A 72,089-nucleotide genomic window follows, 5' to 3' on the forward strand; every position below is an offset into this window, starting at 1 on the left:
AGCTATGAAAGTGAAAATTGTCATTGGCCCGAATGCTACATTCGGGTGGATGACAAGTATCACTTTCGGGACACTTTCTCCACCTTCTGGGATTCTGCGGAACTGATTTGCCATAAAAAGAGATCTATTAGGTAAGAATATCAGGTGTTTCTACGAAGATCTTAATTAAGCCATACAAATATAGTCATTCTGACATAAAAGTACAGTTCTTGCGGAGATAAGCCAACAGCAGTGGTAGCCATGCTCTCAGGGGTGATAGGTGGCACTTAGCTGGTAATTACCAAGAGTCCTTTCATTAAGTTTCACACGCAAAAGTTCCGGAAATTTGAAAAGCGCGGGAAAACTGAGTGTGGTACATATTTCCGCCGCTAACTATATCTAGCCGTATGCCTTACGGATCAATGAGCTGAACGACTTCCATCTAAGAAGAAGCATTGTGTTGCGAAGTGTTGTCTTGCAACGCAATGTTTCACTGATTTGGGCATTTCTTAGCAACCCTTATGGCAGACTTTAAGGGGCAAAGGATTTGCATCAAGTTTGTTTTAAACTTGGCAAAGCTGCGGCAGAAACTCATCGTATGCTAGAGGAGGCTCTTGGAGTCGACTCCATGAGCCAAAGTAGGATGTTTTATGGCATAAACGCTTCAAAGAGGGTCAAATGTAGTGTTGACGACGATGTACGTTCTGGACGCACGTCAACGAGCGCAATCCCGGTATCGATAGCGGAAGTTCGTAAGGCTATCCTTGGAAATCGTAGGCTAACTATGAAGGATTTCTGAAATATTGTAGGACAATCGTACAGCACAGTTCAGCAAATTTTGTCGAATGTCTGGAACATGAGGCGCATTTATGCACAAAATTCCTGCCAAGACTGCTCAGTGACGAACATCGTGTTTCTGTCTGTACGAAACTGAAGCAACAAGTCAGAGACAATCTCACATTCCTCTCCAGTGTAATAACTGGTAATGAGACATGGGTTTATGGCTACGATCCTAAAACAAAACAGCAGCCATCACAATGGAACTGTCCAAATTCCCCGCGGCCGAAAAAGGCGCTTCCAGTTCATCGTTTTTTTTTTACCTAGGAATTCGTATCTCCTGGAGAAACCGTGAATAGCAAGCTTTACTGTGACGTTTTGAGGAGCTTAATAGAGAGCATTCGTCGCAAACGTCCGGAGAAGTGGAGGAAAAAAATGACAGAAGATCCACGAGGTGAATGATGATGAGTGGGCGAAGCTCCGGAGGGAATCATCGGATCTCCCGCTTAAGGGGACGCTAGCACAAACGCGTTAGAAACGTGCAGTACTCTCTAGTAAGGGGGAGCGGCCACAGCGTCTTACGCAGCCATTTAAACATGCCGGAATGTGCACCGCGTTTGCCGACGCCATCACATGACTGCTGAGAGAGTATACCCCCATATTCATAAACGCTCCTCGACTTGAACTTGACTTGCCACCGCTTTGGGCAGCGCGTTCGAAACGCGTTGAAGGTAAGGTGCAGAGGCCACGGCGTCTTACACCAGCTTCTTACACGGGCCTTAAAGCGCTAGCACAAACGCGTTAGAAACGCGCTAGAAACGCGGCCTTTCTTTAATGTTGGATATTTATAGCCATCGTGGTGCGTTTGTCCATGTCCGCTTCGTGGCGTAGTGGGCTAACGCCGCGCGCTCGGAAGCGAGGGGTCCCTGGTTCGATTCTGCGCTACGGACACAACTTCGGATTTTTTTTCTCATTTTTCTCAGACTGGTTACACACTACTACTACTACTACGACGACGGGGACGGAACGGGTGCCGCCATAAGGAGCTTCGCCCCTAAAACAGCAACTGGCTTCTTCATCACGACAACGCGCCTGCTCACACATCACTCGTTGTGCGACAGCTCCTGACTTCAAAACAAATCACAGTACTTCCGCACCCACTCTATTCGTGCCCTTGTAACTTTTTCTTGTTCCCACAGTTGAAGCTGAAGCTGAAAGGATGTCGGTTTCACACTGTTGAAGAGATCCAGTCGGAATCGCAGGCGGCCTCAACACAGTGTTGCCTTGAGAGTTCCACGAATGCATGGAATCGTGGCAGAAACGCTGGGATCGGTGTATACATGTTGAAGGGGTCTACTATGAATGAGACAGTGCTGATTAGGCGTTATGGTGAACACATATTTTTTTACGACTGAATTCCCGGAACTTTTGGGTAGCAGCTCATTTAACCTAAGCGGGCTCGTCGTAGTCGCAAAGTCACCTTTGCTTACCAGCAAAATCAACTTCTTTACCTGGAAAAATGCGATTACCCGCGGAAGTCTGGTACGGTGAATTGCAGCTCTCAAAGCGTGCGCAGCCGAGACAGGGAGGCTGAATGAGAGCGTTGCACGGGCCGAAACAGGCCCGGGCCCGTCCCGGGCTTGCTTTTCCGTTGGACTGCCCGCCCGAGCCCGACCAAAATTTTTATGGCGAGAGCCGGGCCCGGCCCGGGCCCGGAAATATTGTACGTTACCCGCCCGGCCCTGCCCGCTACCTCTTTACCTTAGGCCCGAGCCCGGCCCGAGACCAAAGAAGACCACCGAGCGGCATTAAAAAATAGAATAAACAAGAGAATGAAAGGTATTTATGCTTAAGGCATAAATATATGTCATGTGTAATTAGGAAACCATTTGAGCGGTCTGAACGCAAATACCAGCACACAAAGTAATACGAATGACCTGCCGAGCAGTATCCCCATGAGTTTCCAACGGTGCGACCTTGATGCGGCCCAATCCACTTGTATCGCAGCGCCGCCACAGTATTTTTCCACGTCGGGCGCCTCACTGCAAAGAATGCGCTGCCCCAGCCGCTCGTCCCACTCAACCATATTCTAGAACACTCTAGCCGAAGTGCAGACTCAACCGGTCGTGAGCGCATCGCCTGGATGGAGTAAATGGAGAAAGAAAGCTTCTCGTTCCTCCATGGCGCAGCGTAATGCGCTGCTCCTAGGCGACCGGTTGAGAACATGCGTGCAGTCATTGATGGACGCAGTACCATATTACAGCCGCGTGACGAATTATCTTATCTTACCAGTCGTCGTTTAACAAATCGCCTTTGAAGAATCAGCAAGTCGCTAACGCGCTTACACCGCGCTGAAAGCATTAATTACGTTGATTTAGGTAAGGAATACAATGGCATCATTTGGGTTGAGGTGACTTCTCTCTGGACGTTTACATTCTGTTCGCAGACGCAGTAAGGGTGAAAGCAGACCAATTCAGGCTGGTGCTCGCAAACAAATATGCAGCTTTAGAACAGGAAGATGAAGAAAACATAGAGGCAAGGAATGAAACCGTAACTAGGCTGATCTCAGAAGCAGCAATTGAAGTGGGAGGTAAGGCACCAAGGCAACCAGTAGGGAAGCTCTCCCAAGAAACAAAGGACCTAATAAACAAACGTCAAAACATGAAAGTGTCCAACTCAAGAGATCAGATAGAATTCACTGAACTGTAGAAACTGATAAACAAGAAGAAAGTAAGGGAGATTCGAAATTATAACGTGGGAAAGATTGAGGAAGCCGTAAAATATGGACGCAGCATGAAATCAGTAAGAAGAAAGCTTGGCATAGGACAAGACAAGATGTATGCACTGAAAGATAAGCATGGTAATATCATCAGCAATTTCGATGACATAGTAAAAGCAGCGGAAGAATTCTATACTGACCTATACAGTTCCCAAAACAGCCAAGCTACTTCCATTCGAAATAGTGATGAACCGGATACAGAAGCTCCTTCTATAACTAGCGATGAAGTTAGAAGGGCCTTGAAAGACATGACCAGGGGAAAAGCGGCTGGAGAAGATGGAATAACAGTAGATTTAATCAAGGATGGAGGAGATATCATGCTTGAAAAGCTTGCGGCCCTTTATACGCAATGCCTCACAACTTCAACTGTACCAGAGAGCTGGAAGAACGCCAACATTACACTTATCCATAAGAAGGGAGACGGGAAAAAATTGAAGAATTACAGACCTATTAGCTTGCTTTCAGTATTTTATAAAATATTCACCAAGATAATTTCCAATAGAATCAGGGCAACACTTGACTTCAGCCAACCAAGAGAACAGGCTGGCTTCAGGAAGGGATATTCTACGATGGATCATATCCATGTCATCAATCAGGTAATCGAGAAATCTGCGGAGTACAATCAACCTCTCTATGTGGCTTTCATAGATTATGAAAAAGCATTTGATTCAGTAGAGATACCAGCAGTCATAGAGTCATTGCGTAATCAAGGAGTAAGGGAGGCATACGTGAGTATCTTAGCAAATATCTACAAGGATTCCATAGCTACCTTGGTTCTCCACAAGAAAAGTAGAAAGCTACCTATCAAGAAAGGGGTCAGGCAAGGAGACACAATCTCTCTAATGCTATTCACTGCATGCTTAGAAGAAGTATTCAAGCTCTTAGACTGGGTAGGCTTAGGAGTGATGATCGACGGCGAATATCTCAGCAACCTTCGGTTTGCAGATGACATTGTCCTATTCAGCAACAATGGAGACGAATTACAACAAATGATTGAGGACCTTAATCGAGAAAGTGTAAGAATTGGGTTGAAGATGAACATGCAGAAGACAAAGATAATGTTCAATAGCCTGGCAAGGGAACAAGAATTCATGATCGCCAGTCAGCCTCTAGAGTCTGTAAAGGAGTACGTTTATCTAGGTCAATTACTCACAGGGGACCCTGATCATGAGAAAGACATTCACAGAAGAATAAAATTGGGTTGGAGTGCATACGGCAGGCATTGCCAAATCCTGACTGGGAGCTTACCACTGTCGTATGGGGCAGAAACTTGGAGGTTTACATATGGGGCAGAAACTTGGAGGTTAACAAAGAAGCTTGAGAACAAGTTAAGGACCGCACAAAGAGCGGCGGAACGAAAAATCTTAGGACTCACGTTAAGAGACAGGAAGAGAGCGGTGTGGATCAGAGAACAAACGGGGATAGACGATATTCTAGTTGAAATTAAGCGGAATAAATGGAGCTGGGCAGGCCATGTAATGCGCAGGATGGATAACCGGTGGACCATTAGGGTTACAGAATGGATACCAAGTGAAGGGAAGCGCACTCGAGGACGGCAAAAAACCAGGTGGGATGATTAAGTGAGGAAATTCGCAGGCACAAGTTGGAATACGCTAGCGCAAGACAGGGGTAATTGGAGATCGCAGGGAGAGGCCTTCGTCCTGCAGTGGACATAAATATAGACTGATGATGATGATGACATTCTGTTCAAACAGCGCAAAATACGACGGAAGAAGAAAAGGGGAGTACACAAATGTAGCACTGCTAGCTTCCAGCTGCGCCAGGGCAACAAGTTTTTCAGAGTCGAGACGCGCGAGGATAACTCGCTGCAGGTTACATGCACACCACCAAAAAGTCCTAGCCCGGCGCGGGCCCGCGTCAAAATACCCGATCCCGGCCCAGGCCCGGGTCAAAAAGCACATGCCGTGCCCGAGCCAGGCCGGAGCCCGTGAAAAAACTGCTTTACCCGGCCGGACCCGGCCCACGGGCCGGGCCGGGCCCCGGCTTTCGGGTAAGCCCGGCACCGTGCAGTGCTGTAGGCTGAATAACACCCCCTTGGGGGCGAAATTACGCTTTAAGTCACCGAGCGGTGGGCAGTCAGTGCGTTCAGCTCTGTCACCATCGCGAGGCTCGTGTCAGTAGTCATCTGCAGCCTGTAGCAGCGTTGTAGCACGTTGCTGTGGCACGTTCCTTGCTTTGCTTCGAATAGCGACAGTGTTGGCGAACGCGCTGCAATGAAGCGCGGAGTTTTGAGAAACCGAAATAAAAGCTGCACTTAAATCCTTAAATACTTGTGACTTTTCACCTGCTGCATGTGCTTCTTACCTTGGAGCATCTACATGGCTTCGACAGGAACGCAACAATATTAGCAGCGGAAATATTCGTTATGTGGCTGTGAACAAAAACGCTGTATTATCAGCTCAATTGCATGAAGCTGAACATGCTGGTCATTCTGAAGCATGAAGCTGAACATGAATCAGCATTCTAACGGCTGAAAGACGGCAATTTCAGCAGCATAGGGTTTTGTCTATGTTCGGAGGGCACTCACAAAACGCCAGATTTATCCCTACCATGCAATTCGCCACCAAGTACTTTAAGTACATTTCAACGCCGGTTAGACTTTTGCATTTGATGCAAGCAGTATTCCAATTTTTCGCTCGATATATTGTGGACAGATGAGGCACTCTTTTGCAGAGATGTGAACGTTAATTGAGGCATAATGCGCATTTCCTGTCGCTCGGCAGCCCGTACTACATACCTGAGTAAAGACAGCAGTTGAGGTGGTTCGAAAAGTCTTGCATGCAATTTCTCGTATCATTGGGTTGGACCCCACTTCAATAAGGGAATCATTGGGGGTATTATACATACTGGTGCATATTAAAACAGTCTTGTCAGGCCTTACGTCAGGTAATACGCTTAGGACAATGAGGTCAGTACGGTGCCTACACGATGGAGCACGACCCAAGTTGTTCTCCTACACAATAAAAGTTTTGGACGTGACTTTTTCAATGCAGTGGATTGGGCGCGGTGGATCTACTCCAATGGCCTGTACGGTCGCCTAACCTCCCCTGTCTTTACTATTTACTTTTGAGACAACTCATGAATTAAATGAAAGAATGAAAGCAGCGACGTCGCGTTGAGGGCTGAGGCTACGCGCGCGCTTCAGTCTCCCAGTTTCGGTTTTGTGCGCTGTGAGAGCACCAATTCTTTGTGCCACCGTTTCACGGGTAACCTTAATTTTAAAGCTCCAAATTTGCTACGGCTCGTAGAAAGCGCTCGCTTCAATTTCCCAATCCCTATGAGCCCGTTGAAGTAGTAAGTTGAAAAGGTAATACAATAATTTAACTTAGTAACTAATCACCGCCTATCAGCCGTCGACTCATGGCCGCCACCGTTTACGGGAACATTCCTTTTCAATTCAAAATGGCAATTTCAATCACTGCCTAAAGTCTTACTAAAAGTGCTCGCATAGTTTGTTGCCCTCCGATTAGCGTTATTCTCTTATGGTACAAAGATCAATTTTATGAGGATATTGGAATGTAACTGTGAACTCGCATGAATAGTTCTTTCATGGTGCTGTTTCACTTTCTTGTGCAAAACGCGCTCAAAATAAATTTGTTATATTGAGTATACTTCCGAAACAAAAAAGTATGAGTATTATATATTTGAAACACAACAGGTCCCCGCCCATACTGCGACCACTATGTGCCATCGGAATTTGCAAATATATCGTATTGATATTTGGATTAGCCCAATCCGAACCTTTCTTGCTAATTTGGAAGGTCTTACTGGCTTGTCAGTCATGCGCTTTCTCTGACGGTGCAACATCGAGCGCTCCGTTGGATTCTTGGCCATCAATGCAGCCGTCGCTCCTGAGTGCCCACGAAGACATGCAAGCTTGTCATACACGTCACTCAAGCACAAAATTCAGCCATGAGGAACACCCGTATGTAGAATGCGTTAAGGACTCATTAAATATTGAGAAAACATATATGGCGCGTCATAGCGCTGAGGTAGGAGTGAGGGGTGCATATATGCTCATGCTTGCTATACCTAAAACAACGGCAATCTCAAGATGCCGTAAGTGCGATTTGGCTGAAAAGGTGGCGATTCCTATTCAACGGAACGGTGGCGCCATGTGTAAGCGCGTGGCGCGTTTTGTAGTTTTTTTTTTTTTTTGACAGCGGAGCTGTTTAAGCCGGCGTTATGTCCGTGATGCGTCGGAAAAAATGTGGGCCGATCCTGGCGGCAGTGCAGAAAGGGTTCCAACGCAATAAGACACACCCCTGTGAACTAGCGAAGCTGAGCCTGGCTAAGACTTAAGCTTAGTCAGTCATTGATAGCAAGTCTATAGCCAATCAATAGCTAATCTTTAACCGACAAATAATCAATAAATTCCGGGAAGTGCTGGGGATCACTTGGTAGTGATCCCCAGCAATTTTTTCTTGCTAATTTTTTTGCCATAGCCTAGCCCATATACGTGGTCAATACCTTGTGATAGCCAATCGTTAGCCAATTAATAGCTAATCGATAATTGATCAATATATCAATGCTGGGCATCACTTGGTAGTGCTTAACCTAGCCCAAAAGCCCTAGGACTAGCTTGGTGCCCATCAGCTCGGCTGTCTCTATAGCATTGCGTCTCAAGTGCAACATACGCTAATTTTTTCTTTGCCATAGCGAAGACAGATGGTACCACCATTTCTTTATTGTCATAGAGTTAGTATACTCACTCTACAGGAAAAGCTGGGCGAGAAAAGCGGGAACCGCATAGGCGCCGCCTTGTTGCTACGACTCATTTTTGTATGACTAAAAATATTTAAAATATTATGCAAAATCAAGCACTTACACGTAACACTTGGCAGGCACAACGTTTGAAGTTCATTCCGTATATATTCAGAAAGATCTGATGGCTATTTGGAAAATTTTGATGTCAAATTTACGGTTTCCTGAATGCTGCGTTTGCAGGCGCCTTAACTAGATGGCGCTACCAGACTGACTTAGCTAGGCTCGGGATCTTTTTGATTGTGCGCCTCGTCTGAATTTCATCTCGTCGTCTGCGTTTGCGCACCCGCATACGGCAGCAACATGGCAGCTCTCTCGCCGTTCCCGATTTCAATACATTGGCTCTATGGGGAGCTTTTCCTCTAGAGTTAGTTTTATTAAGTCTATAATTATTTTGACATTGCAAGCTTCTCTGTGTGACAACAGGCTAGGACTTTATCCCTCATTATGGAAAAGCAATCTCAACTTGGTCGCTCAAATGACGCCCTTATGTTACGGCGGAGGTGAGATTAGCCATAGCAAAAGTCTACAACACTTCACTTAGAGTGACGGTGACAAAGGGGTTGTAACCGCCTACCCGTTCGGATTAGAAACAGCCCAGTGCCATCGTATATGATAATTGCGTAATTTTAGTTTGATCCGGAAGTATGCGTCAAACTTCTAGAAAAACCACCTTCTGCAGTAAACATTGATTTACTACAATTGTGGCCACAATTGCAACAGCAAATTCCAAAGATTGTGTTAAGCATTACCAGTGAACAGCGTCAGTGATGCTGCTGATATAGAGATGGCTCCAATGCTTTGCTGCAACGAAAAAAAAAGAATTGGTTTGCAAGCACATGAGGGGACGATGAAACTTTGATTCTGGATGTGTTCAGATAAGGAGAGTCAAACTTTGGCACATTCTATGCTTTGAACTATTTTTAATATTTCAACAAAATTTTATATGACATAGTAAAATCCCTCCACACGTCGGAATCGAGTTTATTGCATCAGCGCAAGGTTTTATTTCAGCATGAAGAAATGTTTACCTAGACAAAATGTAAAATGCTACTTCCCCAGTTTCACGATGTTCCGACTTTCAGAGAGTTAAAAAATATTTTATCTGATTTCATTACATCTGTACTTACTTGTATACTGTACTACTGTACACTGTATACTGTACTACTACTATTACTGTACTACTTAAACAACTTCGCAATGAGAACAAAATACCTCGATTGTCTGCGCAATCGCATACCATAATTTGCATACCAGCATTTTTGCAAGATGCCAACAAGTGACCTTATTTTAATGTGTCTCGTTATCGCTAGTTTTGGGTTTTTTTTTTCTTTTTTGGCGCATACTTTGCTTCATGTTAAAACGGCTGCAATGTACGTTTTGTGTTTCTTACGCACTGATATTTCTATGTTGGTGGCGAAACGTTAAATATTGTGGCACATGAAATGGTTCACAGTTTTTGCACCGAAATTAGAAAAAGTAAACTCCGATTTACATGAAATTTTGCCAAGGTTATCTGCTGCCTTCGGGCATTTCTTAGATTCAAAAATATTTTGCAATGCTTTGATCTGAGTACAAAACAAAGAAATGAATAATGATTATAAGGTGCAGTGTTTACTGTCCCACGGCCTGGCCTTTACAATGTATGAGGGGGGGTGGGCAACGCCAAGTTTATTTATAGCTTCCCTTCGTGCCACGACCTAATAAGCAACCCCAAGTGCTGCAGTCACATCACTGGTGTTTTTTTATAAGAACTACAAAGGTCTGTAAAGCACTAATTACGGTGACTCATTGGATATAGCATTCTACTTGTGAACACGATGTCGTGGTTTCAACTCCCGAGCGCGATGGGCGTATTTTAATGCAATGGAAAACAGACACCCCACCACTTGTATTGAGATAAGCGGGAAATAGTGCGGGGAACATACTTGACTCAACAGCTTTCGGCTTCGGTGTTTCAGATTCCCCGCAATTAATTCAAGGCAATGGAAGCGTTATATCATCCTTAAAGTATTTCGTAAATATCTCGAAAATCAGTTTATTCTTTTTTCTCGTCGTGTATTACTTGTATATTGACATCATGTGTGCGGTAGCATGTTGGAAATGAAATGTGCTTGACATCAGGACAAAGGAGTGGCAACGCGTTCTGGTGGCCCTCGAAACGCAACAAATGTTATTGCATCTCTTGTGCAGTGCCATGGCATAGCAGCTTCGTGTTTCGTGGTGGCTACTTCTTGATGCCCGAAGTGAGAAGTGACTTGCAGCGTTGCAAAAAACAGGAAAACGATATTTAAGAAGCTTGAAATGTAAAGATGTGGCTAATAGTCATAAAGCCTTATCTCACATGCCTAAGAACTCGATATGATCGGCACTCTGTGCTCGCCATCAGGAAAAGTTTGCATATTTTTTATAAAAGACACCACAATGATCACAACCGCCGCATCCTGTGCATTCGGGCGCTCGGTGTACATTGGTTGGAACTAGGCAATATGCTTGCTAGCCACCCCTTGTGCTAGGTGTATGAAAACTTCCGTGCAAGAATGAATACGCAGACGAGGCAAGCAAGTAAAGCGTAATGAGCGTGGATTCAAACACAAAAGAAAAGATCTAGCGCTGAGTGTTGAGACATTACACTCGTCACATCATGTCTAAATGGGTAGACGTAAATTAACGTAAAACACAAAAAATACAAAGGTCAACTTTATCACATGCTATGACGACAAGTACATCATGAACCTTGTATATACAGCACGCTACACGTACCAAAGCATGTGAGAACATTGCAACATCAGCATCACACAATTCGTTTTCACCACGGCACATAAAACTTGCAGTTACATTTATGGTACCTTGCAAGAAAGTATGACTTTGACAGGTATGTCCGTTCCCTTCTCAGTGTTTTGAGTCATTGACCAGAAGCATTCATTTCTCTACAGCAATTGCAGTGTGATGCTGAAAAACAGGTGAATCATAAATGTAGAAAGGTGAGTGCACTTGCCAGCTGTGAAGAAACATCAATTACATACAACATGCAATCTCACAGCACCCAGAACGTGTCACACTTGAAACTTATTCTTGCTCACTTGGAACGAAAACTAGAGGAAACCAATCACCGGCGTGGTACAATGATGATGGCCATTTTCATTTGTGAAACTATGCAACTTGAAGAGTGACTAGTTTGGCGCTCTGAAAAAAGACCACATTGTAGTTGTACCGTAGCATCACTGTGCCGAAATGGAAGTATCACAGTGCATACACTATACGGTAACGCTTCATAATGAGTGCAGTAAGCTACAAAACAAAGTGAAGCAATATAAATATCACAGTACAAAACCCATACACAGAAATCGACAACTACTTGTAATGGTAGCAGTGTCTTCGAAATGTGTTAATAAAAAAAGCACGCTGGCGTTGCAGCTGGATTAGCATAAATAGAAAGAGGAAAATACTACAATACAAAAATGGGTGCACGCTTTACGCCTGTCGTCCAAAAAATCCTCCTGTATGACTCATACAAGGCAACAATGAAACTTAAACACTAAAACTCAAAATGAAGCAACAATAAGTGCATAAAATAAAAGGGAAGATATAAAACTCAAAAAACAATAAATAAACAAAATAAATTCAACTCATAAAACAATAAATTACTAAAATGAAATTGAAAAGGTGAAAATAAACAATAAATTAATTCCTTCTTTCTTGTTGCAGGTGCCCAGCTATGACTAGTGCCAGGGAGCGCACATTCTCCAGGATGACCTCCTGAGCCGCTGCCGTCTTCTCTGCCGCGACAGCGAGGCGGGTGGTGGATTGTTCGGTTATCCGCAGGACCTGAAATGAATAATCGTGGTGGAACTGTTCGCACTAGTTGCTGATTACTCGTAACTAGCTCATGGCTGGAAGCTGCTATTGTCAAGAATTGCAACGTGCACAACAAGTCCTGACCTCCCTCGCTGTAGCCACTGTCGTGTCTATCCTCCCAACACATCACATATCCTATGGCGATGCCATCCAAAAGTACCCCCCTTACCCAAACCTTCATCCTCCCATCTACCCCTTCCCCCGAGTGACTGACCGCCACGACCAACGATTCCTTGCGGACTTCATCGGCCTCGCGCTGAAGCACGCCGCAAGCGACGCCCTGGACTGAGGGCATCGATGCATTCTTTATCGCAGAATAAAAAAAGTGATTTCTCTCTCTCTATCTGTTGAAGTGCCACTGGCCTGACGGCATCCTTTGGCAGTGTCAAGCGTCGTGTGCAAGCTATGCCCTCTTCGTTTGGACAGACAAAGACCTGTTGGCACTACACTTGCGTCATCTACTCAAATGCATCTCTTAACACTAAACAGCCCTTTTCAGGGCTAGCCAACCTTTTGCCTGGCTGTTGATCGTTGGCAAGATGCGATACCGAGCCCTCAATACAACGCATATTTCTTATTGACATCCAATGTTGGTTTGTTTTCCAGATTCATGATTCACTGATGATAACAGAGCATAAAGAATATTTATGTCCTTCACGTAAAATGACACCAATGGATCTACCAACCTGGAGCTTCTCATCGCCCTGTTCGAGGCTGCGGGCGCACTGCGACGACATGGTTGTGAGGGTGCCCACCCGTTGTGGTCGCTGTCCACATGGTGGTCGTACAGGACGCTGCCACACTGAAAGCATGCATCATTTTCTACAGTTTCACTGCATTTTATGGTATTCATAAAAAGTGGCTATGGCCATGTTATGGCTTATTGGGCTAGTTCAATAATATAGGAGAGCTTATTTTCTGTAACAGCTTGAGGACCAATAACTTACCAGGTGCAGCGGCCACCATTCCCGTGCCCGATTCGCCGCACAGTGGATCCTCTGCCGCTGTAGAGTAAACACATTACAAGTTTACGAGTTATGGCGATAATTAAAACACTCATTCCTCTGACGCCTACGTGTCGCTGTGCTCCTCATGCCCACAGCCTCGTCCGTAGCCTCGACGACGACCTCCATGGCGGCAGTGGGAACGTCAGCCTGCTGGAAAGTGTGATAAACGTGTCCCTTCGCTACGTGGCTATTCGTTACACTGGTTATGTTACAAGTTTTCGTACTACACATCTGCGGGAATATTCTGCAATTATTGAGCGCTTAATGATTCCTATGTATTACTATTCTCGTGCACTTGCCTGAAGGCAGTTTATTTCTGTGATGATAAATTAATCCCCCTTTTCCAGAAATCGCAGCCAACTGAGATTCTAGTTGATCCACCTACCTGCTTTTACATTCTCTCCTACGCTATTTTCCTGTTCACCAACAGTGTCGCGTTCCGCTAAAGGTACCACTTACAGATAATGGCAAACTCTAGGTCGGCACTATTCAGGAACCCATGATATTGCGCCGGCAGTGCGCTTACCTCTTGGTAAGGGAGGTCGGTGACGCCACGGAAGCGGACCATGCCCGTCATCTGGAGCACTCGGCCCGGAAGCCGGGTGCGCGACCCCCCTCCAGTGCTTCTGAAAATACACACCAATGTCGAAGGACAAATCGCCCAGACCATTCGAAGGTCACTCACCTTTGCCCTTGGGCGATAGCGGTAGCGTTGCGGCGGGCCTCGTAGACCTGCTGCCACTGGTCGGCCGTTTTGACAACGGGCCTTCCGTCTTCAGCGCGTCGGCCAGCTGCTGCCACAGCCTTCGCCGGTCAACAAGGATGAAACCCGGCCCCAGCTCGCTGAATCTTAAAGCCAGCTGGAGATGCTGCTCCATAAAAGTGAGCACCGTCTCCCGCTGGCCCTCGGAAACGCGCGGTCCCTTAGCGGGTGCAGAAGCTGACACGTTTTCCGCCATGGCTCTCCGCAAGCAACGGCTCGATTGAACCAACCACTTCAAAAGTCGCGCCGTTTGAATTTCAAAAGTGGTGGAGACATGCATAAACGCATTGCTTGAAACGGGGTAGTGGCTAGCGCCACCACTGACCGTTTCGCAAAACTATGACACCATCTAGCGCCATTTCAAGACATTAACCGCAATGATATGTTCCATTCGTTCCGCATTCCAAACTAAATCTTTGAAAAGGAACACCAACACATTTTGCTACTCAGTCATAATAGTCAAATATTTCTAAACATGTGAGAAACGCTTCTAAATATGTTATACGGTCCCCAAGCAGACGTCAAAAGCGTGACGCAGCTTCCACTTAGCTCATTGGCCCATTGTTTCCTCTCGTCCTCGCGAACATGGCGGACTGCCTATTTCGTGATGTAAAGAACCTACGTTCGATTTTGGAACGCGTACAAGATCGCGCCCAAGATTTCTCCCCTGGCGCGGGCGCGGCGGCAAAACCTGACGTCGTGCCACTGCGTCCTAAATAAGGCCCGTTTATACTATGACGTTATGGGCGCGCGGGCCAGCGTCGTTTGCGGCTAGTCACGCTACTCCGGTTGCGCTGCGCCAGCCGAAACGTCATCTCCTCTATACTCCGACGCGTGCGCCGTCGGCTGTTATCTTCGGAGCACGCGCAGAACGATCCGAAGTCCGCGTGCCGCTTTGAACGGCTGTTAGCGACCGTCGGCGAAGCAAGGGCGAAGCGGCGTGGGTGCCCGGACCGGTGGTGGTGACGGCGGCGCCGAGCTGTCGTCTGCTCGACGCGCTGTTTGTATGGGTGTTCTGTGCGCGCGCAGCCGTCGCTGCCGTAGTGTTCGGGAGAAGGCGACGGTGGCGCCACCTGGATTTTCAATAAAAAATGCCTCAGCGCAGAGTCCTCGCTGGACCCACTCCCCCAATCTAGTACACTCTAGCAATAGATATAGCCTGCGACAGCGACTCTGGCTACGTCCTTTAAAATGTTTATAGTTCATCCCGCACAATTGCTCTTATCGCCTTCCGCTTGTCGGCTGAGCATAGTACTTGAACTTCTGCGTTGTTTCTTGCCAACTTACGGCGCCTGTATTGCCTGGTGGGCATGTCAAGTGCCTTCTCGGTCGTTGTGGCCTCCGAAAGAAATTTGGTGACGGTTTTTGGCGGGATGCGTATCAACCCGTTGAAGAGCTCTTGTTTTACCCCACGAACCAAAAAGTTGACTCTCTTTCCCTGGATCTTGCCAGGTTCGGCGTGGCGAAAAAGACGCTTCATTTCTACCGGGAATATGGCGATGTTCGTATTTGGAAGCTGCAGAGACTTCTAGGAGAGCTTCGGCCCTTTCCTTACGTACGACGCACCTATAAGTATCAAGAATGTACTGCGAAACAGCTCCTATGTTTCCAAAGGGATACGGACACAAAAGTTGGCGGGTGGTTTTCTTGCGTCGGAACGAATGTTGAAGTGTTGAAAATGACGAATACGACAAGCTGCTTTGAAAAAAAGAACGAGAAACATCTTTTTTCGCGATTTTCTATTGCACCTTGCCTCCAAGCGGCCACCGGCAGAAGCTGAAATTTGACGTCATACCACCCATCCGCGCACGAGCACGCGGCTATGGTCGGCCACAGCCGTCGCAGTGTTTCCGGGGGTGTCGGTCCCTTTCAGCGTTTGTTTGACCCCTTTCGGAGATCTTCGCACGTGGTCCGTCTGAAACATTATCCCCGTCGGCGCTCCACGCAGGTAGTGCGTCTTACATGCGCCTTCCCGCGGTGGTCGCTTGGTAATGACGCGTTCGTCGCGGCGGAAGGAAATGACCAGACATTGCTGTTATAACAGCATCGTCGGTCGTGACACACCATCGCACGCGTTTCCCAGAGACGAGAAGGTGCGTAAACTTTGGATACCTGCCTGTCCGCCATCACGCCCCGCCTGGAGACCTCTAAAAAATGAGTTCATTTGCGCCGACCACTTCGTCGACGATGATTATGTGACCAGCCCCGCTTTGCTGAAAAGCCTCGGCATGCCGTTCAAAAGGCAACGCCTAAAGCCTGACGCTGTGCCAACGGTCTTCTCACGGAAACGCAAAGCAGAAATGATCAGCGGCGCGTTTGAAAAGAGGAGCCGAAAAGATGTCGGTACTGTTTTCGTCCACATGCAGCCTTCAAGAGCAGTGTGAGGGCGAGGCTGAGGCGAGATGCCCGAGGCTGGGCACGAAGGCAGTAATGTCTTTAAAATTGTTGGCAAAGCATAGTAAGACCACGGCCGCTGGATAAAAAAGGCACCTCTTTTTATCCAGCGGCCGTGGTAAAACAATACAAGGCTAGCGAGCGCGACTCACGAGATCAGTCCTACATGGCAGTGGGGCAGGCACACACACAGCTCTGTTTCTCCACAGGATAAAATCGGGAAAAACTGGGGAGAACGCCAGACAGGTGCTACCATCTGTGGGGCGGCTGCCGAAGTGGACGTGAGAGTCGCGGAGGTACTCATACGTCACAGAAGTTGCTCACGCCGACGGCATAAAATACTATGCAGTCATCCACGCAGTGCTGAAGTACCCCGCAGCTGCCTCGCCTTCGTGCGCTCTTGAAAAAGCAAGTTTACAGAGGAAATGTCAAATAATTCTTGCACAAGTATCTGGTGCAGAGCGAAATCTTCGCGCTACGCTTCGTGAAAACATGACCGCTTCTTCCACGGCCGCCTGCTCTTCTTCGTCGCTTCACGCGGAATCCTCGTAACCTTAAGCGGTAATATTTCTTGCCAAGTCGGAATGGTCCTCGTCTTCAGACGTGTACTCATCGGTAGAGGCACCAGAACTAGAATCCATGCTCGCGATGGCGGCGTCGGCGCGCTTCGAATGACCGCAGCCGGCCGGCTGGCTATCCGACGAGAATGTCGTGACGTCACGCCTTCCAACTCTCGCGGGTCGGGCGGCGAACGCGTGCGCTCACAAAAACGCCAAAAATAAAGCCATCGGCTCAAAAATGAGCTAAGTGACTACTACTGTTCGGTGTAATCACACACTGAGGATTCATTTGCCGCATTTTCGTAAGTATTTCATATTTTGTGTTCGTATCCCTTTAAGGTGTACTCTCGATTGTTGTTCCAAATCCTGCTGGCGTCTTCTAATAAAAATAGACGCACCGCAGCTTGCCCTCACCGTTAAAGTTGTTGAACGCAGCAACTTTTTCTTTTGTTGCAAGCTACGTCTCCGAGTCTTCCAACGATGATCGCCGGAACGTCGGTGGCCCCTCTCGTTGCTGCTGCACGATCAGTGCAGGCGACGTTGGAGCTGTCATAGCCGTTGTTGAATTGGTCGTGATGTCCCTGGTCACGGGTAGAAGGCTGTAGGTTGTTGTTGTTTGCCGCTAACTCGCTGCTAAGTGGTGCTCTCTCCATGGCTACGGCTTCCAGAATGTGTCTGGTACAGAACAAAGTAGCACCTCCAGTAGATGCCATGTTGTCCGGACGGTGAAGAACAGAGTAGCGGACACTGGGACTCACGAAAATAAGATCCGAGGACACCTAAGTACTTTTCATGAGTTGTGAATGCGAAAGCGTTAATGTTCAGTTGAACGCCCCTGAGTGGTCCGTCGAGTTAGGGACTCGCGGCGAGCAAGCTAGCGCATTGAGGCAGGGCTAGGTCAGCTGGTATACCCCCCGGGTAAACGATGTTTGCGTCACTAGCGCCAATTTGTCCCCTGGTGTTTGGTAGGCCAAACTGTGAAACCAATAAACAATAAAAAAATTGCTGATGCTGCTATGGCAACGCTATTGTTGATGAGAGAGGAGGAAACGCCGAGCTGCTTGTCGTCTGCTATGCGCTCGACAAGCGCGCGACCGCTTTGTGAGCCGCAAGCGGAAAAGAGCACCGCTTGCATCTTTTTTAGATTGTGTTGCTGCTGCATATACTGTTTTCTACAGCTTTCGGTCGCTAATTTTCTCGGACGTTGAGCACGTCCACGAAACATTTGTTAGGAAATATTTCTCAGTTAAAATGCACGCGAGCTAGCAAGCTCGAAGCGTGACAATTTTGTTTGAGCAAGAAAATTGAGTAGTCGGAAAATGTGGTGTATTCACTGATTTTATTAGCAACGTATTGCAAACGATACAACTCAATACATACCACAATAGCACAGAGCTGTGTAATTCGTACAGTAAATACAAATGTTGGCATCTGTATTGGTTACACAAACATAAGAGAAGTCTTCACACAATTCATCGTATATAGATTATCGCGGCAGGGGTCACCACGTTCATTGGCTGTACACAGTACAATTCACCACAAACGAAGGTTCATAGTAACACGTTCGTGAACAATGAACTGATCAGGCAGAGCAGGTGACGAGGACGTTGAGCCCAACATTGCCAGCTCCTTTTTCTTTTTCCATCTTCTGGAAATAAGGGGGAAATGAGCAGCATTTTAGGTCACATGTTTTAAACAAGTCTCAGCACTTTTTTTGCAAAATGGCGCTTCCAACTTATGCGGGTCAGCTTCGATTGTGTATCTTTGCATGACTTCAACTAAAAATATTCCTCTAAGGGACATTAAGCTTTGCTCAAAGTTGCATTGCTATTGTACAATTACGTAACATGTTTAGCATTGGTGTTGTCTCATTAGCTGGCTAGGAACATTGTAGAATTGCAGTTTCTTTTTTTTAATTTAATTTCGCTTTACCATTGCCTACACAGCCCACAAGAGGTAATTAAGTCAAAATAATTTAAAAGCTGCTCTGCGCCGGCACGCGCACACCTGCTCCTGTAAAATTTCTACTATACAACGAAAATTATGGAGATCGTTGCAGCGTGTACCCAAGACTTAGCTTCGTCGTATTGAATTGTGCGATTTTACGTACCACGATGCGTGCGTGAGACACGCCGTAATAACCGACTGCGAAATATTTCGACCATCGGCGGCGTGCGTTAACTTCGGCCCTATCGAAACTCAATTTATTTCTGCGACCTCGTGTTTCAAAGTGTAACGCCATGTCCGATAAGCGACAACGGCGGGCGACAGATATGCCGCTTACAGCAAGGCCAAGTGGGCTGCGTCTTCTTACGAGCCTGAATTCTGTCGTTGTGAAAAGAAGATATTCGCATCTTTCGCTGCGTCAGGAAGCTGGAAAATATTCGCAGCGTTAGCTACACCAGCAGTTTGGAACACCCTTTACCACGCATGATCATCGAATATTAAGTAAAAACGAAAAGAACGCAATTCCCTGGAGCACGCGCAACAAATTTCGCGGCGTAACGTCACACGAAGCCGTAGCAGACGACATGAAAAAAGAAAGAAAGAAGCGCTCCGTGCTGTTCACTTTTGCGCCGTATCTTGCATACTAGTTCTACACAAAGCAAGAATGCACGCCGCCTGCCTTAATGCCCAAAATCAACAAGTCGGCCTTTGCATACCTACAACCTGGACGACGCTCTTTTGGCCGGCAGGGTGGTCTTGAGCCGAACCAGCCGTGGCTTCTGTGGCTTCTGCCCGGGAGGGTCCTGGAAGATAGGGTAGAAATCGGTCTCGGTTAAGGAGGTAGCGAAGGAAGGCAGTTGTACATTAAGCTGGTTGCATGAAATCCAATGTAAAGGACACACCTTGAACTCATGCTTAAATATGGAACGGGAATTATGTATCAAGCGATAAGGCGCGTGAAAACGAACTACAAATGCGCACACATTCGCAACCGCTAATAAATTGTTTTAACACGAAAGTGTTTTATGCCGGGGTCCACCAAGACTTCACTGACGTATTTCCGTCACGGAAATACGTCACACGAACATACACGAACATAATACAAAGAAAGAAACCAGAAGAAAAAGTTCCACAAACATGCAAAATTTGGAAATCGAACCCACGACCTCTCGGTCCGCGACGATAGATCGCCGAGCGTTTAACCCATTGCGCCACAAACGCATTTGCAGAGAGCTACACAGACGCGCCTTATATATCTAACACTCCGTGTACCCGCGCTCTTGCTCGGGGCGGTGCCGCCGCCTACGAGCAGAAAAGAGAAGTACTGCATTATGACACTAACGCGCACCGACAGTGAACGCTTCGGTGGTCTCAGCACTACGACGCCTCGATGCCAGCATTCGAAGGGACGCTGGCATCAAGAAGCACTACCAACGCGTTCTCGCAGAAGCACTACTAGGTGGCGTTCACCGTACTCAGCACAGCGGAGCGTGGCCTCCGCAATTAGCTCTGAAAATGTTTCTGAAGTTGATCGCGGAGGCTGCAATTACGACGCGCTGTACGCGCTGATTTGACTCGGTGACGATTCAGTTACGTGCTTTGTCTTGCGCGTTGTATTAGTGTGTCAGTTACGTGCTTCGTCTTTCGCGTTGTGCTAGCGTGTGCAGCGTAGTGCAGCTTCCATATGCACGACGGTTGCTCATGGTCATCGACGTTGGTAGTCCTGATGGAGGAGACGTGCCACCAGGCGTCAGCGTGGGTGCATCAACGCCTAAGGACGCTTTAGCCACAAAACACCAATAGACATTATATATCAATGTGCAATAAACATTACACTACTTCTGTGAAGACACGTTTCACTTTCGTGTTCTATACCGATTCCTATATAAGAGTGATCAACCACATTTTTTCTTACCCTCGTCGATCGGGGACCCCACTTCCACTGCAGCAGTGGGAACAGCCGTCCACAGGAGTCGTGTTTTGGCAGGGTCGGCGTAGGCATTTTCAGCGAAGTGGTCCGAGCAGAGGCGGTAGCCGTTGTACATTTGCTCCCGTGCGAGTCCCTCAAGATCTGCTCTTTGGGCGTAATTCCGCCATACGTCACACCTAGAAAATGAAACAGGTACCACCATGAATATCAATAAACAACACATAAAAGCGACACTAATATATAGAGTGCTAAAAAGCGAGAAAATATGTCACGAGTTCAAAAGTGAAGCGAAGCTCGCCCTTAGCGCAGGTAACATGAACTTCTCGTGACACGGAATGTAAGCAGTCGCTCGTACGTAATTATTTTGGGGGCTTCTTTCTTAAACATTCAAATGTGGTAATGTCACCCCAAGGAACTGCTCGTCGGAATGCTCTGAAGCCGAGCCAGTTCGTCGAATAAGCGCGTTCGGCGAACATATATATACTTTGCAAGATTTCTTCGCGAAGAAAAAAAATGCAGGTCCACCGCTAAAAAAAAACCAATACCGAAGCGAAATTTCCGTTTGAGCGTCAGCTGGCATCAACCGGCTCACCAGAAACTGTCCACAAGTAGCTTTACATGCTTACAACGTTACTGAAAAATGCGCAGTGCCAGGAAAAAGAATGACTGTAAAGCAAGGGCAGAAATGTTTCGGTTCGCTCTGTGGCCGTTTTGATAAGCACAGCACATGATTCTTCGTACCGAAAAAAAGTGTGCTTACCTTTCGTCCGCTGGGAAGCGGAAAAATTTGGCTGCGCTGTTCCTTCCCGAGTTGCGGCACCAAACAGCAGCACAACACGCCTTGTGTCCTGTGCCTAGTTTCGCCGACATTTTCAGATGTTCGCACTCACAAACACCAAAATTGTCGCTTTCCTGCAATTCTAAAAAGTTTCACACGTGGACAGCGAAAAGGGCTGGAGCAGACGAACGGAATGGCAGCAGACGAGATAAGAGCGAGAGCGCCGCCCTTCGGCGCAACGAAGGCCGAGTCTGGATAAATATATAGGGTGTTAAAAAAAAAACGAAAATGGCCAAGGACATATTTTTTTCAACACATAATTGCATAACTTAACTTTATTCATGCGTAGGTTGGAAAGGTAGGGCCACACATGCAAAAGTTGCTGAATTTTCGCTTCCTACCAAAACAATGGCGGACTCTTTATTTCAGATACCGAAACTAGTCGAAGTGTCCGGCCCCTGATTGAGGCGTTTGGCCAACGCCTCGTAGATAGCACAAGGCCGCTGCACTTCGATCTGTGACGTTATGTTATCTTGCCCGACAGCCATAGAATCTAAGGGGGTACTAAGCCACGGTGATTATGACGTCACCGCTTTCGTCACGCCGGGCTTGGCAATGGAAATTTTGGTCCATGTAGCATGATGACATAAAGCAGAGTGAACATGTCGGCTATCCAGAAGGCGCCGGTTTAGCCCTATGGGTAACACACTCGGCTTCTGAGCGTGTGGTCGTAGGTTCAAGACTGACTACCGCCAACGTTTTTCTTTTCGAATATATTCTGTGTTCGTATACATTAATTCCTTTATGGCGATTACCGAGGCGGAGTTAGAGAGCTTGTGGCCGAGTTAGAGAGCTTGTGCGGGCAAGGAGCGCGCGGATAACACAGGCTTCCGAGAGCGATGGTAAAGTGGCATCGCGGCGATGCCCTTTCCCCTCACGCCTAAAGCCCCTTGATAATTATGAAGTACCGCCACTCTTTGTACTCTGCCGCCGGCGCGCGACTTCCTCGCCCATCGCGAGTCCCCTCCGCGGCAGACGGTCTTGCGCCCGTTTTCCTGCAGGATGATTTATCTCCTTGCCGTTGCCCTTGGAAACGAGCGGAGCTTGCGTTTTCCTTGTTTTGCTTTTTCGTTCGCACCATTTTGTGCCTTAGCTCGGTTGGCTCGGCGTATAGACGGTTTCATGCTTGCGATAACAGCAGCGAGCGCGCCGCCCCCAAGAAACTTCCGGTCACGTGCCTTATAAGTCTTCTATGCTTTAACGCATGGTTGCTTCTTTGCCAGATACACTTAGCCGCTACGTCAGAGGGCAAAACCGGAAGCCGTGCAGGGCCTATGTTTGTAAACAGTGAAACGGTCTATAGAGAACGTCGCACGCTAACATTGCACGCTGTTTCGTGCACTGTCTATTAGGGCTATGCCGTGCTGCTGCGCATATAAACTGCAGCAAGAAGCGTAGTGATGGTTATGCAGTTTTTACGATACCGCAAGGAAAGCGTGATGGCTTGCGCAAGAAGCAGTGCCTGCACAACATTGGCCGAAAGAACTTTGTTCCGACAAGGAACAGTATTGTTTGCGAGGTAAGGCGCCTTTCTTATTGCTCGTATCAAAACATCCCCTAATGCTGCATTTTTTTTTCAAATCTTCCGGCATGCTCAATAGCGATTTTGTTGCGGCAATTTGTACGTTGCATAAAAATGGGGTTCTCCTCAGAATGCTGAATATTCTGCTGGGACTCCATCACCTCGCACGTCGTCAACTGTTATTCAATCGGAAATGCAGCAATATAGATTCTGCTTTCCACTGAACAAATATACCCGAAGATACAGCTTCTCGATCGCATTTCTCGTGATCGTTAGGATCCGTTGCCTGTTTTACTGGAAATCGGAATAGCAGCTTGTAGTGGAGCTATTTACAGCTTCGATGTGTGTGTCAGTCACTCAAATACAATGAATGCAGGGTCTGAAAAAAATTAGTGGGAAGTATACCCGTGGTATTGAAGGTGATGAGCGCCAGCTAGTCCACATTTTAAGGCGAGACCCTTAGTTGGATATGTTTCAAGGTGAGCGTTTGAGGTAAAGAAAGTAACGTGACCTAATGAAGGCCAGAAGCGAGCCAAATCATGTCCAGCCGTGTATGATAGATTGTTAATGATTAGCAAAGTAAATTAATGACTGATTAATGATTAGATTAAGGTAGTTTAAGGTCGATTAAGGGGGAATAAGTTTAAATGAGGAGGGCTAGGGTCGATTAAGGAGGATTAAGTTGGAATGGGCGGTTTAGGGTGGATCAAGATGTAATAAGGATTAGGGTGGATTAACATCGATTAACGTGCATGAAGGAGGATTAAGATGAATTAAGGTCGATAAAAGTGTATTAAGGAGGACTATGGTGGATTACGGTCTAATAAGGTGTATTAAGGAGGATTAAGGTTGATTAAGGTGTATTAAGGAGGATTAGGGTGCATTGAGGTGCATTGAGGTGGATTAAGGTCTATAAGGTGTATTAAGGAGGATTAGAGTGTAATAAGGTCGAATAAGGTGCGTGGACGTGGATTAGTGTGGATTGAGGTGAAAACAGTAGATTTTACAAGACTCGCATTCGCGTCTCTTAGGGATAGCTAAGGACACCTGGTAATCTTTTTCAGTTCTTGAATTGGCTTTGAACTGGGCTGCCATACACGCGTGAGTATTTGACGATTATTATTTGGTTTTCTCACGGATACAGGCAATGTGCAGGAGGCGATCGCGCACCCTTGCTGTTGACTTCTAGACGGAGGCCGGGAATGTTCGCTTTAATAGCGAATGCGTTACAATCACCTTTGTTCGGTTTTGTTTTGTGGGTAAACCTTTTCCATCCATGTAACACGAGCCGATGTCATTGTATCAATGCGCTTTGATTACGAAGGTTGAGCAATAGATAATGATTATGGTTATGATGTAGCAATGCTGGGAATATTATGTGGGCAATACTGTTTAGCACTGCAGCGTATTCGCCACTTGTACTTCTATAAAATACGTTTTATTCATCCTGCCTGAGTGATTAACTCTTCGATAAATGTTCTAGCTACATTTCACTGAAGACCAATTTGAGCTGCGCATATTACAAGAACTTGGGAAAAAAAGCTGAAGCCCAACGCAGTACCAACAATTTTCTCCCACCGACCTGTCGTGAAGCACAGGAAGCCCTCTCGACAGCGGCATGAACCTCGAACCGACCGTAGTAAGTGATGGCTGCTGCATGTTCCTTGTCCCGTCTCTAATAATTTCAGCAATAATGATCTCGGTCGATTAACAACGCAGCCAACGGCACTATGATCCTTTATGCAGAGCCTGTCGCCACCGCATGCTTGCCCGCAATCTACAATGCGTCGGCAATAGGGCCCCCCGTTAATCAAAATCACAATTTTAAGTATCCTACTACATAATTTAACGGTATGTCGGTGTGAACTATCAAAATACCTTATCCAGAGGCGTTTTTTTTTGCCTAAAAATATAGAATGCCTTCTCCGATAGGTATACCGAGTGTTTTTTTTTTTTTAATCTTCATTGACACCGACACCCGAAGAATAATCTGTAAATATCTTTCCTCAGCTTCTGTTATTGTGGGCGATGAGTGGCTGTCGACACCGCTTCATCGCACTGAAATTGCGCAACCGTCCTATACAATGCAGAAACCAAAGCGCAAAAGCTACTTTGACATTGAGACAAACACATGGACGGACGATGCACTCGCCAGTAATTTATTGTAAGAAGGCACGCTGAATAAATACCTGCGGTGCACATGCGCGCACATGCAAGAAAAAACTGCCATACACAGAGCGATTTGCCACAAGATATACTAGATCAGGTGTACAAAGCAAAGCAGCGTATCCTGTGACAAAAAAATAACTGGAGTATAGAACTCGCCTCAAAGCTCCTATTACATCAGTGTGTGTCATTCATACGGCTTTAAGATGAAACCAACCTCCTCATAAACGTTTCCTTAAGCATTCTCCATGCTGTTATCACCATTTATCAAAATTTTCTACGCCACTGGGGCGCGCAACTGGCCCAAAGTCATGCGCCTCCGTCGAATTCTGCGGCCCGTCCGCGGGAGCTCAGGCGCAATAGCGTGCTGTGCGCAGCGCGCGCAGCCGGCGGGCGAGGAGAATCGAGGAGGAAAGCGCGGCGGGGGGAGAGTGTCGCTGCTTTCAAATTATCAAGGGTCTTTACTCAAGCCACACGGAGTGCGCCATTGCGGCAGCAGGTGTGCCCCTCGCCTGCTCTGCTGCGTCGAGGCGCGCACGTTACGTGGCGTCGCGGCCAATGGACCTTTCGATGCTACAGACGCCGGCTTTTTCATTCAATGGGCCATTGATACTTTCGCATCAATAACTATTTAGTGGGCTGTCTTCTGCTAAAAAATAAGTGACACTCAAAGTACGATAACTATCGTGAAAATCTGATATTCGGGTGACACGTGTCGGCTCGTCAAAGGTTCCAGCGTAATCGCTAGTGTTCGCTTACCTTCCAGAGTGTACAACAGTGCTCACGCCGTGCTTAAATCCTTATTACACAACGTTCGGCGACAGCACAGACACCGGATAGAATCAAAGATTACATTTGAAAAAGTTCCGGTACATGCTGGTGCGCCATGCGGTGGGCAATAACTTTACGTTTTAGCCACTGAAATGTGGTCCAAGGAAAAGGTAAAAAGAAGTAAGCGTGTTACTATGGCTACGGCGGCAGGCAATAAGTTGAGCCCGTGACATCGTGCTCAGCAGCAGAATGCCATCTCCAATGAGATACCGTAATTAGAGTTAGTCACGCCTTTGTATTTCTTAGAAACAGCATCTGTGTTCCCTCCATTGCACCTGAGGTTAATTGCTTAATAGTTAATCACATAAAACGAAGTCCTAAGTACACTTCATATGTCCACAGCATAACGTTTTGAAAAAGAGGCCATGAGGAGCCGAACAATGCAGCCTATACATAACTATTCATTTTTTTCTGTTGTACTCGGAACAAGATGACGCAGCATGTATTTGCACAAAACAGGCAATTGACGACAGTAGATTATACTGGAAAAATTTCATCGATATCGTGAATATTTTTTATATATTTGCACGAGAAAAGTGAAATGTTGGCTCTTTTGCCATTTTTGAAATTTTGCCGCTAAAAGAAAATGATGGGTTTATAAGAAATATCAAAAACACTTTGATGCGGGTTTACCATATAACATAATATGCATACAACATTTTCAAAATAAGCATGCACTAGGAAGACACAATACCTTCTTTTCGAAAAAAGGCCTATTTTTCTGTCTGTTATTCAAAACTTATGCCCCTGTCAAGCGGGCAAGTTAAGTGCACTTACGGGGAGTGCACTTCGGGACCTTGAGTGACGCTTTAGGCTACGCGGTTCTAAACGGGAAAACAGAGCGCACTTGCAGTAAAAAACAAAAAAAAATGACGACAGACTACGAGCGCGTTTTGTGAAGACGTAGATAAAAAAGCAAATTACTTCTAAAGAGTGGTTGTCTTACGTTGTAGTATTAATTAAAACAAAGTTAATCTATATTTTTTCAATAAAAAACGAAAAGATTTTTTATTTTAACAGCGTGGAAAGTCAATGCCGGCCAAGAAATATGTCTAGCCAATCCAGAACGACATAGCGGCGTTTGACGAGGCGGCATTTGATCCTGCTAGAACAGAATATGAACGCGTTTTAGGCTATTATCTGCGCGCAAGAACTTTTGAACCAGTAAAATGAACTTCTGTGACCTTTTTTATGCATTACGTTTTGAACCATTGAAACCGCTGGCGACGAGGCTACGCACTCGGCCAGCAAAGTGCGTTCCGTGAACGCACTTCGACCGGAGTACACTCTTCTGTGAGTGACACTCCACTTGCGACGTTTAGATTTGGCAAAGTGCTCTTAAACCGAGTGACACTCTCCGTAAGTGCACTTAACTTGCCCGCTTGACAGGGGTATTAGTTTGGCATTTCTTGTTTGTGTTATGAGCTTGGGCAGAGAATGGAATGTATTTAGTTTTATTAAACAATTTTGTTCAAAATATGTCTAAAAAGTGTGATAGCAAAGAAAATTGCACGCTGCAGATGTTCTATGAAATTGCGTAAGCCTATTTTGCATTTCGTCTTAGTTAACATTTTTCACGCTGCGCCAATGCTTCAGCTGAAGAAGTTCTCTTAGGTTCCAGTGTGTGGAAGGATTTTTCAATGCGATATAAAATTTACTATGGAATCAAAAAATAGTCATGACCTCACTCTAACTGTACTTTTCTGAACACACCGTTCTAAGCCACTATTTCCAATTTAGTCACACGGAGCATGTATCTTTCGTACAACTCCCGAACTTAGGAACACGCGTTTTTTTTTCTTGCATTTACTATATATTGTTTCGGACAACAACTTGTTCTCAAAAGATTCACATTTGTTAAACATATATATCTTGTAGAGTTTTTTTTTGTTTACCGAGAGACAGGTAAAATATATTCACCGAAAAAAACATGTTTCCGCAATGGTGAGTATGCATTTATGACTTTCGGCTGCTTCGCATTACACTGAGACTAAAATCCCTCGCCGTGCCTTCTGTATTTGTATTCAATCTGATGCGGAATAAAGAAGCCGCTGCGATAAAGTCGTAATTATTTCGGAAAGGACAAAACATAAACTGTATTTGTTATAGGCTCTGCTATCAGACAAATGATGTGCGATATCGTTGGGATTGCTGGGCTTATCCTGGATAGAAAGTTCAAATATCTGCGAATAGAATTGATTATTATGGCACCAACATGGGTCCTACGTGCGAAAGTTCAACAAAAATTGAATTGGTGGTATAAAAATTAATAATGTTATCTTACCGTGAGAAAAATATATATGGCACATGTTGTCAAGGATATTGTGGCGTTGAATCGTAGACGAATGTACTGCAGAAGAAACAAAACAGCTGTATCAAATTGCAAAATACGAAAGCTCTTTACCTTAAAGAGCAGGTATTCTTTTTACCGTCAACTTCCTCCGGAAAGTAAACATATCATTCTCTTCCTAGATGAAATACACATTCAGAAATATAAAAAAGTGGACGCCCAAGGATAGTCGTCTCTAGCTCAAGCGGCTGTGCATCGTGCCGTCACAGTGGAAGACCTGGTTTCGGCTTCCACCGATGGGAACTTTTCTTTTTCATTTATAAGTTTATTTTTATGCCGTGAAATTAAAACAGATAATTGAAGCCTACCTTAATTGTCTGTTTGCTTCATATGCTTGTGAACAACAGTTAGTAAACGTGCTAATGGAAGGGTTCTATAGACGTCTTACACCATGTCGTACGCACACTAGTTACGAGTCGGCCCTTCCTGTGCGTTCATCATTCCTTGCCTAATTTCCGGTAGCGCTGCCTCAGCGGTGGTTCCATTCATGGTAAGTGCGTCCGTTATCCCATTTGCGGATATTGCACAAACGCTGCAGTGATTAGTTTTATGTGCACGTTAATGAACACCAGGTGGCCGAAACAAACAGGTTACTACCTGTCTCCCCACTCTTCAGATTCATCGTCGTAGACGAAGATGAAGTTTCTGCGAACCAGAACGCTGCTTCTCTAGCTGTGCTGTTTTCGCCTGATTTCTCTGTAGATCTCCTGGTAGCCATCATGGATTGTTGCACGGATGCAAGCTGACGTCCGCGCGCCTCTGCTGGGGATGGCGACTTCAGCGGCAGCTGCGTCTAAGAAGTGGACCGGCCTCGAGAGCGACACCGACAGCGACGATACCAATGTCTACTCGCTCAGCAGTGAGAATTCTCCGATGACGACTTTCAGCTTGTGAGGAGCCGCAAGGCCAAACGAAGAAACACCAGGGCTTACCTGTGTTCAAGCACGTCGATTGCAGGACCAACTCGGAATAGCGCAGTCAGTACAATTCTATTTATACCAGAACTCGCTACCAACAACCTGAGGCAACTCAACAGGCAGTCTGTCTCTGTGCTTCTGGAAGCGGTGGCGCCAAATGAAGTCACGGATGTCAGAGTCAACACACGAAAAAATGTCTTGGCTATTGACGTTGTACATGAGACGGCACGGATCACTTTGAGCAAACTTACGGAACTTGGCGACATGAAGGTCCGCTCGTGCATTCCTCTGGACAGTGATACCACTACTGGTGTCATAAGCGACGTGGACGTCTCAATCTCCAGCGCCGACTTGCCGAGTTTAATTAAGCCAGCCGTTGACGGCTGCGCCATCACTCATGTGTCTCGACTCGGCACATCCCGCTGTGTGAAGGTGGTTTTCAAGGGCCAATCTTTTCCCTCACACGTCAAGCTGGGCCACTTAAGACACCCCGTGCATCCATTTATCCAAAGACCACTCCAATGCCGCAACTGTCTGAGGCTGGGACACCTGAGCGTTGTGTCCGAGAACACGAGAGTTTGCTCGCGTTGCGCACAGCCACACTATGCAGACTCCTGTGCAGCCACCGTGCTCGAATGCCCCAATTGTATTGGGTCTCATGATGATACCTCAAAGGACTGCCCTAAAATGAGGAAAGAAAGAGCGGTTTTGAAGCAGATGGCAAGAGACCGTTCGTCTCGTCGGGAAGCTGTTGCGACCATTAGAAAGCGACTCTCCCAACGCCGTCGGTCTTCAAAGAACAAAGATTCCTCTATGAAGAGCGCGGCTTATCCGACAACTCCTCCACCTGTGCCCCCTAGGCCTGGCGGAGTCGAGTCTAACTGGGACAAAGTCGTGCCGGAGAACACTAATACTGAAGCCTGGCCCACGCTACCAAAGCTACAGTCGCCGCCACAGCAGAAGCCACAACCGAAGTCACAGCGAATACCCCAGCTGAAGCCCCAGCCAAAGCCACAGCAGAAGCCACAACCTAAGCCACAGCGAATACCCCAGCTGAAGCCACAGCCGAAGCCACAGCTATGGCGGCAGCGGATGCCACAGCCGATGCCACAGCCGACGCCACAGTTGAAGCCACCGCCGAGGCCACAGCCGGAGCCACAGCCGATGCCACAGCCGGCACCACAGTCACATCAAAGGATACAGTGCACCGCGGTAGAGTCCACAATGCCGACTCCCGATAAATTGCCCCAAGAAGACCGGCAAGTGGTTGTGATGCTTCGGTTCCTTGTAAGTACCCTTCGTACACTCTTAAGCAAGCTGCATACTCCGGCAGCGCGAAGTGCAGTGCAAGTACTGGATGCTCTTAATCCAGTGCTTGCAAGTCTCGAGTAAGCCCTCGGGTTCACCCGCAGCTTCCTATTTACTCAACGACCACTGGCCCTTGGTTCATTTCAGATGTCTACAACACACATCACGAGCTATGGGACTTGACTTTGGTGTCATGGTGCTTCGCTGCACAAACAATGCTCACTCTTTTCCTCTTTTTATTCCCCATTCCCTTACCCCTTGTGTAGGGTAGCAAACCGGACGTTCGTCTGGTTGACCTCCCTGCCTTTCCTCTCTTCGCTTTCTCTCTCTCTCTCGTAGCCTGCACATTTCCTTGGAACGCTACCTCTCATATTTGATTGATGTAATTTATTTCCCACCACGATGCCTAGAAACGCCAAGGGACAGCATTCAGTTTATTGGTTTCTTCCTCTAGAGACCGCCCGCACCGACAACGACACCCCGTCATCTCACCCTAGGCACTCGTTAAAACTAAAACACCAAGAATGACAAGGGCGCTTTTGAGAATAATTGGTCCGCCTATCAAAACGTACGCCATTCCGTCCGAGGCACTTTATCCCTGTTTAAGCAGATTTTGATACAGAGTCAAATTTTATCCTAACTAGCAGGGAAGAAAAATAGTTCTTGTGCATACGACATGCTTTACCAAATACTCACTAGGAACTTACCACCGTCCTTCGAATGAAAAGTTTACCATCATTGCATTCTACCGGTGCTAATAAATGGTACCTAAAGTTAAAGTTCACGAAGAAGCTCGATACAAAGTTAAGGACAGCGCATAGAACGATGGAACGAAACAAATTGCGGCATAACGCATCTCACGATGACTGTCAACAGTAATGCGTTAGCATTTAATCAATATAGTGACATAACGTACTGTCACCGCCGAAACTAGTTATGTATGAGGTCGGTACTGTAGCGGCAGTCCTCCTTGGCGCTTCCCAAGAACGCTTGGCGCCATCTACCGCCGCCGCCGCGAAGCCTATGCGTGGCCTCCGAAATTCATGGTTCGCCGGTGCGTGTGAAGACAGAACAAAGCGTCATGTGTCCACCTGGCTCTACTCTCGTATTTGATTCCGGACCCACTGCACCATCTAGTGTCACTGCCGAGAAGCCTGCACGTGTCAACAGAAACTAGAAGCGTGGCGCGCTGGTGCCTACGAACACTGGGAATCATTCCATTGCTTGCCATAAAAGGGGCACGTACCCAGTGACCAAAGATAGCAAGAAGTTAATTAAAGAGCGGCACATACCCAATGCATTCATGGCGCTGCTAGCTAAATTTTTAGCGTGAAAGACCTTCATTGAAAACTGGACATGGGCGATGCGTTTGTGGCGCAGCCTATTAAAGCGTCAGGTTGCTGTTCTTGCGGAACCTCGGTGACGTAGATTCCATTGCAAAATGACAAAATTTCCAGGTGCAAGTTGGAATGGGCTAGGCGCTAGCCATGGGCAATAGATTGCTGGGAGAGGCCTTCGTCCTGCAGTGGGCAAAGAAAAAGAAGATATGGTTGATCCCTCTTTCAAAGGAATCTGTAGAACACGAAAGTGAAACGTGTCTTTACAGAAGCTGTTGCATGTTTGCTTCGTGAACTCATCGTCCTCTGCAGCGAAAGGCGCACGATTTGCGGGTCGGTGACCGTGTTGTTGGTTTGGCTGGTGAGCGGCGTCCTGCTGCCGAGTTGCTTCAGCGAAGGTACGAGCATTCTGCTCTGGCTCCGTAGTGTCTTGGGAAGTCAGTTCAGTTTCGACGCACCCAGCATCAGGAATGCGAGTGGCAGAGTTCGCAGCGTGCGCCGCTAACGCGCAAAGCCATTCTGCTTCACGCTGGCGTGTAGCTTACCGGACCAATGCGAGATTCGCACGTCTACACCGTTGCCTTTCAGCACCGCTTAGCACAGCAGTTTTCTGAGTTGATGCCATCGCACGCGAAGCAGTAGGTGGCGTGTAGGAACTGCTGATGGATGCTGAAGCTGCACTCCGTAGGCGACGAGGCGTCAGAGGCTAAGCGGACGGGAAAGACAAACCATGTGCGGAAACCTCAACAGAAGGCCTACACCGGCCACACCGCACCATATATATATATATATATATATATATATATATATATTGCTCTGAGATTGTTCCTGTCTCTCTGACTTTGCCCCCTGCGATCGCTCCCAGTGACATATTTCACGTCCGCAGACGGAAAGCTAACCACCCTCCTTCTAACGACAATGTCGCGATGGCGCTTCTACCGCCGGGGGTGGTGCTATGAGAGCGACATTCTGCCTGGGGCAGACGACAAAGAATATGGTTCTGTTGGGTGCTGGTGGCTGTCCACCATATTGTCTACTGTGTCTCTCACGTAGTGTAAATACCGTGTATATATTCCCACCTTGTGTCTTTTTACGTAACATCTTTTAATACTACGTGAGACACAGTAGCCAAGATGGTGGACAGACCGCCTGTTTTGTCGTCTGACCCAGGCAGAATGTCTCTCTCGTAGCAATGTTGTGGGCGCTTATTACGCACATCTTCCTCATCTGTATATTATCATCATCATAATCCTCCCACTTTTGCATATTCTCCTCTTCGCCTGTATATCTGATCATCATCATCGCGTATGTGCTGCGCTGGTTCACTGACGAGCTCCCGCATCTAATAAACGTCGTCCCAACCGAGACGTCACATGTGGTGGAGTGTTCTCTTCGGTCCTACGTCCTTGGCTGTCCGGTCGGCCTCCTAGAGCTTCGTTCAGGTCGTTGCTTGCGCCCACCGTCAGCCGACATGCCGCAGGATGTGCAGCCTTGTGCCCCTGTTGCCACTCCTTCCTTTATCTTCAACAGTCCCAGCGTGACCCGCATCTATTCGCTGGTTTTCGCGGAGAGGACGTGGAAGACTGGCTGGATGATTATGAATCGGTCGGTTCCGCCAATCAATGGGATGATGTCCTTAAACTCCGCCCTGTCTTCTTCTATCTGTCTGGTGTGGCGAAGACGTGGTTCTTTAACAACGATATCGACTTGACCGACTGTACTTGCTTAAAGCACCAGCTTCGCGAAATATTCGGCACACCGGCCATTCGGTCCACTCTCTCCAAGAAAAGCCTCGATGCTCGCAAACAACACCTGGGCGAGTCCTACACCTCGCACATCGAGGATGTCCTTGCACCCTGCCGACGTGTGGATTCTTAAATGTCGGAGTCGCACATAGTACGCCACATTCTGAAATGCATTGGAACTCTCGCCTTCAATGCCCTGGCCACCAAGAATCCGGCTGCCGTCGTCGTCACCACTTGTCAGCACCTCGATGAGCTCGAGTCTGTCCGCCTACATCCCGACATTGATGATACCCATTCTACGGGGGACCACGATCTACGTACACTGATACACACGCTCACACGCGAAGAGTTGCAATCGATGGGCTTATCCTTGCATCCGACGTGTCCCAGCCAGCCTTTTGGTGCGTCATTGAGTGACGTTATCAGAGAAGAACTGGCGTCCTTGACTTGCGCTGTGCCAGTACAAGCCCCTGTCCCTCACGCAGTACCGACTACCGCACTACCAAGATACGCGCAAGTTCCTGCCAAGCCTCTCAGCCACGCCACTTGTCCGTTGCCAATACCAATTTACTACTGCGCCCACGGTTAACTTCCCGCATCTCCGCCAGAGCCTTCATCGGCCCATCTGACCTCACTGTCACCCGGTACACCCAACAACCCCTACTACCCACCTTGGCGTCCGTCTCCTACGTGCTATTATTGCGGTTATCCCGGTCACATATGGCGTTTTTGCCGCAAGCGCCAGCAAGACGAGCGTCGGGGCTACGATATGTGCGTGCGCGCTTTTCATAGTGTGGCCTCTTACCAAGGGCGGTGTTAGTCTTCACCTCCGCAGCGCTCTCCATCTCCGCCCGCATCACCTGAAGCACGAGGCGCTTACCGTTAAGCCAGACGCCGTCCCCCTTCACCCTTCCGCTTCTCGTCGTCACCACTTCGGCGTGACTCACTTCTACCGTTCGCTCGGAAAACTAATCGATGCAGTTTCCGGGAGGAAAACTGCACACACAAACAAGGCTGAAATTCCTCCAGCGCGCCCATCCTATATGATTCCTATGTATGTCGAAGGGTGCCCGTGGATGCTTTAGTGGATACTGCTGCGGCTTTTTCTATTATGAATGCTCATTTGTGTTCCCGCCTAAAGAAATGATGATGATTGTTGGGGTTTAGTGGCGCAAGGGCCAGGTATGGCCAAAGAGCGCCATGACAGTATTAGTTCGCAGTGAAGTGATGAATTGAGAGAAGTAGATGTGACGTGGCTGTAAAGGGGCCTAAAATAATCGCTGTAAAGTGCATAAAATCTACATGGAATAAGATAATGGCAATGACTAGTGACGTGCAATGAGTAGTGACACGCAAGGAGAATGGCTTTCTCGCTGCAGGTCGATTATGGAAGAGTGTGGCAGCGGTAACATCATTTATGGTTGAATAAGAAGGATGTTCATTGTTCGCTTGTACTTTCAGAAAATATGTGAAACTGCTATATGAACGCTGCAGATGGAGTGACCACTGGTTAGACTCTACATAGAGGCTTTGGATCGGACTTGTTCGGAAAGCACCGGTCGCGATGCGGATACCCAGATGGTGAACGGGGTCTAGTATATTTAATGCACTTGGCGTTGCAGAATTATAAATTATAGACCCGTAATCAAGCCGTGAGAGGACAAGACTGCTATACAAGTTAAGCAAACACTTTCGATCACTGCCCCATGTTGTGCGGGACAGAAGTTTTAGAACGTTCATTGTCTTCAGGCATTTTGCCCTCAGATACTTAATATGAGGAATAAATGTAAGCTTGGAATCTAAAATGATTGCTAGAAATTTATGCTCGCTGCTCACAGAGAGCGCATCTCCTTTGATTTGTATACTTGGGACAGGCGTTACGCCTCTCTTGTTTTTAAAGAGTATGCAAGTGCTTTTCTGAGCGTTAACTTTAAAACCATTCTCCTCTGCCCATTTGGACAATCTGTTCATTCCCAGCTGCACCTGTCGTTCGCAGATGGCAATATTACATGACTTAAAGGCTATCTGCACATCGTCGACATAAACCGAATAAAACATTGTGCGTGGGATGACTGTACGCAGGGAATTCATTTTTACAATAAATAGTGTGCAGCTAAGCACACCGCCCTGCGGCACACCAGTTTCTTGTGTGAATGGCCTAGATAAAGCTCTACCCACCCTTACGCGAAATGTGCGGTTAGTGAGGTAAATTTCGATTTGTTAAGCATATTGCCACGAACACCCATCGCCGAAAGATCTCGGAGAATTCCGAAGCGCCATGTGGTGTCGTAGGCTTTCTCTAGGTCTAGAAATACAGACAGGCAGAACTGCTTATGTATGAAAGCATCTCTAATATATGCCTCAATGCGGACAAGGTGGTCTGTTGTAGACATACCTTCTCAAAAACCACACTGGAAGGTGTCCAGAATTTTGTTATTTTCTAGGAAGCATATTAGGCGCCGGTTTATCATTTTTTCATACAGCTTGCACAGGCAGCTTGTTAGAGCTATTGGCCTGTAGGTGCTGGCCAAGGACGGGTCTTTGCCTTGTTTAAGTATGGGGATGACTATGGCTTCTTTCCATGAAGACAGAATACAGCCAGCCGCCCACATGGCATTAAAAAGAGACAAGAGTGTTTTCAGTGTTTCGGGGTGTAAGTACCTAATCATTTCGTACATGATACGATCCCCACCTGGCGCTGAGTTGTTGCAACAAGCGAGAGATGCTTTAAGCTCAGCTAAAGTAAATGGGGAATTGTAGGCCTCACTCGATGAGCCTTTGCGATTTAGGGGTCGCCGCTCTTCGCGTTCTTTGATTCTCAGGAATGCTTCGGTATAATGCCATGCACTTGACACATACTCAAAATTTTCGCCTAGACAATCCGCCTGATCTTCCAGGCTATCACCTTGTGTACTTACTAAGGGTAGGGGATGCGACTCCCGACCTGTTAGTTTAGTTACCCGATTCCAGACTTTTCTTACATCGGTGTACGAATTTATACTGGTGATGTACCTATCCCAACTTTCCCTCTTTGCCCGTCGACGTGTTCTCCTACCTTGTGATTTGATCTGTTTGAAAGTAATGAGGTTTTCAGCAGTTGGAGAATTGCGAAGCAATCTCCAAGCTTTGTTTTGATTTTTGCGCGCTTCGTTTGCGCGCTTCGTTTGCGCGCTTCGTTCGCGCGTCGTTCCACCATGGGATGCGACGCTTATTAGCTAATCCGCTAGTTTGCTTAATACATTTAGCTGCAGCGCTAATAATGAAACCTGTTAGGTATGCAACAGCGTCTTCTACATTAAAAACAGCAATTTCATCTCCGCCTAAATACGTATGCTCTCGAAACATTTCCCAGTTGGCCGAGTCCATGTTCCATCGAGGAAAATGTGGCAAGCATGTATCTTGTTTTGTTAAGTTTAGCATAACTGGGAAATGGTCGCTCCCAAAGGGGTTCCTGAGAACAGACCACTCCAGATACGGAATTAGAGTACTCGATACTATACTTAAATCAATGGCTGAGTATGTGTTATGTGTAACGCTGTAATAAGTTGGCTCTTTCTTGTTAAGTATAGATGCACCTGAAGAAAACAGAAAATTTTCTATAAGGCGTCCTCGCGCATCTAAACGAGAGTCGCCCCATAAGGGGGTATGAGCGTTCACATCACCAACAACTATGTATGGCGGAGGAAGTTCATCAATGAAGCTTTGAAACTGTGTCTTGGAAAGTTGATACCAAGGAGGGACGTAAATAGAACTAATTGTGACTAGCTTACCGAACAGTATTGCTCGGACAGAAACTGCCTCAAGGGAAGTTCGGAGGTTCAATTGCCGACAGGCAACACCTTTATCTACTATTATAGCGACACCGCCCGACGAGGCGGTAGCGTCGTCGCGGTCCTTGCTAAAAATGGCATAGTGCCTTAAAACGTTGGTGTTGTCTGCTTTGAGATGCGTCTCCTGGACACACAGCACCCTCGGACTATATTTAAGAATGATCTCTTTGACATCATCAAGGTTACAAAGGAGACCCCTAACGTTCCATTGTAATATTTGCGTGTTCATAATGAAAGAGGAGTTTGTGCTGTGTGTTCAGGGAATGCAAATCAGTTCACAGAGCCTTTGACGGGCCCTGTGATGCGGGATTTTTCTTTTCTGGAGCGATCGCGAGAATCTCGCCGCTCACTACGCGCTGATGGCACCGTCTGGTTGGTTGTTGTGTCCATTGCCTCTTGCAGGGCGCTGGACACGCGCTCTTGCAAGCGAGGTGTTGGACGTGGAGGCCTCGTCTCAAGAGACGAGACCCTTGAGGCCACCAGCCCGGAGCTCGATGGCCCCTTCTTCTGGGATGGCGGCGCAGCGCTAGCTGCAGCCGCCGAGGGTGCGGATGGCGTCACCGCCTGCTCACTGTGTGCGGGCCGGGCAGCCGCCAGAGGCCGTTGTGGCGCTGCCCCCTGACGCGCCACGTCGGCAAAGCTATTTTTCGGCAGGTAGGAAACCCGCCTTCGTGCTTGTCAGAATGATATGTTCTCTTTGACTTTGATCGTTACGATCTCCTTCTCCTTCTTCCAATATGGACAGGACCGCGAGTACGCGGCGTGCTCCCCATCACAATTTACACAGTGTGGCGCGTTCTCACAAGATTCAGACGGATGTTCATCAGCACATTTGGCACAGGTTATTCGGCCTCGTCAGTTCTGAGAACTGTGGCCAAACCTCTGGCATTTGAAGCAGCGGAGGGCATTCGGGATATAGGTCCTGACTCGGATCTTTACATAGCCTGTCTCGATAATCTCGGGAAGCACACTTGAGCCGAATGTTAGGATTAGATGCTTGGTTTGAATCTCTTTACCATCACGCCTCATCTTAATTCTTTTCACATTGATGGCATTCTGGTCACTCCATCCCTCCAAAAGTTCAGTCTCAGTAAGCTCCATTAGATCATCATCGGAGATGACACCACGAATGGTGTTCATAGAACGGTGGGGGGTGACACTCACAGGAATGGCCCCGAAAGACACAAGTTTAGGTAGCTTTTCATATTGCATTTTATCACGAAGTTCAAGAAGTAGATCGCCGCTTGCCAACTTGGAGACTTTGTAACCTGGGCCAAAAGTTTCAATCAGTGATTTCGCAACCAGGAAAGGTGAGATGATTCTTGCTGACTTTTCAGTTTTCTCAGAGTGTATCACGTGAAATCGTGGAAACTTATCTACTTGGTGGCCAAAAAACTTGAAAACTTCTTGGGTGCGCCCTCGTTTATGAGGGCGATCAAGGAGTCGGGGAAATGACGAAAAAGCCATAAAGGTAACACTGATTTCGGTAGCTATGCCAGCCACCCACCACCGAGCCCAACAAGGGGACGCTACGAGACCCGAAGGAGACGCAGACGCCAGCTGTACATAGCCACTATAACCTAATATAATAGACCCAAGGTTGGATAAATTACACCAGGTTAACCCTTGCTGCCTGGAAAATTGGAAGTAAAAGGAAGTGAAAAGAACACAGGAGAGATGCAAAGAGAGACAGAAAGACGAAGGTTGGAGAGAGAGAGAGAGAGACAGGAAAAGGCAACTACCGATTTCCCCCGGGTGGGTCAGTCCGGGGGTGCCGTCTACGTGAAGCCGAGGCCAAAGAGGTGTGTTGCCTCCGCCGGGGGGCCATAAAGGTCCAAACTCCCGGCTTCGGCTCAACCTCCAGGATCCCCTTTTCCCCGGACACGGCTAAGCCGCGCACGGTTAGACGCGGGATGGTCCAACCCCCATGTGCTCGGGTCCGTGGTGTCGCAACACACCAAACGCCTGCTGACGCAGACGCCCCTGCGGGGCCCGCCTAAAGAAAGTTATGACGCCTTACGATGGTCCCACGCTGGTTGGAGCCGAAGGGAACACTGTTCGACCTTCTGCCGTCTGTACTGCGCGTGTACTTATCGATGATATGATCTATCATATACAGTTTGCTGTGCTATACCCGTGCTCTCACCAGCTGATTTTAGGATGGGATTTTCTATCTTCTGCTTCTGCTGCTATTTGTTGTGGGTAGCGTGTGGTACACTTTATCGATACTGAACACTTGCTTGACGAAGAAACCCACAAGCCATTTCACCTGACCGCCGCGTAAGATACGGAACTACTCCCGGGACGAAACCAAGTTGTGGCCCTCCTATCCAACGACATTGACCATGATAACATCTTGGTGTTCCCGCTTTCCCGTTGCCTTACTAAATGCATAGAATTTAAATCAGGAGTTGTTCGATTCCACCATGGATCTGCACTGCTCAGTGCCACGAACCAAACACCACAAAAAATCCTACTTCCGCAAGGCACGACCGTTGCATGCGTTACCGATACGGAGCATGTATGCGTCTTGCCACTTACACCACTCTCTTCTGGTGACCCATCTCCTGGTGATTCTTCTTCGGCCGCCGCCCTTACAGCAGCCGTTAGCACTGACTTGAAACCCGCGCACACACAACAGCTGCTGGCTTTGTTGAAAAAAAAAACACCGCATATCCATGCGGTGAATGATGATGAGTGGGCGAAGCTCGGGAGGGAATCATCAGTAAACCGTGAATCTTCCGTGTAATTCGCCCAGTATCGCCGCACTAAATCGAACGATTGACTTCCACCAATGACAAGCGCCATATGTGACGTCATTCCTATTTTATAACAGCGCCCTTCATTATAATTGCACCATCTCCCGCTTAAGGGGACGCTAGCACAAACGCGTTAGAAACGTGCAGTACTCTCTAGTAAGGGGGAGAGGCCACAGCGTCTTACGCAGCCGTTGACACATGCCGGAATGTGCACCGCGTTTGCCGACGCCATCACATGACTGCTGAGAGAGTATAACCCCCGTATTCATAAACGCTCCTTGACTTGAACTTGACTGGCCACCGCCTTCAACGCGTTTCGAACGCGCTGCCCAAGGCGGTGGCAAGTCAAGTTCAAGTCGAGGAGCGTTTATGTATACGGGGGTAAGGCGGAGAGGCCACAGCGTCTTACACCAGCTTCTTACATGGGCCGTAACGCGCTAGCACAAACGCGTTAGAAACGCGCAGTCTTTCGTTAATGTTGGGTATTTATTGTCATCGTGCTGCGTGTGTCCATGTGCGATATTGTGTAGCGCCAAGTGACCTGCTTTCTACGGGTGTATGTATTGTTGCAAAGAAGGTAATAAAGAAAAAAAAAGCTTCGTGGCGTAGTGGCTAGCGCCGCGCGTTCGGAAGCGAGGGGTTCCTGGTTCGATTCCGCGCTACGGACACAACTTTCGGAAATTTTTAGGGGCGAAGCTCCTTAGGGTGTGGGTCTGTCCCTCCTCTGTAGTAGTAGTCGTCATCGTAGTAGTAGGTAGCCACGTCTACTTTTATGGGAAAAAAATTCCGAAGGTTGTGTCCGTAGCGCGGAATCGAACCAGGGACCCCTCGCTTCCGAACGCGCGGCGCTAACCACTACGCCACGAAGCGCACATGGACACACGCACCACGATGACAATAAATACCCAACATTAACGAAAGACTGCGCGTTTCTAACGCGTTTGTGCTAGCGCGTTACGGCTAGTGTAAGAAGCTGGTGTAAGACGCTGTGGCCTCTCCGCCTTACCCCCGTATTCATAAACGCTCCTCGACTTGAACTTGACTTGCCACCGCCTTGGGCAGCGCGTTCGAAACGCGTTGAAGGCGGTGGCCAGTCAAGTTCAAGTCGAGGAGCGTTTATGAATACGGGGGTTATACTCTCTTAGCAGTCATGTGATGGCGTCGGCAAACGCGGTGCACATTCCGGCGTGTATCAACGGCTGCGTAAGACGCTGTGGCCTCTCCCCCTTACTAGAGAGTACTGCACGTTTCTAACGCGTTTGTGCTAGCGTCCCCTTAAGCGGGAGATGGTGCAATTATAATGAAGGGCGCTGTTATAAAATAGGAATGACATCACATATGGCGCTTGTCATTGGTGGAAGTCAATCGTTCGATTTAGTGCGGCGAGACTGGGCGAATTACACGGAAGATTCACGGTTTACCGATGATTCCCTCCCGAGCTTCGCCCACTCATCATCATTCACCCCGTGGATATGCGGTGTTTTTTTTTTCATAGAAGTAGACGTGGCTACCTACTACTACGACGAAGACTACTACTACTACTACTTCATACTACAGAGGAGGGACAGACCCACACCCTAAGGAGCTTCGCCCTTAAAACATGCTAATTCTTTCGACGTCTATTCGTCGACCTTAGGACAAATAACTGTTGCAGAGCATCGCATTCTCACTGACGACACATCTATCGTGCTGCGTCGCCCATACCGTGTGTCTCTAGCCGAGCGGAAAATCATCGAAGACAACGTCACCGACATGCTGGAACCCAAGGTAATTCGCGCCTCGGCTAGTTCTTGGTTGTGTCTTGTTGTTGTGGTCCGCAAAACAGATGGCTCCGTGCACTTTTGTGTCGATTACCGGGCGCTCAATAAGATAACTCGAAAATACGTCTAACCTATGCCGTGAATTGACGACGCCCTTGATTGCCTCTAAAGTGCGGAATACTTTTCCAGCCTGGATCTGTGTTCTGCCTTTGGGCAAATCCTCACGCAAGAAGACGATAAAGAAAAAAAACACCGCATATCCACGGGGTGAATGATGATGAGTCGGCGAAGCTCCGGAGGGAATCATCAGTAAACCGTGAATCTTCCGTGTAATTCGCCCAGTCTCGCCGCACTAAATCGAACGATTCACTTCCACCAATGACACGCGCCATATGTGACGTCTTTCCTATTTTATAACAGCGCCCTTCATTATAATTGCACCATCTCCCGCTTAAGGGGACGCTAGCACAAACGCGTTAGAAACGTGCACTACTCTCTAGTAAGGGGGAGAGGCCACAGCGTCTTACGCAGCCGTTTACACATGCCGGAACGTGCACCGCGTTTGCCGACGCCATCAGTGGGCCTCTTCGATTATCCGTTCCTGACAGTCCCGGAATGCCCGAGACAGTGCTTTCAGCCAATGAGCGTTGCGTATGCAGTTTTTCGGACAGTCCGGGACTGTCAGAGACGGATAATCGAAGAGGCCCAGTGTTTATGAATACGGGGGTAAGGCGGAGAGGCCACAGCGTCTTACACCAGCTTCTTACACGGGCCGTAACGCGCTAGCACAAACGCGTTAGAAACGCACAGTCTTTCGTTAACGTTGGGTATTTATTGTCATCGTGGTGCGTGTGTCCATGTGCACTTCGTGGCGTAGTGGTTAGCGCCGCGCGTTCGGGGTCCCTGGTTCGATTCCGCGCTACAGACACAACTTAAGGAATTTTTTTTTTCATAAAAGTAGTCGTGGCTACCTTCTACGACGACGACGACTTCTACTACGACGACGACTACTACTACTACTACTACATACTACAGAGGAGGGACAGACCCACACCCAAAGGAGCTTCGCCCCTAAAACAGCGTTCGTAACCCCCGATGGACTGTATGAGTTCAACGTGGGAGCAGGAGATGGGAAGAATGTCCGGATGGTGGAGGGTGTATATCAAATCCAGGAAGCAGCCACGTTTAGAACACTTTTGCTTTGCTCTAGCGTGGGTAACACGTTTCTGGTATGTTTGATTTAGAGCACAGGGCTCACCCGTAACCATTTATTAAACTTGTGTTATTTGTTTTTATGTCACCTCGTTTTCCCTGCCGGACCCTCTCCGATGGTCAACGTGGTTCAAGCAGACGCTGTTGAAGCTTCACCAAAGTCCGGCCCGTAGCACCCCTCATCATTCCTTATAATCTCACTGGGTGCATATATGTCTGTGTTGCGCGACTAGAAGCGCATGAGCACTCAAAGATCTGTGGCGTTTCGTTCAGTGAAGGAACGCCCCACAAGCAGGAAGACACCTGCTTCTTCTCTTTCTTCTTTTTTTAAAGAAATGTTTGTCCTCTTTCTCTCCTTCCCAATGGAAGGCGTCAGAGAACTTCTTTTTGGGCAAGTTTGTCTCTATTCATTCTATTTAGGGCGCCAGATAACACACAGCGCACAAGAGAAGGCGACGGGACAGAGCGCCGCCCACAACTACTTTATTTTTACGGAAAACACGCACATATCAGTAAAGCTTTAACAGCGGAGCTGTTTAAGCCGGAGGTTGGCCCGTATAGCGTAGACCAGAAATGACATTACCGCGCGTTGCCTAGCAACCACTTGGCATAGCTGCGGCACCTCGCTTCGCCGCTGCTCCGCACCGAGCTGCTATGACCGCGCACCTGATCTTTCTAGCCATGACGTCACTTCGCATCGCCTAGCAACCACATGTGCCTCGCTTCGCCTAGACATGTCGACGCTTCGCCAGGCCGTGTCTTGAAGCCCGTCGTGCGGCCAAGCGAGAATCTGCGCGTCGGCGGCGAGCCAATCCGGAATACCGTGCCGAAGCTGCAACCGAGAAGAGGAGGCGTCGAGTAGAAGATGCCGAGTTTCAAGAACGAGAGCGCGAGAGTGTGCATTTGAGTATCCAGCGTCATCGGGATTGTGACCCTGGCTGTATATAGCTTGGTCGATCACAAGCTCTCCTCTGTTTGCTCCAGCGTTGCACCACTAGTGCAAGTGCAAATTTTTTTCCCATCCACAATAAAGTTTTTCCATACATTCATGCATGTATGTACATATTATTACAGTCAATGTAGCCGCATTAGTAGAAGAGGAAGGAGTGTGAGCGGAGAAGACGAGAAAGAGAACGTTTTTGCTCGTCCGAGGCTCGCCCTGAGGCCTGTTTAATAAACTCCGTTTGCCTCGCGTCGTAACAGTTTTTGGTGAAGGTGCTGGGTACTTGAAGTAACCGCGGAACCGGAGCCATTTATTCTTCGCCGGAGTCGTCGCCTCGCCGGACTACCACCTTCGCGTGTTAACATGGACAACGAAGGAGACGCTCGGGGACCGATACCTGCCGCTCCGGGATCAATGCCTGCTGGTACGTGGCGCTACTACCTAGAACCTCGGGTTTTCGCCGGGAGAGCAGGTGAAGATGTAGAAGAATGGCGCAGGCATTACCAACGGGTGAGCAAGTCTAACGACTGGGACACTACCGACCAACTAAACGTTGTCTTCGCTCTCACTGACACTGCCCTGATGTGGTTTGAGAATAACGAAGAATTATTAACAACGTGGGAACGTTTCGTTCATGACCTAAAGGAATGCTTTGGACCACTCGGAGGCAAAAAAGAAACGCGCAGAGCACACCCAGGCACAGAAAGCACAGCTACCAGGTGAGACTTGCACTGCCTACATCGAAGAGATCTTGAAATTGTGCAAGCAAGCCAACGCAAGAATGTCCGAGGAAGACAAGGTCGGGCATCTGCTCAAGGGCATAGCAGAGGATGTATACAATTTTCTGATCGGCAAGGACAGTCTCGCTTCAGTGTCTGATGTCATGAAGCACTGCCGTGAGTTCGAGACGCTGAAGATGCGCCGAATAACGCCAAAGTTTGGTCGATTGGCCAATGTTACCACTCTGGCCAGCATGGATATGAGCTCTTCATTTGACTTGGCGTCGATCATGCGACAGATCGTCCGCGAAGAGCTGGACCGGCACAACGGGACGACACGTCGCCTGCCTCATGTCTCTGATGCCTCCTTTCGCAAGCCCCGGCGACTTCTCCACCTTTGAATGGATGGCAACCGTCGGTCAACGTCGCGGATTTATCAGAGTACCGACACGCACCGGCATCGAGAGGCCACTACTCTTCGGATACCCGATTTTCACCTCGCCCTCGTTACGCACGTTCCTCTGGATGCCCCACCACTGGCAATGCTCCGCGTTACGACCCAGTCATTCGTCCTAGGCGTGCAGACGTGTCTGACAGTTTTGACGACTACCGCAGAAGCCGTCCGCTTCCAACATGTTACATCTGTGGCGTTCTAGGCTATACATCCCGTTTTTGTCCTCATCGCCAAAGGTCTCGGTATGATCAACTTGCTGCCCCAGCGCCCAATGCCCAGTGGCCTTCTATCGCCTTCTAGCAGCAACTTTTGGCAAGGAAACTTACGGAACCGCCCACCTGCCTCCGATCGTAGCGTGACGCCACCTCCTGTTCCTCGATTTCACCGGTCTCCTACACCACGGCGTCGTTCAAGATCACCACCGCCGGAAAACTAGAGAGCGCGGCCAATCGAGGTGAGGTCGCTGGAGATTCGCTGATGAAAGATATGCCTCCGCCTGTGTTTATGTTGAAGAACAAAGTGAAAGTCCTCGTTGATGGCGTGTCTACATTGGCGTTAGTGGACACAGGTGCTGTTGTTTCTGTGATGAGTCTCGCTTTCCAAAGGTTATTAGGACGCAAAGTGGTATTTCAATGGAACCAAGTGGCAATACTTTGTGGCGTGAGCGGGGATTCGTTGCGGCCTGTTGGTTTTTGCACTGCACAAGTGTCACTGGGTGGTAGAGTTTTCAGGACTGAATTTACGATCGTCCCCCGTTCCTCACATGATGTTATATTAGGTATTGATTTCTCACAGATGTCGGTGCCACCGTTGATTGCCGAACAGGGGAGATGTTTGTGAGTGGTGACATTTCTTACGAGCTCATTCAGGATGCTCCAGACGAGGATGGCGCATTTCATGCCTGTGACGACACTCTCGTGCCTGCTTTGTCAGCTGTGTGTGTGCCGGTGGGCTGCGCTACTACCACTCATGGGGCCTTCGACGCCACAGTACAGCCGGCGTATTTACCGTGCATGAAGAAGAATATTTTTCTACCACATTGTCTGGTGTCTCTTGCTCAGCGGCGCCCTAAATTATGGGTCGTCAACCCTTCAGGCGAAAACGCAGTGGTAGCTGCTGGCATGAAGCTTGCTTCCTTCAAAGAGCACAGATCGACGCCAGTCGCCGTGCTCGCAGATGCTCCACATATACGAGTTGACGTCTGCTCGGAAGACTCGAAGATTCTGCCGATGATCAGCAAGTAGATCAGCATGGACGAGCGCCGTACATTAGTGAACGTCCAGACTAAACACTTAAGCATCTTTGACTTCGCCCAGGGGTATAACGTGCCGTCCATTCCTGCGTCACGAACCAAGCAGAGAATTAACACGGGGTCGACGCAGCCTGTTCGACAGAAACAATATCGAGTGTCCCCGTCAGTGCGCCAGGTTATCGACGAACAGCTTCACGAAATGCTACAGAAAGGAGTAATTCAGAAATCATCTAGTCTGTGGGCTGCTGCAGTTATACTTGTGAAAAAGAAAGACGATACTTGGAGATTTTGTGTGGACTACCGCCGTCTCAATTCCATTACCAAGAAAGACGCTTATCCTCTTCCAAGGATTGCTGACGCATTTTATTTCCTTCATTCAGCATCCTACTTTTATTCTATAGATTTTCGATCGGTGTACTGGCAAATCCCAATGCACCCGGCGGATAAAAAAAACGGCCTTTATAACCCCGGATGGCCTTTTTGAGTTCAACGTCATGCCGTTTGGGCTTTGCAACGCACCCGCGACTTTCTAAAGATTTATGAACACCATTCTTCGAGGCCTCAAATGGCATATTTGCATGTGTTACCTAGTCGACGTTGTCATCTTTGGAAGCACTTTTGAAGAGCACAACAGGCGCCTGGAAGTCGTCTTAGACTGCATCGAACACACCGGCCTAGTACTCAATTCTAAGAAATGTCACTTCGGTGAGTGGCAGACATTGGTGCATGGCCATCTTGTACACAAGGATGGTATCAGGCCTGATCCACAAAAGACAGCAGCTGTTGAAGCGTTTAGGCCTCCTCAGTCTGTTAAAGAGCTTCGTAGTTTCCTAGGCCTCTGCTCTTATTTCCGCCGATTTATACCTGCTTTTGCCGATGTCGCCTATCCCCTGACTTGTCTTCTGCATAAGGACGCCGTTTTTGAGTGGACTCACGAGTGCGACGCTTATTTTGGTCAACTGAAGTTCTTACTCACGACGGGTCCCATCCTTGGGCATATCGACCCAGCCGCACCGGCAGAGATCCACACCGATGCGAATGGTGTGGGGGTCGGTGGATTCCTCGTTCAGCGATGCGGCCGGAACGAACACCTCATTGCTTATACGAGTTGTACGTTAAGTAAGCCTGAACACAATTACACCGTTACGGAGCAAGAATACCTAGCGGTCATTTTTGCTGTGCAACGTTTTCGCTCGTACGTGTATGGACGCCCATTCACAATCGTCAAAGATCATCATTCGTTGTGCTGGCTTGTCATTATTTGTGATCCCTCTGGTCGACTCGCGCGCTGGGCTCTACGCCTCCAGGAGTACAACTTCACAGTTTCATATAAGAGTGGTCGCCGACACGCTGATGCTGACTGCCTTTCGCGAATGCCGCTAAACACCACTCTTTGTGATGCCGATAACTTTGATCATTTGATTGCTTCTTTGGCACCTGCATTTCCTGATAAAGAGACCTTCGAGAAGAAGCAGCGACAAGACTTCAGCTTATAGCCGCTTTTCAACGCTGCGCATGACTCCACAACAAGCCGAGGATATTGTGTTCGTGATGGCCTCCTCTACAAGAAGAATTTCGCAACCACTGGTGCCCGCTTCCTTGTTGTAGTACCGGAGAAGCTACGCTTCACTATTCTGCAGGTTATGCACGACGATCCTACCTCCGGACACCTCGGAGCAGCGCGTACATTTCCTAGTGCCCAAGAACGGTTTTACTGGCCCCGAATGCGTCAGTCGACTGAAATGTATGTAGCCATTTACGCTCAGTGTCAAGCCCACAAACCACCTAACTACGACGCCAGCCGGCCTCCTACAACCACTGACGTCTCCAAGCTCTCCTTTCGAATAAGCTGTAATTGATCTGATGGGTCCCTTTTCCCGCTCATCGAAAGGGAACCGTTGGATCATCGTATGTGCCGACCATCTGACCCGGTACTGTGAGACGACTGCTTTGCCATCTTCCACCGCCAGCCAAGTTTCCTTTTTTCTGCTGCATTCGATCATTCTCCGTCACGGCCCTCCTCGAGTAATCATCAGTGACCGCGGCCGCCAATGTACTTCAGATGTCGTGGAAGAGTTTCTTCGATTTGCGCTTCCAGCTTTCTCCACTCGACACCGTATCACCCGCAAACAAATGGGCTGACCGAGCGTACCAACCGCACACTGGTGAACATGTTGTCCATGTACGTGGCATCGGACCATAAAATCTGGGATGACATTTTTCCCTTCATTACATACGCTTTTAACGCAGCAAAGCACGAGACTACTTGCTACAGCCCGTTTTTCCTGCTCTACGCTCGTCCGCCGCATCACACACGGAACACCTTATTTCCTTTCTCCACCCACGACGATCTCACCATCGCCGAGATTCTGTGTCTCGCTGAAGAAGCTCGACGCTTGGCCCGCATACGTGCTCTGGCTTCGCAAGACCAGTCAAAAGCACGGTACGAGAGGCACCATCAGGATGTCACCTATTCTCTAGGGGATCTAGTCTGGCTATGGTGTCCGGTGCGCAAACGTGGCCTGTGTCAGAAACTTCTCGCCAACTATACCGGTCCGTACGTTATTGTTGACCAGCTCAGTGAAGGGAATTATCGACTGGCGCGTCTCACCGCAACTGGACGTCGCTCCACCAAGACTGAGGTTGTGCATGTCGCTCGTCTCACGCCCTTCACACCGAGAACTTAGCTGACTTGCCCGACGGGCTTCGTCTAGGAGGGGAGCAATATTACTTTCAATGTAGCCGCATTAGTGGAAGAGAAAGGAGTGTGAGCGGAGAACACGAGAAAGAGAACGTTTTTGCTCGTCCGAGGCTCGCCCTGAGGCCTGATTTCTAATCTCCGTTTGCCTCGCGTCGTAACAATATATACTCTCAGTCAGTGCCAGCGAAGCAAAGACATTGAAGTAAGTGCGGTTTGTTAAGGAACGTTCAACAAACGTTTTCTCTGCCTTACACAATGATATGAACGTTTCACTAACACACAAGCTACCTTTCTTACTGATATAAAACGCTTCCATCATTTCCTTGGCTTTCGTGTCTTTACTTCTGGCCAGAGTTCATGTGTCGCAAAAGCATGGCCCACAAGAGCGCGAGGATCAGTTTCTAATATGCTTAGGTAAATTTGGCCCCCCTTTATTGTCCTGCACACTTCGTTAGTGTTCCCGGCTCCAATCATTTACACAGCGCCCAGTTTGTCCTATAGGAACGACTGTAGAAGGGCGGAATATTATAGACTACCCCTACGGCACCTATCATGAACTGTCGCCCATGTATGGTTCCGCATGTTTGTTATTTGGCGCCTTAAAATAGTTATAATCAACGGAATGCGCATCCCGCGTTCAGCGGAACTGCACGGGGATGTGGTGGGTTTGGCATCATTTTTTTCGTAGGATCGGAATTTTCCTGATGTCGACAATGCTCCAAGTTGGCTCTACATGTGATCCTATAGATGACTTTTATTCCACCATCACCACGAAACTGTTTTCCTTTGACATTTGTTTTCTTCCGCTGGTACCACACATTCAGATGGTTTAGATACGTTCACCTTCTGCAAGCGTGGGTGTATAGCCCAGTGCCTAGAGTTTCATGCAATAATTCCTAGAGGGAAGACTGATGCTGGTGTCTCCAAGAGCGGCAAATGTTCATCCAGCACGGGAATGAAGAATAGGAACGTGGATTTGCCTAAACTTCGTAAACTCGTCATTTTCAACAAAGTACTATGTAAGAAAGAATTAAATAAACACAATTCAAGTGGTCCGACGTCAGCATTCGAACACAGGACCTGTAACACAGAAGCGCGATATTGAAAGCATTACGTCACGGACGCATGCATTGACAAGAATCGTAGAACTCCCTTATGAATTTCTCCACGGCAAGCCAGCGCGTTTCGAAACGCTTAGCGCGTTTCGGTTTGGCCACCTCGACCGGCTTAACCGCTGAAATTAGTAGCATTTGAGTGTGCGCGCAAAAGTATTGTGCACTTAAGAAAGTATGAATGGTTCAGAAATGTAGGAAAATGACAGCAGGTAAATTGCATTAAACAAAGCCACAATGTCGTCTGGATCCAGAAGCACGAAGATCTGATCAGACAAATGCATGTACTATCCATCTTTCTCACTGTAGCTGAACGATTGCAGCACCAGGGTTCCCTCTAGTGATTATTGTAGGAAACTCTCTGGCCCAGTGGGTAACACACTCGGCTTCTCAGCCTGTGGTCATAGGTTCTAAACTCACCACGGAGCCACTTATCTCCTATCACGAAATTTGCTCGCACTATAAGTTATCGAGAAAGGAACTCCCCTCACCTCACCCAACACTAAATAAAGCACAACAATTAACGCTTAGATTGCTGCAAAAGCACAGTTACCCCAACCCCTATATATGCAGCAAATATCTCCCAGATACAAGGCCAGAATGCCCTAAATGCCAAAATACGAGTGCGACTTAGATCACATACTGTGGCAGTGTCCCGCGCTAAACGCTTGCTTCGGGTCTCCTGCCACCGAGGACAACTGGATCAACCACCTCAGGAGACCAGACAGGACCCTTCAACACCAGGCCGTCCAGAAGGCCCAACAGGTGGCTGGCGAGCTACGACTCCCAGTCCCCACATGGGTGGAGCCACCGGGCCGGCCCCCGTAAGGGGTGCCTAGGCCCCTTCAGGACCTTTAATAAAGTTTATTCTCTCTCTCTTACCACCGCCAACGTTGTTCCTTTCGCATTTGTTTTGTTTCATGTATTCATTTGTTTATAGCGGTTCGTCTTGCGTGATGGACGGACGGACAGACAGAGAGAGAGAGAGATAATTTATTTGAAGGAAGGAAGAGAGGTCGGCCTGAGCTAGCAAGCACTAGCCTGCTACTCTGCACATGAGGAGGGGGGAACGGGGACATAAAGGCTGGATGAGGGGCGATGATGACATAGAAAAAGATGTACAACGGTAAAGGCAAGTTCAGCATCCTCATGGCTATCAACAAAGTCCAAAAAGATCATTCAAACGTGTCATCTACCTTCCAGAGCATGGACGGAGTCACGAATACAATTGAAAGTTCGCAAAAAATCGCCGCGAAGAAGCTTGTGTGTGGGCTTCTCCTGCGTGAGCACCACAGGTGCCAAGCAAGGTAATTAAATTATGTAAAGAGCAGCGATCAGCTGCTCCAGTACGATGAGAACATGCACGGCGCTTTTAGCGGCCGGAGTCTGGAGACCACAGAGAATCACGCGCATTGATTCTAGCAGGCGTTTCAGCATTTTTGCAACGCTTTCGTTGTCATTTTTTTCATCTCCTTGCTTGCCTATAGTGTCATTGGCTTTACTAGCCCTAGAATCCACTTCTTGACGTAGAGGAACACTACGGCATGGTATCGTGCCCGTGGATTTACTGCGTAGCGAAGAACACTCCGTGTCTGTGCCACCCAGGGGCGACGAATGTGCGCCCTGTGCTCTCGGAGATCTTGAATTTGCTGTAGGCTTTTTCTTTGGGTATAAACAGAAATGCTCACGCATTTAAAAACGCCTTTAGGGCGAAAGCGGAGCGTTTTATAACATTTCGTTTTAGCAACCATATAGCGCTGGCTACGGTGCGTAATGGGTCACGTTTTGCATATTTTCTTGATTTTTTTAACTATGAGCTTCTTATGGGCTAATATCTACAACGCCAATCTTCTACATGCAATGCACTCACCTCGAATATCGATGTGATGCCTAGCCGGTACAGCACGGGTACGAAAACATGGGTGGCCAACGGAAGACACAGAATAGGCCCCGTGAAAGTCCAAATAAGGTGCCAACCGTAAGCGTAGTAGTGCGCTGTGAAGCCGATCAGACCCGTCGGAGAAAAGAGCGATGCCGCGGATGACGCCGCCAGCGGAAGAATCTTCAGTGCTCGGCTTCCAAGAAATATCTCCGCCATTGCAGACGTACTCTCAATACGCAAAGCCTTCTTCCGGAGGGAAAAATACATGCCCAAAAGAAAATTGCTCATTACTAGGACCCCGAATAGGACGCAGTCTAGGACTGGCAGCATCGCGAAGTGGCTCGTTTGTTCCTATAGTGCCGTTCTGCAAGCTTTCACTACAGCGGTGCAGCTGGTTCTGCTCCCGCTGCGGCGCTGACATAGCACAGCAGGAAATGGCGTTCCAGAATTGTATCTCTGGAAGCAACTGCTTTTGCTGCCATTATGAACGCTGTCACGAGATGGATGCAACATTTGTTCTCTACATATGAACCAAATTATGATCAGAAGCACCGAATCTCGGCAGATTATCTTACAGCAGGCGCTGAAGTCGATACAGAAATTGTTTGCTTAATGGACATTTTTCAACATTTTCGGACATACAGCTGCCCAACAAATATTCATAAACAAAGCTTTTAACATGCATGCACTGGGATTAGCAGTTGATCTGCTTCTTTAACACTTCTTTGATCTTTTAGCCAAAATCTACAGCGAACGTTTGAGCATTTCAAATGGAAAAACAAGCAAACTCTCTTTTTTCGTTTTTAATTACTGGTTTACTTATTCGTATCCCCGTGCGGTAAAAAAAGGAAATTGCAGCCAGCTGCTAGCGAATGCTGCAGAGCTCGACTGCAGACTTGCTATTTCACTATATACTATTATGGACAGGGCTGCTATTCAGGATGCGCCAAGTTTCTCGTTCGCACGAGTTTTACCCCAGTTTGCTCGATGGCAGTCAGTGAACGGAAATAGCAAGGAATGTGCAAAAACAGCAGGCAAAAAGAAATGTCGAGATAAAGCCGCGTATAACAACATCAGCACACCCAGCGCGGCACAGTGCTTCCGCGCTTCAAGCACAGAAGACTGCGCTACAAAACGCGTTGGCGCTGCGTATTGTTATCAACGTATTATCGCAATTTAGCAGTACCGTCGCTATCCCGCTGTCTATCTGCACACTTGCCGTGAGCCGCTTGCCACGCCTTTCTCCGGCGCGTCAAGGACGTGCCTCCTCTTTCGGGCATTATCTTTCTATCCTCTGTCGAATGTGAACAAGGCACATGCGGTGCATTCATGCACCTGCACTTCCCTCAATCGAATACATTAAGATACAACAAATACAATAACGAATAGTTTATTTCTTAATGTATCCGTTTTTCGTTTTGAATGCCATAAATTTGTGATTACAAATGGAGATCTAGCGAATTAATAAATGTTGCACTTTTTTGCCACGAGTGGCGACAGTGAGGCGAAAGCTTACAAGCGGATACATTCTAGAGGGCCGCACGCACGAGGGAGTTCATACGGTGAGCAGGCGCCAGGGGCATTGCAGTGGTATGTTCGATAAAGTCATTCATGACAATGATCTGTCCATTCCTTGTTTGTCAGGAGAATGGCAACGCCGTGCTGCTGCATGGCTGTTCACCGCAGGTGCTTCACTGAGGCGGCTATTAAGGCGCCGCTCTACCAACTGAAACGACACTCTGCCCAAGGGGACGGGAGCAACGGCTGTCGCTGCAAAATGGCTGTGTTGTATTCTAGGGTCCGTAGTGACGCAGCACAGTGAATATGCGCCAGTTGATCTGCGTGCGCGAAGCTTCCGCGATGCATTGAGATGAAAAGCGTGCTGCGCAGCGACACAATTTATCGCTTGTCATCGCTTGCTCAGTGAAGGTGCCTCCGTGGGCATGTACTCAGTATTTGAGTGTGTTGTGCACTTCAAGGTGCTTGCCCATTGCCTCCGCTGCTGAGCTAACAGCGATCGCAGATGGATATCGTATAACAACAGCGCAGCAGTCGCATTTTGGCGGGTGAAGGCTGTTGTGCGCAATTAGGAAATTAGACTTCGAACGCAGGACGGTGTTTCAACTGTTTAGTGTGCCGTGCTTGTGATGAAGAAATGCCATCGCACTGGGTCTAGAAAAGCGAGCGTTTCTCGACACTGACCGCGTTTGCTACACTGCGGCTCCGATACATCACCAATGACAGAGCAGCCATCTCAAATGACAGCTGCGATAGGTTGTCGTTCGAAAACAGTACGCACTGCTCAGTATCGTCGTCCTCCACGGCGCATCGACACCTTGCAAGCAGCTACAGTGACGTGTCCGTAATTATTTGCTGTGCACTGCGTCGCCAAAATGCAAGCAATGAAACCGTGTTGTGGGGCCATGACAGCGCAAGAAGATATATGCATAAGCCAGCGAAAGTCGACGCTTTCTTTTTGATAGCGGTGCTCTGTACGTCACCAATGACAGTGCGTGGTGTGTGTTTTATTTTGGCGGTCAAGATTGTTGATGCCTCTCAGTTCAGCACCACGTCGCTGTTGTCGAAAAATAAGTCGGGCGTGGCCCAACCGGGGTGGGCGCGCGCACAAGAGTTACATGCCTCGCGTGCGGCGTGATCTATCTTTTTGATTGACAGGCGAACTCATACCAAACTCGTACATCGCGAAACCTCCTTCGAAACATGGCAGCGGCAGCAGCAGCCTGTGTCATCGCATCCAGCCTCAGCAAGCGTCAATATGATCGTCTGGACCCGTTCACCTACATGAACAACGTAGAGTTTCAGCGTCATTTTTGCCTTTCCAAAACGTCAGTGCGCTGACTGTGTGACGAGCTAGGCGAAGGCCCTCGTCTGCGGAGACAGCGTGGCGGGCAAATTATGCTTTCCGAGCACAGACTCGTGCGACTAGGCTGACGTGGAAAAAGTTCGTGCGATCGCTTGGGCTCTCTCCGGCTTCACGTGCTGTTCGTCCACCGCGCCATAGCCCCAAGCCAGGTCCGGTGGCGCCATCGGAGTACTAGGGCACCTACGGGCAACTGGGGTTCAACCTGGACCAACCAACCTGCGAAGGCGAAGTGGTCATATAATACAGGAAGACTGAGGATGGACGCCGGGCTGCCTTCCGGTGCAACAGGTGCGAAAGCAGCTTTCGCACTTACACGATACCGCTGCACTGCACGGGCAGAGAGGCGAAGGAAGTTACTCCGCCAACACGGACCGGCTCAGCTGTCCGCACGACCACCTCTGCAGGCGGCAAATGATCTGTCTCACATACTGCGTGAGCAAAAGCACAGACATATGGCTGTTAAAGGAGATGACCGGCGACTTGTTTCCTCTATCGGAGCATGCCATCGCCGACTGGGGCAACTACCCCCGTGAGGTCGCGTAAGAAGTTGCTGGTGCGACCTCTACTCGGTGGCCCCGGGAAGATCTAGCCAATTGACGAGTTCGTTCTTCGCGGCGATCAAAAGTGCAATCGAGGCCGCCTAATGACGGGTGACAACGTTCCGCCCAGCCGCCAAAACTACGGCGGTGTTAAAGATGGTGGCTTATGGGTCTTCGGCATGGTGTGTGAGACCAAAGGGGTGCTGCGACTTTTCAAGGTCGACCGACGAAAAACAGTGACGCTAGGCGCCATTATTACAGGCAATGTTCAACCGGGGACCATTATTCATCTCGACGAATTGGCCGCATACAACTGTATCCCAAATTTAGTCTATGCTAACTGGGCTATGCATCAATCTGAATTAAGAGGCAGTCAACCACAGCGTGAACTTTGTGGACCCAATCACGGGCGTTCACACGCAAAAAATAGAAAGTTACTGTAAAAAAAAAGTGAAGCGCCACCTCGTCAGTGGTGGGTACAAGGTAACTGCACCGATGCTGGAGTCCCACCTGGCATGGATGTAATGGCAGTCAACAGCCACGTGCGCTGCAAAGACCCTTTCTTGCGTTTCTTAGAAGCCATGGATCGCTCGGGCTACCCAGTATAAGGACTCTTTCCTGCGGTTGTGAGAAGCCACCGCTCGGCTCTAGCCAATATGAAGGTGCCTCACAAAGTAAAAGAAAATAAAGCCTAGTTTTCTGACTCTTGTATGAGTGCTTTCCGGCATTCCTGAGTGCTTACATGGTAAGCGCGGCAAACCACTCCTCCGCTAGCCGACGCTCACTTCGTCTCGCAGCCTTAGTTTAGCGCGAGCAACGAGCGATCAGTTGAAAGCCCAGTATGAAAACCAGGCGTACCCCAATCTGTGCTCGGAAATGGGAGCGCAAGCACGCAGCAAGCCGCACCAATTCAATCCAGAGGAAAGACAAGCAGCAGCGAGTGATCTGTTGAAAGCCTAGTGTGAGAACCAGCGCACGCCGATGTGTGCTCGGAAGTGCTAGCGCAAGCACGTAGCGAGCTGCGCCAATCCAATCCAGAGGGAGAAAGAGGAGGGCGTGCCTCCCCTCGTGGTATAATGCGAAACGTATTAAACGGCAAATTAGTCTAATACACATTCAGTGGACATCTTGTATACTTTAGAATTCTTATAACCCACGTTAATGTGACTAACATGGTTGTACTAAATCCATTTATTTTATAACTTGCTTATGCCTGTAATGCCCTCGGTGGAACGACAAACAAGTGAAAGAAGGTACGACCATGCACCGACCGTATCATCAAGAGATATGGCCGGTGGTAAGAGTCAACCGCCCATATGGCAACGCCCAAGGGATGATAGCCACCTAGAGTGAACCTAGATAAACCAATGAAGCTGGAGGCGTGCCGACGGCCAAACTTTGTCTTGTTACCATTAGTTCTGTCATCTTGGGGCGTCGCCAGAGCTCGTGAAGATCCCGAGTTTCGACAAACTCGGCGCATCCTGCATAGCACCCATGGGCTGTTTTTATGTTTTGTAATTTTTTCTCAGATGTGCACGACAACCATGTGCACAAAAAAGGGGGGAGGGGGCGCGGGTGGAGAGGATATTATGAGCACGCTAACCAGGTGGCTCGTGGAGCCTGCAGAAAATATTTTTCGAAGACCTGTTGAAAGTGCTCTCCCGTGGCTTGATTTCTGGCTGTAAGCACTATCGCTTGTTCAACGCTGTGTCACAAGTGGAAAGTGTTTGACGCACGATTTCCAAGTTATATACGTCGCCTGCGGTTGTGAAGCTTTGGTAGTCAAAAGAATAGCAAGTACCCAATTGTCGAGCAGTGCAAATCGGCGGTTGATAATTCTGAAACTATATGCCCGCATAGGTTGCGAGTGTTCGTTTTCCAGCACCATGTTCTAGAGACCTTCAGGCAGCACATGAAGCTTGATCATGTTTTGCAGCGAAAGCTTCATTACGCTACCTCGGGCGGCCGTCCGCGACTCAATAGTGTTCACTTTGAGAGCTTGAGGTCAAACCACAAGAGAGCATTGAGGCGCGTTTATAGTCCGACGTTATCGGCACGCAGGCAAGCGTCATCAGATGCCGGGCTCGTCGGAGCGCATTGGCCGTGCGTCCGGTTACGTAGACGCCGGGCGCGGCGGAGCGCATTTGCTACGCGTCCGGTTGCGTTGGCGGCGCCAGTACGTCGAACCATCGGTCTAACTATAGCCGCTGTTGTTCTGGCCAACGTGAAATAACGTGTGCGCGTGTTCACGCTACGTCGGACTATATTTAGGCCTTTACGGAGCCTTGAAAGGAGACATTGCGCCGTTGCCCGAGTAGAGTTGGGCCCGGCTGCGAGTTCCAACCAAGTCTCACTACTTTACTGATCACCACAGTGTCTTCATAGGCATACAAATGATTAATAAACACTGTATTCATTGCAAACAAGTTTGTGTATCATTGCGAAACCACACCTCGGCCACAGCTTACCAATGGGCCTAGTCAGGGCAGTGAAGCGGTCGCTATCAACCAGGGTGAACCAATGCTAAACCACACCAATTTTTTTCAAGTGTGTGATCTGATAAGGCAATGCAACAGCTTCTTCATGTACCGGATGTTATACGGAGCGTTTCTGCAAAGACACTGAATAATATTTAGAAATAGCCGTTTTCAAAGAAAAAACTGGAGGACGCTTAACCTTCGCCTTTCAGAGTGCAACGCGATAGCACTCAAAGATTCCTGACTGCTTCTCACGCTTCCCGGCAGCTGCAGCTTATGTAACCGTAATGTTTACCGAGAAACGCTGGCGGCGAATGCTATGCACGAAGGCGAGCTTTCTGGAAGAAACGCCGCCTCTTATGTGGGCTCAACTTCTCTTATTGCTTCGCACTTTCAATATTCAGTCAGTCTGAGAAGATTTAACATAAAAGGCATGTGTTGTCGTTGTTTTGTTTCATGAAATTTGTTTTGGGTGCAGTAAGTCAGGCGCCGTGCTGCGTCCAACGCCGGCTACTATACGCCAATCGCTGGATGCCGACACCGCATTTTATCTGCATCTATCGCTGGATGCCGACACCGCATTAATCGATTGTGTTAAAAGTACGGTTCCTTGGGAAAAAGCCGTCAGTGTTGGTTACCACGACGTGACGGGTAATACGGAGAAATTAGTCGCTAATTACGAAAAATCTATTCGTTACCTGTTATACTTTGTTTCAATGGGCTCATAGGTAAATTGAAGCAAGCTCTAGCGACAAGTCATATGGATTTTTGGATGTGGAAAAATGTGATTACCCGCTGAAATGTAGCACGATGAACTTCGGCTATCAGAGCGCGCGCAACCGAAGCTGGAAGGCTGCAGCGAGCGCAAAGTTCCTGTTTCGTCACCCAGCAGCGGGCAGCCAGAGCGCTGCGGCTCTATGCGGCTCCGGGCTGCGTATTATAAAATCATATCACATGCGTGTTTCCGGAATCCACTGTGGCTTGGGGGTGACTCGCTGCGCGCCTATTGGTTCTCGACGCAAGCCGCTTCCGCTAGCATGGCGGCGCCCAAGGGCCCGGCCTCCAACGTTGCCTCCAAGATTGTTCGCATTGGCCATGCCTAGGTGCGGGTTTGTTTGCGCTCCGCTGGTCTGTAGAGGCGGTGAAGCAGTAGACACTGCGGCCATGTGGTGATAGGAATACGCAAGTCTTGCACTGCGGTGGATCCTAGGCACGTAAAGAAACTTGAACTGCTTTAAGAAACGCTGTGCGCACGCCTTTATCAATACTGCCGAAATCCTTAATGCAGTTCAAAATGCAGAATGAAATACATATTTCTTATATTGTCCGTACAGCTGCGAACGTTACTCAGGCATACACTCGCTTCGGTTATGGGCACAGCACTTATACAAAATTATTGTGACCTACGCAGAGCGACTGAGGACATCGGATGCGAAATGAGAAGCACGCAAATTAGTAGATGTGCGCCCATAAGCCTAAAACTAAAATCGCTTGCTACCACTTAAAACTTGCGAGGCATTGCATTCAAATTTAAGGAACAAGAGGGTGAGCTATGCTTAAAAGACATGCCCCCGACCACAGCAGGGTATTGGGTCCTCTTATTGGAATAGATGTTGAACAAGGAGGAAATTCCGCTAAAACACGGTTCTTTATGTGTTAAGAAAAAAGGAAATACAAGAATCTTACGTAAATGCGGTTGTCATGATGGCTTCAACGCAATAGAGCAGTGTATGATGGTCAAGCATACGCAGTGTATTGCAGTGAAGTGAGAAGTTATGCAGGTACCCAGTGGAAGCAACGTGTAATTCTTCAGTACCTTTTGGCGGCGCCTCCAGTACACAAAGACAGCAACGTGGGCTAGTCCGTGGGTACAACTTTGATCCCCGTTGTATAATGTCAGGTGCACTTCTGAGGTCTGCGTCGGCTCGCATTTTTATTTTCGCATGCTTGAATGCCGCCAAAGTGCCATAGTTCTCCTCGGCTGTGTCAAGCTATCGAGAGATTTTTAATGGGTTCCTCCTCGTATATCATGTAAATATCTGATGGTGAAATAAAAATGGGGGCAGTTTGCACTAGTGGTGCAACGCTCGGTCACAGCGGAGCTAGTTCCGGCTTTTGGCAAGTGTTGCTAGGTTTTGCTAAGTTTTGCGAGGTTATACATGGCTCGGCTAGGTTCATACTAAGTGTTGCTAAGTCTTGCTCAGTTTTGCGATGTTATCCATGGCTTCTTGCGAAGCTTCGCTGAACGGAATCGATTCCCAGCGGCGCCGAGCATTCAGTCGGCAGCGTTCATTGTCTGTGGCGCGAAACTCAAGTTCCTCAGCTCGGCGACGGCCTTTGTCGGCGACAGCCTCGGCGCGATGCGCAGGATCGGCTCTCCTTCGTCGATCGCAGTCCCGCTGAGCCGCGCGCCGAGCTTCCTTCTAGGCCGCTTCTTCCTCGGGAGTCTTGCTTGTCTTCAGTCGCCCCATTGTAGCTGTGCACGCGTGTTCACTAGACCAGAGAGGCGACAAGTCTGTTGGCGCGCCGATTGCTCAGAGCTTCCTAGCATATCAGTGACGTCACGGCTAAGCGAACACTTGCTTCTCCTCGGCTGGGGAGAGGGAAGGCGAAACGCATGCATGCCGCGGCGAGACTCCACCCTACGCTCGTGTGTGATGCGAGGAGGTTGTGTGGCTCGGCGACGCACAGCTGGGTCGAGTTTTCTGTCGGCACGAAACGGATTTACGAAAAACTTAACAGCTCTCCTGTAAAATTTTAAGGATCTCCCTGCAGTGCATTTCGGTATTGTGGGGAAGCTAACTAAGCTAACTAAAGTACAATAACCATAATGTAATGCATATAAGACTTTGGTCAAAAATGTTACAGGCCTGTGCGGCACACGCAGCACCGTCACAGCGTAAGCTGGTGGAGCGGCTCAAGAGTAGCTCCAATTTGGGCACCACGCACAACAGGATCTTGGCGGCAGTCTGTTCACGTCGTTTTCACGAGACCGATCTGAGCTGTCCGCGTGGCGTCGACGGCGAGCTGCGGCTTGTAATGATCTCTGCACAGCAGTCTGCTGAGCCCGACCAAGCCTTACAACTGCAACTTACATGTCGGGCACGCTGCGTTTGCAGGCATCTTAACTAGATGGCGCCACCATATTGGTGGAGGCTGGGCATCGCGTTTTTTTTATTATTGCGCTTCGTTTAAATGGCATTTCGTCGTCTGCACCTGCGCACGATGCGTTTGCAGGCGCCTTAACTAGATGGCGGCACCATGCTGGCGCACGGTCGGATCGCCTGCGCCTGCTTTAAAGGGCATTTTTCCGGCGCCCGATAGCAAGCGCTTACGTGGCTCAGTGGTAGAGTATCTTGCTACCACGCAGCGGGCGCGGGTGCGATCCCGGTGGGAACGGGGTGCTTTTTAGAGATGGGCAAAACGGCTCACTTCAGTGAGCGGCTCGGAACGGCTCAGCTCACTGAAATGAACCGGTTCACTTGAATGGCTCACTGGTTCACTTAAACGTGTAACCTGTGTTATGCATATTCTATAGTTATCTGGCTTAAAAAAACAATATATGCATAATTTAATAACCGTGTTATTGGTATTGTCGCTATGTTTAGAGATTATTTTTACATATATTAAAAGCGTGAATGATCGCCAGTATTATTAGTTGCAATGAAACTTTATTTTCTGATATTGGGGATAAAATGGTTATGATACTGTGACAGGCAGAATGCGACGTACTTTTTTCAGAAAGAAATATGTAACTTCATCGTCATTACAGAAGCTTGTCTGTTTTTGTGCTACTTTAAAATTAACTTTTGTGAAAATAAAACACACATGATTGTGCATTATATTTCAACTTTATTCATTTATTCACATACGTACGTTCACTATAATATGGGTAAGCTGTAATGCCATGCAAAATGAATGTAGAAATCATTTCTTGAATATAAAAAAATCACACGAAAGATCCACAAAACTGCCGCACGTACCTTTCGGTTTTTTTCTCTTGAGTGCACGCGCGATACTGGCGATCATACCATCATACGCCACGACAAAAAAGAAAAAGAAGGAATGCAGTTCTATTACAACTCAACAGATCATGGGCCTCGTTTTAATGACGTGCTAATGATACACGCTCAGAAAATGCACTGAAGTGGATGTCATAGGCGACATTTTAATGACTACACTAATTAGCACAAATGAACACCAGGACGTAAACTGTACATTAACCTGTTGTCTTTAAAGACACGAAAGACCATCTTCGAAGTGTTATTGGACCAGCGCACGATGTGCGATCGGTGAGAGTCGTGAGACATCGTTCGAACAGCAGCAGGCAACGAACGGTACCATCCTTTGCCAATTAAGACTTCTTTACTTCTCCCCTCGGTGGCATCGGGTGCCACACCATAGGACGCACAAAAAAAAACCAAAGGGACTGCTGCGCACACCACTGCGAGCGAGTACCAGTAGCGCGAGTCTGCCCAAACCGGCCACCATTCGTCGGTCAGAAATCGAAACCTCGAAACCCAGCAGAAGACCCAGCTCTGACGGAACGGTTCGGCACGGCTCATTCAAGGAGAGCGAACCGGCTTCCTCACTCCGAAAGAAACGCCGCTCACTTACTGAAACACGGCTCAATCGCTCTTCAAAAGAGCGGCTCAAAAGATCCGGCTCGTTCCTGAGCGTTTTCTAGGAACGGTTCCTCACGCTAAATGAACGAGAGAGAGCCCAGCCGGCTTCCTCTCTCCGAAAGAACCACCGCTCACTTACTGAACTACAGCTCTCTCGCTCTTCAAAAGAGCGGCGCGCTCCTGAGCGCTCAGGAGCGAGCCGGATCTCTTGAAGAGCGAGGGAGCCGTGGCTAAAAGAGCGGCGCGCTCAGGAGCGAGCTGGATCTTTTGAAGAGCGGGGGAGCCGTGGCAAAAAGAGCGGCTCGCTCCAGAGCGCTCAGGAGCGAGCCCGTTCTTTTGAGCCGCTCTTTTGATGAGCGAGGGAGCCGTGGTTCAGTTAGTGAGCGGTGGTTCTTTCGTTCTTCAGCCGAAGGCGAGGGGGTGAAGGCGACTCTTGCGAGGAAGGGTGGGAGCGCAGTTGCTTTTTCGTACCGCTAATAGATGGCGCGGAAGTCGCACCCAGGAGAAGACACGGCTCTGACGGAACGCATCGGCACGGCTCTCTGAACGCGAGAGAACCGGCTCCCTTTCTCCAAAAGAACCGCCGCTCATTTTTACTGAACCGCCGCTCACTCGCTCTTTAAAAAGAGCCGCTCACAAGATCCGGCTCGCTCCTGAGCGACGCATCTCTAGTACTTTTGTCGCATTTCCCGCGATAGCGGTAACGTTCGCCGGACGCCGTCGGCGGAGGCGGCGGCAATGGCGGTGGACACCATCGCGAACTGAAACGGCTATTGGAATGAGCTTACGCTGCAAAAATTCACCAACGACGCCACAAATGACAAAAAGCGCTGCGTGAAATGGGATCAGACACAACAACACAAACTTCACCGGTCATCCTTCATTTTGTAAATATACAAACATGTCGTGGTTTTACTGGCATCGGTTAACACACGTTTTTACAAGTAATTTTTATTCAAACAAGGCAAATGATCTCCAAAAGTGTGCCGAGAATACTATAAATCCATGCACATATGACCACAATTGCAACTACTTGACCGGTATGCAGTCTGATCACGTCAGTTTAACGGGAGACCTAAGAAAAACCATCTCACAAAACAATGTGAGCGGAGCAGTCATCCTATTGGTATTAGCATAAATCTTCTACAATTAGTCGCATATCTGCGAGACCACTCAACTAGTCGAGGAACAAACTGCTCGTAGACACAAAATAAATTTTTAATGTCTGCCAAATTCTCAAAGCATACCAAAGCAAACTACATCAAGGCCATTGAATATAAACGGAGATATGCAAGAAATGAAAATGCTTTCATCAAAAGGCATCACTTTTTGACAGAAGTGTGCTCCCAATCGTTATCCTTACCAGCAAAAGCAGACTAAAAATCAGATTTGTGAACAGTTATTGTACCAACACTCCTGATTAATGATTTACAATACAATAAGACGGAGACAAAAAAATTGCAGGGACGACTCGAGCATGTATTTTGCATGCAGATCACGGCTCTTTCCAACTGGCCAGGACTCCATTCTTATCAAGCCTGCTGCAGTGCACAGGATCTTTAGCAATGTACTACAGCAGAAAGGGAAAAGTGACTGAAAACAACAACGAATCAACCCCGAAACCAGTGCGAATCAGTTCTGTAACTGATTATACAGTTCCATGTTTTCAATGATTTATGATGTATACTCTGGCCCGTATATATGATTACGGGCTCATCTTGACAACATTAATTTTTCGCAGAAAACGACGCAGTTTGTTAGCGTCTGCGAACGAACGGGTTAGCGTGTTGCCAAGAAAGCACTCGCCTAGAGACGATATCAGAGATACATGCCACAGCAATACAAAGGAGCCCTTTGGCAAAGGGCCCATGTGCAAGCCTTTTTTGTTTTTTTTATTTAATGATGATACTGTCCGGTCCAGCTTCATTATAGAGATGAGTGGAACAAAATAAAATTTGGTACATAGGAAGTAAACAAAACACAGCGATTAATAGGAAGAAAACACAATGCTAGAACACAAGAGGTTTCTTTCTATACGATTTGAGCTGGTGTGTCACAAAAAATAAATCCCTGGTTCTGCAATGTTACCTAAAGTTCGCAAACAATGCTGTTATCAGTAGCATTTACAATATCCGTGGGAAGGTGATTCCAATCTATGCATGCGCGAGGGAAAAATATCACAGCATGTCCACGGGGTGAATGATGATGAGTGGGCGAAGCTCCGGAGGGAATCATCGGATCTCCCGCTTAAGGGGACGCTAGCACAAACGCGTTAGAAACGTGCAGTACTCTCTAGTAAGGGGGAGCGGCCACAGCGTCTTACGCAGCCATTTACACATGCCGGAACGTGCACCGCGTTTGCCGACGCCATCACATGACTGCTGAGAGAGTATACCCCCCGTATTCATAAACGCTCCTCGACTTGAACTTGACTTGCCACCGCTTTGGGCAGCGCGTTCGAAACGCGTTGAAGGTAAGGCGGAGATGCCACAGCGTCTTACACCAGCTTCTTACACGGGCCGTAACGCGCTAGCACAAACGCGTTAGAAACGCGCTAGAAACGCGGCCTTTCGTTAATGTTGGGTATTTATTGCCATCGTGGTGCGTGTGTCCATGTCCGCTTCCTGGCGTAGTGGGCTAACGCCGCGCGCTCGGAAGCGAGGGGTCCCTGGTTCGATTCCGCGCTACGGACACAACTTCAGAATTTTTTTTCTCATTTTTCTCAGACTGGTTACACACTACTACTACGACTGACGGGGACGAACGGGTGCCGCTATAAGGAGCTTCGCCCCTAAAAGTACTGGCAAAAATGCGTTGTGTTACATAGATAGGTCCCAACTTCATGACAGTGATCAACACGGTGTGATACATAACGGAGTCTTGTAAAGAAATGCGAGTGAAGTGTAGGATGATGATAAAGCCTATGCAATTCTACGTCGAACAGACAGCAAAGGAAGACTAAGAATAGATTTCATGGAATTAATTGCCGCAGTTATGTTATAATTGCAAATAATAAATTGAACTGAGTCATTTAGGACAAGTTCTAAGCCCGTTTTCACTTTATCCTGACCGGGATCCTATAGAGAAATAGCACATTCTATTTGGCTGTATTACAGTTTCATAAAGTAGATGTTTTAGGTTAGATGGTGAGCTAGAGAAGTTACGACCAAGTAGACTAACAGACGGTTAGCTTTGTTAATAGTGTATTCGGTTTGAATTGACAATGACAGGTTTGTAGTTGTATGGACACCTAAGTACTCGTAAGCTGTTTCTAAAGGAACGGTGTTTAAGTGGTAAGTGGTTTGTCGAAAAACACGGAACACATGTAGCACTTTAGACTTGTTAATATTTAGTTCTATATACTAGGAGTTACACCAGGTATATATTGCGTTGCGATCGAGTTGCAATTTGTTAAGGTCGGTTTCAATGGTCTTTCGCAAAAAATAGCACAATCGTCAGCAAACAACTGTACGTTGTATGATAGTGTAGCAGAAAGGAAGTTAATATAAAGCAGAAAAAGGAGAGGGCCCAGAACTGATGCTTGGGCTACCCCAGAATGTACATCACTGAAAGAATAATTAAAATCATTAGCTGGAAGAAACTGACGCGATTTCTTGGAATGAGCTCAATCCGCGTGACGTGGTTAAAATCTAGATTTAGTTTAATAAATTTGTGCAAGACAATTCTGTGGCAAACCTTTTCAAACGCTTTAGAGAAATCTAAGAAAATACAATACGCAAAAGGAGGACGATCCAAAATATTGTGTAGCTCGTTAGTGAATGAATCCTGTTGTGCTTCAGATAAAAACGTTTTGCGTAAGCTGTGCTGAGCTGGGGTGAAGAATGAATTAAACTCGAGAAGTTTCACAAGGTTAGAAAAAGTATGTTCGAGTAGTTTACTAAACTTACTAATTAACTAAAAAACGGTAATTATTTGGTGAATTTTTCTTATGTGACTTATGTAGGGGAATCACCTTCCCAATCGCCCATTCTTCAAATAGTGTTAACGCATCTAAGGTCTGCTCAAAAGTAAACAAACTGCTTTATTAACAAGGGGCCATATTCGCAAAGCTTTTATTTCGTAAGTGCTCTTTGTCATTGGCCGGTCGCCTTCGATAATATGTTTTGCATCCAGATTGCCTGAATTTTTTTTCTTACGAACAATTCTCGCCTAAGAATTCGGTCCCAGATGGTTTCCAGATTGTTTCGGGATATTTGCTAGATCTACAAAAAAAAATGTCGCAGTTTTACACGAAAGGTGCAGTATCCATTGCGATAGCAAGTAAATTATCGGCCGTATAAACTTGTAAACGTTAGCTTACTAACTAAAATAAGAAGCACGGTGTATCGCGTGCACAGGAAATATGAACTCATCTCGCTCGATGACCGCTGAATCTCGCTGTCAAGACGTGGGAGGGAGGAGGAGCGGCAGCGAGCGAATTGACCTTCGTGTCGTCTGTCGATTCAACGCGAATTAAACGTCAAAAATCAAGCGCATGCGAAGCTGTCGGCGCTAGTGGCACTTTGTCCATTTCGCAGATCGCTTTGAACATTAGGCCCGTCTGGGTGCGCCCATTGTCCACGTCGCAGGTCGCTTTCAAGATATGGCTGCCGCGCGGTCGCACCGTGAGCAGCCGCCGCCTATTAGAACGCACCCACCCCTCCCCTTTCTCGCTTCCACGTCGTGCCTCGCGCGCGACAGAAGCGCGCTTCCGCTCGCCTTTCTCCCTCGCGCGCGCGAGATTGAGCCGCGATCCTCTGACCTGCGCTGACCTTCGCAACCTTTCACTCGCACATACAGCGTACGGCAGGCGGCGATGATGTTACCGTGTTTGGACTATATACAGAACATCGCAGCGACATCCACGAATACGATGACTGCATAAATGCGCTTGGAGTGTCCATGTAATTGCTGTCGCAATAAAAATAAGCACGGGAACAAGCATTCAGGATCACCAGTAAGCCTCTAGAGTGTGTAGAGAAGTACGTTTATTGAGGACAATTACTCAGAGTGCCCTGATCAAGAGAAGGCAACTCGTAGATAGATAAAAGTGGGCTGGACTGGATACGCCAGGCATTACGAAATCCTGACCGGGAGCTTACCAATGTAGTTGAAAAGCAAAGGGTACAATTATTGCAGCTGCTACTGCTAGCATCTGGGACAGAAACATACAGGTTAACAAAGAAGCTCGAGATTAAGTTACGGACCGCGCAGAGGGCGATGGAAAGAAAAATGTTAAGCGTGACCTTGCGAGGCCGAGAGCAATGTGAATCAGAGCGCAAATGGCGATAGCCGTATTTCTAATTGACATTAAGAGAAAAAATGGAGCTGGCGGGCTATGCAGGATGCGGAGAGTTTCTCGTTCGCACGAGTTTTACATGAGTTTGCTCGATGGCAGTCAGTGAACGGAGATAGCAGGAAACGTTCCAAAACAGCAGGCGAAAATAAATGTCGAGATAAAACCGCGTATGACACCATGAGCGCACCCTGCGTGGCACAGTGTTTCCGCGTTTCAAGCACAGAAGACAGCGCAATGAAACGCGCCGGCACAGCGTATTGTTATCAACATATTATCGCAATTTAGCAATTCCGTGACTGTCCTGCTGTCTATCTGCAAACTCGCCGTGAGCCGCTTGCCACGCCTATCTCGGGCGCGTCAAGGGCGTGCCTCCTCTTTCGGGCATTATCTTTCTATCCTCCGCCAAATCGAATGCAAACAGGGCACGCGCGGTGCATTCTTGCACCTACTCTTTCTCTACAACAAATAAAGTTAAAATACAAGAAATAAAATAACAAACATTTTATTTCTTAAAGTATATGTTTTTAGATTTTAATACTATAAATTTTTGATGACAAACGGAGATCGAGCGAATTATTAAGTCTCACGCTTTCTGCCGCGAGTGGCGACACTGAGGAGAAAGTTTACAAGCGGATAAATTCGAGAGGGTCGCACGCACGAGGGAGTTCGTACGGTGAGTAGTGGCCAGGGGTGCTGCACTGCTATTCTTGATAATGTCAGTCATGCAAATTATCTGTCCATTCCCTGTCTATTAGGGCAATGGCAATGCTGGGCCGCGATTTTGTAGCGATGTCTTATGACTTATTTTGGAATAGTCTTATCATCCACCGCTCACGGCCGGCTGATCCCGTTGATAACGCGAGCGGACCGTCACTCTGACCATTGACAAAGCGCGATAAGCGCGAAAAGGCATTATTACTTTAAAGTCATCGCTACAAAATACCGGCCCAGCTGCGCGGCATCGCTCTTCACCGCAGGCGCTTCACCGCTGCTTTACCAAATAAAAATGGGAGGACGCTTAAGCTTCGCCTTTAAGAGTAGAACGCGATAGCATTATCGAGAGCCGTTCGCACCGCATCCTTCGCATACGACAAGTAGGCTTCATTCACTGCAACACTAAACGTGGGAAAGCCAGCTTACAAAGACGAAGCTTACACCAATCTCCTTTAAGTCGGCTTCGCTTTTAAACAGAAATGCATTGCTGGAAAGACGTTTTTCCAGGGGCAAAATAAGTGGTCTTATATTAGAATGTGGAAGCCCTAGCACCTTTTTTATTATTTTCATAATTGCTTGCTATTGCCTCGACGCGCGCGCGTATCCAAAATTAGCAGGCGAAGTCCCACTTTTAGCAATGATGATGATGATGATGATGATGATGATGATTTATTGGCATCCCCTTTGAAACGGGGCGGCGACAAATAGTCACCTAGCCTGCTTGATTTAATCAGGTATACTATACATGTTCTTTATCTAGCATTTTTGTATACCTCTCATTATTATTTTTATTTTTCAAAAATTTGCCTTATACCGCTGCCTATGATTATAAGAGATCAGGTCGTATCCATCTTTTCCCTGCTCTTTTTCCACCAGTACTTTAATTGTCTCTTGCTGATCTCTACGGCTGATCTGTTTATGTTTCCTTCCACTTTAAACCCAAGCGCTTCTGGTAGTTGCACGTTACCTACGGTTCTCGCTGGGTGGATGCCGTCGCATTCCATTAGGATGTGCTCGGTGGTCTCTGGATCTTTACTGCAGCATACACATATCTCATCTAGTTCCGAATATTTGTTCCGATATGTTTTCGTCCCTAGGCAACCGGCTCGAGCCTCAAATAGCAAGGCACTGCCCTTTGTGTTATCGTACAGATTTTCGCTTCTAATTTCTTTCTTCTCATTCTTGTAAATCTCCATTGTCCTTTTCGTTTCCATTCTTTGCATCCAATTCACGGTCTTTATTTCTCTCACTTTCTTTCTGATGACCCCTGGTTGTCTATTTACAGTTTCGATTATCCTGTACTTGGTTGCCAACTTCCTTGACCTCTTCCTCCATTCTGTGTACACGCTTTTCATGTAGAGATACTTGTGCACTTTAGCCACCCATTTATTTTCATCCATGTTCCTGAGCCTTTCTTCAAAACTAATTTTGCTTTGTGCTTCTCTGACTTCAAAAGAGGCCCAACCCATGTCACCATGCACTGCCTCATTTGTCGTATTACCGTGCTCTCCCAAAGCCAACCGGCCTACTGATCTTTGGTTAACTTCCAAACCCGCCAATATATCCGATTTTAAGCATATAATGGCATTTTCGAATGTTTGCGCTGGCACCATTACTCCTTTCCAGATTCCACGCACCACCTCATACTTATTGTGGCCCCACAGTGCTCTGTGTTTCATTATTGCTGCATTCCGCTTCCCCTTTATTTTCAGATTATCTTGGTGGTTGCTTGAGTAATTCTTTCCTTCGTTTATGTGTACGCCGAGGTACTTATATTGCTTCACCTACCTAGGATGCGAGCGCCATCTGGATATTATTTTCGCAAGTACCCGAACACGCGGCTGTAGGTCTGGTAGAACTGCTGGCAAAGGGGTTTGTGTTTGAGTTTCCTCGTAGCGGAATTATGTTTTCTCGTACATTCAAATTGCTATCCGACGCCGATTGGTAAACATTCCGACGGCGAATCCGACTCCGAATGGTAAAGTCGTACTTAATCATTTTTCTGACGGATTTCACTGCGAGAAATTCAATTTTTGTTCACGAAAACCTTGCACCACGAGGAAGGCCTGCGCAGTCGGGGTGGTTGGGGTATGAATATCTCCGTCACCCGCCGACATCGCACGCCGACGCCGGTTGCCGACGCCGGATTTTCTGCGACACGGGGCCCTTAACACTGTCGCGTCAAAAACGACACTCTAGCCGTAGACACGGGAGCAACCGATGTCGCTGCAAAATGCGTGTACGGTATTCTGGGGTCCGTAGCGACGTAGCACAGTGAAAATTTACCAGTTTATCGGCGTGCGCGAAGCCTCCGCGATGCATTGCGTATAAGAGCGTGCTGCCCAGCGAAACAATTCATCACTTGTCATTGCTTGACCAGTGAAGGGGCCTCCGTTCAGATGTACGCAGTATTTGAGTATGTTTTGCCCATCAATGTGCTTCCGATTGCCTCTCTTGCTGAGCCAACAGCGATCGTAGATGCATATCGTAACGACAAAGCAGCAATCGCATTTTGCCTGATGAGGGCTCTTGTGTGCAATTATGAAATTAGATTTCGAGCGGAGGAACAGTTGCAGCGCACTGGGTCTAGAAAAGCGAGCGATTCTCGACGCTGACCGTGTTTGCGACACTGCTGCTTCGATACACCACCGAGTACAGGGCAGCTGCGATACGTTGTCGTTGGAAAACACTACACACTCCTCGGCATCGTATGCCCCGCGGCGCATATCGACGCTTTGCAAGCAGCTACAGTGACGTGCCAATAATTATTTCCTGTGCGCTACGTCGCCACAATGCAGGCAATGAACCGTGTTGTGGGACCATCACAGCCCAAGAAGATATATGCATAAGCCAGCGATAGTCGGCGCTTTCTTTCAAAGCGAAGCTTTGTACCTCTACCAGCCAAGGGTTCTGTCGTGTCCGCCGTTGTAATCAAAAAACGATCCCGACGAACCGCTAACAATTGCAGGTATAGCAGTATAGCTTACTTGAATTCAGGCTATTGAATCTGCTTCGGTCGAAGGTTCATCCTTATCGTTGACACCAGTTATTAGATCTGGTAGGCGTTGGTTGCGGGAGTTGGGGGACGTTGAGGCGGACTTGGGAGAAACAGGAGGGATTTATTTACATTATGT

General features: G+C 47.9%; 1 protein-coding gene across 1 annotated transcript; it reads right to left on the reverse strand.

The window, feature by feature from the left end:
* Positions 1–9,061: 9,061 nt before the first annotated feature.
* Positions 9,062–52,758, reverse strand: LOC125947723 (sodium-dependent multivitamin transporter-like). The gene is made up of 3 exons (XM_049672976.1): positions 52,406–52,758; positions 28,421–28,486; positions 9,062–9,124 (listed from the first exon to the last, which is right to left on the reverse strand). The coding sequence occupies exons 1-3, from the start codon at positions 52,745–52,747 to the stop codon at positions 9,062–9,064; spliced, it is 471 nt and encodes a 156-aa protein (XP_049528933.1). The 5' UTR covers positions 52,748–52,758.
* Between the last annotated feature and the right edge of the window lie 19,331 nt (positions 52,759–72,089).

Source organism: Dermacentor silvarum, chromosome 8 (assembly GCF_013339745.2).
Source record: "Dermacentor silvarum isolate Dsil-2018 chromosome 8, BIME_Dsil_1.4, whole genome shotgun sequence".
NCBI lineage: Eukaryota > Metazoa > Arthropoda > Arachnida > Ixodida > Ixodidae > Dermacentor > Dermacentor silvarum.

Coding starts and splice junctions, on each gene's coding strand:
- LOC125947723 (XM_049672976.1), bottom strand. CDS start 52,747: ATGCTGCCAGTCCTAGACTGCGTCCTATTCGGGGTCCTAGTAATGAGC. Junction 28,487..52,405: donor GCATCACATCGATATTCGAG/GTGAGTGCATTG, acceptor TTTCTTCTGCAG/TACATTCGTCTACGATTCAA. Junction 9,125..28,420: donor CCATATATATTTTTCTCACG/GTAAGATAACAT, acceptor TTTTCGTTGCAG/CAAAGCATTGGAGCCATCTC.